General features: G+C 44.8%; 2 long non-coding RNA genes, 1 other non-coding gene and 5 pseudogenes across 3 annotated transcripts in view; 7 read left to right on the top strand and 1 right to left on the bottom strand.

Moving 5' to 3' along the window:
- The window catches only part of LOC141272849 (uncharacterized), an 11,693-nt gene extending 5,001 nt beyond the window's left edge, over positions 1 to 6,692 (bottom strand). Inside the window, exon 1 of the long non-coding RNA XR_012322035.1 lies at positions 6,585 to 6,692. This is a non-coding gene — a long non-coding RNA (uncharacterized lncRNA). The remainder of the gene's footprint in view (positions 1 to 6,584) is intronic.
- Positions 6,693 to 36,737: 30,045 nt separating this feature from the next.
- Positions 36,738 to 36,838, top strand: LOC141150887 (U2 spliceosomal RNA; annotated as a pseudogene).
- A 657-nt stretch (positions 36,839 to 37,495) lies between these two features.
- On the top strand, positions 37,496 to 37,602 carry LOC141150931 (U2 spliceosomal RNA; annotated as a pseudogene).
- Positions 37,603 to 38,271: 669 nt separating this feature from the next.
- On the top strand, positions 38,272 to 38,468 carry LOC141150907 (U2 spliceosomal RNA). Its single transcript, XR_012246951.1, has one exon. It is a non-coding gene; the product is annotated as a U2 spliceosomal RNA (small nuclear RNA).
- Positions 38,469 to 39,026: 558 nt separating this feature from the next.
- On the top strand, positions 39,027 to 39,125 carry LOC141150930 (U2 spliceosomal RNA; annotated as a pseudogene).
- Positions 39,126 to 43,306: 4,181 nt separating this feature from the next.
- LOC141150917 (U2 spliceosomal RNA) lies at positions 43,307 to 43,507 on the top strand (annotated as a pseudogene).
- A 522-nt stretch (positions 43,508 to 44,029) lies between these two features.
- Positions 44,030 to 44,244, top strand: LOC141150899 (U2 spliceosomal RNA; annotated as a pseudogene).
- A 274-nt stretch (positions 44,245 to 44,518) lies between these two features.
- On the top strand, positions 44,519 to 67,647 carry LOC141271091 (uncharacterized). The gene is made up of 3 exons (XR_012321825.1): positions 44,519 to 44,687; positions 64,906 to 64,995; positions 67,587 to 67,647. It is a non-coding gene; the product is annotated as an uncharacterized lncRNA (long non-coding RNA).
- Positions 67,648 to 72,089: the final 4,442 nt, after the last annotated feature.

Below are 72,089 nucleotides of genomic sequence, written 5' to 3'. Positions count from 1 at the left end.
AAAGCATATAATCCGTGAGTAAAATTTACTGACATGGATTATGTGCGTCTCAATGCAAGTGAATGGCGGCGATTACGCCGCGCTTCCGCAAAATTAATGGACATGCTGCGGATTTTTTAGCGCAGCATAAACGCTGCGGAAAAATCCGCAGCATGGGCACAGAACTTGCGGAATCCCCTTGGGGACCATGGGGGGCGGATTACCTAGCGTTTAACAAGCGTTTCCGCTGCGGAAATTCCGCAGCATATACGCTTGAAAAACGCTACATGGGCACTTATTTTAAGTTATGCAATTAAAGGGAATCTGTCAGCACGTTTTTGCTACCTCATCTGACAGCAGCATGATAGGCAACGAGAAGCTGAATCCAAAAATGTATCACTTAGAGTACTGGGTGCAGCCGTTCTGACACAATAAGTTTTTAGATTTAGCAATGCAGCAGAGCTGAGGAAGCTAACCCCGCTCACACCAGGCTCCCTATATGCAATGTCTACAGAAAGTAAGGTGACTATCAGAAGAGGGCAGAGTCAGTCTAGGACTCAGTCCAGCAATGATAAGCTCCTGGTGCTAAAACAATCATTGCAAGTAAACAACAAGATTTGATAAGAGACATTGCTGAAATCTGTGTTTTAACCCCTACCTCATGCTGTCTTCCGATTACATAGCAAAAACCTGCTGACAGATTCCCTTTAACATAGAATAATAATAATGTTAATAGGAATATTGAGCAGAATTGCAGCCTATTGGTTCAGCCCTCTACAACAGTCACAGTCTCTCATGTGACCCCTTCAGAAAATGAATTACCCAGGTATACATAACACTAAGATCTCACTATGTATAAAGGGAAACTATCTTGTAACAATGCTTCCAAGCAAGAATAGAGAACTTGTTTTCCTCAGAAAAGCCCTTTATCACCGATCCACAAGACAGGTGATCTAACTGGTTGATAGGTGGGAGTCCATCAGCTAGGACAGGTATTGATTGGCAGATTGAGTCACTTTTAAAGTTGAGCAGCAGTGCACGTACTCAATCTGAGCTCCATTCTTGCTCTATGGCACTGCCAAGTGTTCTGCTTTTTCCAGCAGCTCCATTGAGAATGAATGGAGCAGTGGTTGGGCATCCAACCAGCTGTTCCATTTTGTAATGGTAATAAAAATTCCCCATTTTGATCATTGGTGAAGGTCTCAGTGGTCAGATGCTCACTGATCACTTATCCCATAGTTTGGTGATAACTTGTTTTCACTGCACAACCCCTTTAAAGGGGTCCCGTCGATCAGTGCTTCATGGCGGGGCCAATCATTTATATACACCTTCCCACCTGCTTGTTGTCTCTCCATCTCCAAATCCCACCCTCTTATTTAATTGATAGCTCCGGCTTCAATGAGCTAGAGAGGGCGAAGAAGGATGGAAAACAAGAAGGTGTATGTAAATGTCATGCCATGAAACACCGAGAGCCTGTACTTGATTTCAACAGCAATTCTGTGCTGACAGAGTACCTGACTGTTTAAACCAAGTACACGCGCTTGGTGTTTCACGGTGGGGCCAAACATTTATACACTGCTCAAAAAAATAAAGGGAACACGCAAACAACACATCCTAGATCTGAATGAATGAAATATTCTCATTGAATACTTTGTTCTGTACAAAGTTGAATGTGCTGATAACAAAATCGCACAAAAATCATCAATGGAAATCAAATTTATTAACCAATGGAGGCCTGGATTTGGAGTCACCCCCAAAATTAAAGTGGAAAAACACACTACAGGCCGATCCAACTTTGATGTAATGTCCTTAAAACAAGTCAAAATGAGGCTCAGTATTGTGTGTGGCCTCCACGTGCCTGTATGACCTCCCTACAACACCTGGGCATGCTCCTGATGAGGTTGCGGATGGTCTCCTGTGGGATCTCCTCCCAGACCTGGACTAAAGCATCCGCCAACTCCTGGACAGTCTGTGGTGCAACGTGACGTTGGTGGATGGAGCGAGACATGATGTCCCAGATGTGCTCAATCGGATTCAGGTCTGGGGAACGGACGGGCCAGTCCATAGCTTCAATGCCTTCATCTTGCAGGAACTGCTGACACACTCCAGCCACATGAGGTCTGGCATTGTCCTGCATTAGGAGGAACCCAGGGCCAACCGCACCAGCATATGGTCTCACAAAGGGTCTGAGGATCTCATCTCGGTACCTAATGGCAGTCAGGCTACCTCTGGCGAGCACATGGAGGGCTGTGCGGCCCACCAAAGAAATGCCACCCCACACCTTTACTGACCCACTGCCAAACCAGTCATGCTGAAGGATGTTGCATGCAGCAGATCGCTCTACACGCCGTCTCCAGACTCTGTCACGTCTGTCACATGAGCTCAGTGTGAACCTGCTTTCATCTGTGAAGAGCAGAGGGCGCCAGTGGCGACTTTGCCAATCCTGGTGTTCTGTGGCAAATGCCAAGCATCCTGCACGGTGTTGGGCTGTGAGCACAACCCCCATCTGTGGACGTTGGGCCCTCATGGAGTCGGTTTCTAACCGTTTGTGCAGACACATGCACATTTGTGGCCTGCTGGAGGTCATTTTGCAGGGCTCTGGCAGTGCTCCTCCTTGCACAAAGGCGGAGGTAGCGGTCCTGCTGCTGGGTTGTTGCCCTCCTACGGCCCCCTCCACGTCTCCTGGTGTACTGGCCTGTCTCCTGGTAAAGCCTCCAGCCTCTGGACACTACGCTGACAGACACAGCAAACCTTCTTGCACAGCTCGCATTGATGTGCCATCCTGGATGAGGTGCACTACCTGAGCAACTTCTGTCGGTTGTAGAGTCCGTCTCATGCTACCAAGAGTGTGAAAGCACAACCAACATTGAAAAGTGACCAAAACATCAGCCAGAAAGCATTGGTACTGAGATGTGGTCTGTGGTCCCCACCTGCAGAACCACTCCTTTATTGAGTGTGTCTTGATAATTGCCAATAATTTCCATCTATTGTCTATTCCATTTGCACAACAGCATGTGAAATTGTCAATCAGTGTTGCTTCCTAAGTGGACAGTTTGATTTCACAGAAGTTAGATTTACTTGGAGTTATATTCTGTTGTTTAAGTGTTCCCTTTATTTTTTTGAGCAGTGTATATATTTTCCCACCAGAGTCCCTTTAAGGCCCTTAAACACATTAGATAGTTGTCGGCCAAACAATTGTAGGGCTGACAGCCATCTCTCCTGACTATCACATGACCTAGTCTTCCGGTACTTACCTGCACGCAACCTCCGATCCTCACAAGATCTCCTTCTCTATTCCACTCTTCCCACAATCGCATACAAGATTTCTTCCGTGCATCCCCCATACTCTGGAACTCTCTACCCCAACACATCAGACTCTCGCCTACAGTGGAAACCTTCAAAAGGAACCTGAAGACCCACCTCTCCACCAATACAGCTGCACGGCCAGCTCTACACTCACCTACTGTATCCTCACCCATCCCTTGTAGATTGTGAGCCCTCACGGGCAGGGTCCTCTCTCTCCTCCTGTACCAGTCACTGACTCATTTTTGTTCAAATTATTGTACTTGTTGTTTGTTATGTATACCCCTTTTCCCATGTAAAGTGCCATGGAATTAATGGCACTATAATAATAAATAATAATACACAGGAGCACTTCACTAAACGTTCTTCCGCTCTCTATTAGAATGCAGTTGCTGGGCTCCTATGGTGGCGGTTTATCTTCAGAGAGAACAAGAGGATCAACCACTGCAATTCCAACAAGCAGGATGCTTCCCTCTCCTCAACAAAAATTATTGGAGAGTAGAGAGGCCCTCATCCACATGTGAATATTGGCGGAACCCGCTGACTTAACCCTTATGTGCATGGGAGCCTTAGTGTAACATGTAGAATAGACAGTACTGTGTGTACAGACATCATGAACCTCCATGCAGCAACTCTGATCTAATCATCTCTGTAGTGAGAATGGAGTTGCTGTATGGAAATTCACAAAATTACAGCCGATTCATAGAGACTGGTATTTTTCATGCCAGTCTTAATGAAGTGTTAACAGGAGAAAGGTGTGCCACTTTGTCCCCTTTTTTGCAAATATAGAAAAAATTACACATAAACTTGATGGTTCAGTTTTGATATAATTAGACTTTTCCTGTCCACGAGTGTCGGGCAGCACAACCATTTTGAAGTGAGGGAGAGGAGTGACCGAGCACAGTCAATAGTCATTATAATTTACATTACAAAAGAGGCATAAATTATCACCACCACGGACTTGGCTCTATCTTGGATCTCCTCATACTTAACAGACAGGACATTCAGCGTCTCCCACTCACACACCACCTCCTCATCATCTTGCCCCCTATCTGTCGGTGTCCCCCAAGGTTCAGTTCTAGGACCTCTGCTCTTCTCCATCTACACCTTCAGCCTGGGACAGCTCATAGAGTCTCACGGCTTTCAGTATCACCTCTATGCTGACGACACACAGATCTACCTCTCTGGACCCGATATCTCCTCCCTACTAACCAGAATCCCACAATGTCTGTCCGCCATCTCATCCTTCTTCTCCAACAGGTTTCTAAAACTCAACATGGATAAAACAGAGTTCATCATCTTTCCACCCTCTCATTCACATCCCCCATCCGACCTATCCATCAACGTCAATGGCTGTTCACTCTCCCCAGTCCCACAAGCTCGCTGCCTTGGGGTAACCCTGGACTCTGATCTCTCCTTCAAGCCACATATTCAAGCCCTTTCCACCTCCTGCCGACTCCAACTCAAAAACATCTCCCGGATCCGTGCATTCCTCAGCAAAGACTCTGCAAAAACACTAGTGCATGCCCTCATCATATCCCGCCTCGACTACTGCAACCTCCTGCTCCATGGCATCCCTTCCAACACTCTTGCACCTCTCCAATCTATCCTAAACTCTGCTGCTCGACTAATCCACCTGTCGCCCCGCTATTCCCCGGCCTCTCCTCTCTGTCAATCCCTTCACTGGCTCCCTATTGCCCAGAGAATTCAGTTCAAAACTCTAACCATGGCATACAAAGCCATCCACAACCTGTCTCCCCCATACATCTGTGACCTAGTCTCCCGGTACTTACCTGCACGCAACCTCCGATCCTCACAAGATCTCCTGCTCTGCTCCCCTCTTATCTCCTCCTCCCACAATCGTATACAAGATTTCTCCCGTGCTTCCCCCCTACTCTGGAACTCTCTACCCCAACATATCAGACTCTCGCCGACCGTGGAAACCTTCAAAAGGAACCTGAAGACCCACCTCTTCCGACAAGCCTACAACCTGCAGTAACCACCGCTGCACGACCAGCTCTCCCCTCACCTACTGTATACTCACCCATCCCTTGTAGATTGTGAGCCCTCGCGGGCAGGGTCCTCGCTCCTCCTGTACCAGTCGCTGACTCGTTTTGTTAAGATTATGTAAATGCTTTTGTTATGTATATCCCCATCACATGTAAAGCGCCATGGAATAAATGGCGCTATAATAATAAATAATAATAATTATGACAAACCTATTCCAGTAACCGACACATCTGTTATAATTGAAGTGACTTGTGTTGTAAGGTACGATGACTCTCACCTGCGCTAAGCTACACCTCTCCCCAAAATGTTGGTGGTGGCAGACTACATATTGGAAAAGTTGAATACAGGCAGCACGGTGGCTCAGTGGTTAGCACTTGGGTCCTGGGTACAAATCCCACAAAGGACAACATCTGCAAGGGGTTTGTATGTTCTCCGGTTTCCTCCCACACTCCAATGACATACTGATAGGGAATCTAGACTGAGCCCCAGCGATGATAATGTCTGGAAAGTGCTGTGGAATCAATGGCGCTATATAAGCAACACAAAAAAGTTGAATTCTGGCAGAACTGAACAACCAGCACCATGTGTAAATTTTTTTAGATTTCAAAAATACATTTTATTAATCAGAAAAAAAAATTCTTGGCCCTATATACATAACTCAAAATATGAAAGTGCAAAAAAAAAAAAAAAAAAAAAAATGTCAAGTGCAATTTTTAACGTTCACTCCATTAAAAACTGATGATTGAACTATGAAATTGTTACATTTCTAAAACTGGTGTAGTCTTATTAAAAAAAAAATATTCCCGTGATATTTAGTCCTGTGCATCATTAGACCCCGGAACCTCACTGCAGACCCTCCATGCTACCGCCTTCTATGAGGCGACTAGAATGGAGCTTCTATCAGGAGCTCCTGGAATCACCTCCATTCTGGGCACCTCAGCACTGTCTAGATGGGAGTCACTGCGGCCAGACCCCCACCTCACCGCGGCCAGACCCCCACCTCACTGCGGCCAGACCCCCACCTCACCGCGGCCAGACCCCCATTCCTGTCACCTCCCTAGTGAGCCGTCTAGAGTGGAGGAACAGAAAGGAGGCCTCACAGGAGCCACTCCAGTCTAGACGCAACCGGGACACCACTGATGTACACTGCTGGACCGTGCCTACGGGGGGCCCTGCAGAGACAGAGCAATAGCCTGTGCAGTCAGTGGTAAGTGTAGGACAGACCCCCCAAACTGCCCTCCAACGCCCACCTAGCTCTGATGGCCTCAGACTGCCTACAACAGGTTCCCCACCTCTCTTCCTCGGCTGCTGCTACGCTTCGTGAATCGCTAAAGACAAACAGAGCCGTAAAGCAAGCTTTTATAGCATGTAAATCGTGTCTGCGGTTATCGCGATACCACACAAAGCCTTTCGGGAACTGTAGTTCTTAGTAGGCTAGGACGCATGCTCACTTCTGTAAAAGAGCTCGAAGATTCAATATCATCCTGGTAAGTGATGACATGAGGTAAAGCCGCTTGAATGAATTTGACTAAAATGTAATAATTTTTCTTCCTCACATTCAGATAACAGGTAGTGTTACAGAATGGCCACTAAGTGGCGCTGTTTAGCGATATATAAATATCGTAATGCGGCAGAGTGGCCACTAAGTAACGCTGTTTAGCTATAGCCAAGCATTGTAATGTGGCAGAGTGGCCACTAAGTAACGCTGTTTAGCTATAGCCGAGCATTGTAATGTGGCAGAGTGGCCACTAAGTGGCGCTATTTAGCTATAGATGAGTAAACCAATAGAAATGTAGTAATAAGTGAATGTTGCTGAACATTGGTGCATTGTGAAATGCCACCTGTATGACGGCCGTGAAGTATTGCTGATGGCATGAAGATCCATTAGGGGCTAGAAATGCTGAACTGCTGATATGCAGAGATAATGAGATTTCAGACTGTGCATATTACTGGGCCATTAAGCAGGCAGTTAATTAGAAATTAAATGGAAGATTAACCTCCTATAGAGCGATAAAGGCATAATCAAGGCCAGCATCTGTATCACTGATCCCTTGGCTTCCACTGATGTGATATCTCTCCCCAGCCCAGTATTAATTGACAATCTTTATTAGAGAAAAAAAAATATTAAACATTTCCACACATAAACACAAGGACATGTAAAAAAAAAAAAATATATATATATATATATGAGAGGGGGGTTGGTATGTCCCAAATCAGTTCACAATTCATTATTTATGTTGCAAAAAAACGGAATAGAAATTGATGCATTAGACACATGTAAACAATGTTACCAAATTCGTCATATAATAACTACTAATGTATACCAATTCATCCACAGTATGGGAAATACAATATATTTGATAAAATGCAAAGTCCAAGTGTCCAAGAACCCCATTTCTGGGTAGATACCATAATTCTGGTATTTTTAATTTTTTTCTCGTTACACCATTTACTGATCGTATTCTTTTTATATATTGATAGATTGGGCTATTCTGAACTCGGCAATGCCAAATATGTGTATATTTGATTTTTTTTATTGTTTTCCTTTGAATGGGGTGAAAGGGGATGATTTAAACTTTTATTTATTTTTTTTTTTTTTTTTATATTTTTAAACACATTTTTTTTTCTACCTTACACTTTCTTCAATAGTCTCTATGGGAGACTAGAAGCTGTGATTGTCTGATCGCAGAAATGCTCACTTCCTATGAGCGCCGACTGCAATGCCAACCTGCAGACCCCGGGTTGTCATGCCAACCCATCGCGACCCGCATTCATGTGACACGGGCGCCGATGGGCGGGATTAGTGACGTGCTTCCGGTAAGCACGTTAAATGCTGCTGTCAGAGATTGACAGCGGCATTTAACTAGTTAACAGCCACAGGTGGATCGCAATTCCACCCACAGCTGTTAGGGTCGATCAGCTGTCATGTCCCCGTAAAGGTGCAGGATCAGAGCCGGAGCCCGCACCAAAGGGAGAGACAGGGCCGGCTCCAGGTTTTTCTGGGCCCCGGGCGAAAGAGTCTCAGTGGACCCTTTTAACACATACACGATTCATGATGCAGAGATACGGCGGAGAAATATATATATATATAGTACACAGGGCCCAGCCTGCCACCTCATCCTTCACATATGCAGACACGCGCACGCACACACGGTACGCAAACACGCGCACGCACACACGGTACGCAGACACACGCACGCAGACACGCGCACGCACACGGTACGCAGACACGCGCACGCACACTGTACGCAGACACGCGCACAGTACGCAGACACGCGCACGGTACGCAGACACGCGCACGGTACGCAGACACGCGCACACGGTACGCAAACACACGCACACGGTACGCAGACACACGCACACGGTACGCAGACACGCGCACGCACACACGGTACACAGATATGTACACATACAGACAAACACATTTTTACACAAATTCTTAAAGACATATATAAAACAGACAAATATATATACACAGTCATACACACTGACATTCACATACATGCACTCACACAGACCCATTACAAGTATTTTTAATATGGGGATTGGGGAAGCCCCACTCACCTGTCCCCGGTCCAGTGTCCTGTCCAGCAGCTCCTCAGGTATGGGGCAGTTCAGGGCCCCTGGCGTGTCACAGACTTCATGGCCCTGGACCATCAGAGGGGCCCACTTGCGGTCGGGTCCGGGCCGCTCCCCCCCCCCATCTGTGCAGGACCTCCGCTCCGACGGTGTTTGATGGCACTCCCCCAGACATGGCTGCGCACTGTGCGACTGTGTCTGCTAGTAATGACGCGGCAGGGGCGACACACAAGCAAAATTAAAGGTGCAGTGCCGTCGACCCTGCCGTGTCATTACTAGCAGACACAGCCTGACAGCGCGCGGCCATTTCTGGGACTGGGGGAGTGCCGGCAATCAAGCAGCGCCTGCGTCACTAAACAGGTGCCGAAGATGCGGCCATGGCCCCGACAGTGAGTGGGCGGCTGGGCCCCTCTGATTTTCCAGGGCCCCGGCACTTGCCCGGGTACGCCGGGTGCTGACGCCGGCCCTGGGGAGAGACCAGACATGTGTCGTAATATCCGCTCACTTCCGATCTCCTTTTTATTAACAAGGAGTAAGGGCACACGTTGAGTATTTGGTCAGTATTTTACCTCAGTATTTGTAAGATAAAACCAGGAGGGGGTGTTAAATACAGAAGTGGTGACGTGTTTCTATTATACTTTTCCTCTGATTGTTCCTCTCCTGGTTTCGGCTTACAAATACTGAGGTAAAATACTCACAAAATACTGAAAGTGTGAACCTGGCCTGACTTGGAATTTGTGCAGTTTGGGTTTGGCTGCTGGACCGCGGCCTTGGTCGTTCTGGAGAAAAGTGTGATGCCATCCTCCTGGTAACTGGCCCTTAGGGTTTTCTTTTTCCAATAATAAATAATTCTCTCTATTAAACAAAGACAAGACGTCTCTTTGCAGAATGAATAAAACAGGAAGGTGCTGAAGAAACAAATTTTACAATAAATCTATTTGAAAGCTGCTTTTTGCCAGCCGCACACTTGGTGGTAGCATCATAAAGCCCTAAAATTACCGCACCACAATGTGCAAATTGTCTGTTCAGAGAGGAAGAGGACCAGAACTCTAGTGCCCCCTGCAGGAAGTAGCAATCCTAAAAGTCAATAGTGACCCTTTAACGAGCCTTATTACATGACTTAGGATATAAGCCAGAACTAGAAACTCAATTTGCAGACACTGTGTTTCGGGGTACTGCCCCTCGTCAGTGCAAAGTGTGAGATCTGGTTTGGCTGGGTGAGAGGCGTTAACATTTCTCCTTGCGGAGAGCGACATGTTAAGCATGTCACTGTGAAATTCTGTTAACCTGGAACCCACTGACCCTGCAGTGCTGATTATATGGCTTGTAACTAGATATCCACATGATGGATTAATGACTCCATAAACCAGCACTGGCATTTCATTGGGTAAGTTCATGCTGGTCGGGTGTGCTGCCGATTTTCAGTTTAGATTTTCGGGAAGAATAATAATCTTACGCATGTTACAGTATCAGTAAAGTGGCTGAGATTTTCCCGAATCCGAAATTGAACTGCAAAGCGGATTTTACATTGACAGTGTGTCAATTTGTACTTCAGATTTTTATTCTTTGAAAGGCTGAAGGGTGAATTCCAAGACAAATCTACATCAAAATCCATGATAAATCCGCATGGAACGCGTGTGGATTTTTCCACGGATTCAACCAGATTTTTGTGCTCCATTTACATCTCATGTGAACATATCAGAAATTCAAGAAATGGTTCTCCGAATGTTCTATGGAAATAAAGTGACCAACAGCACAAACACCAGTGAGAGGGAACATAGTAGTTTGTAAAAAATGAAAAAAGCCTTTGTGTCAGGGATATAACTAGAAGAGCCAGAGCCACATAGCGAACTTTTGAATGGGGAACCCCGCTCATCATTGTCAGGTTTTACAATAGCGATGCCCAGTCTAAAACACCCTGCTCATCACTACCAGACCCTTCTACTCCTATATTGAAGCCAGCTCTAACATACCTTCCCCCCTCATCAATTCCAGACACTCTTGTAGTGATGGTCACTAAAAAAGTTAGACAACTTATCAGGATTTAGAAAACTACGGACCTGTCTCTAATCTTCCCTTCATCCCTAAATTCTTGGAATGCTTAGTCCACTCTCCTCTAATACGCTATCTCTCACATAACTTTCTTCTTGATTCTTTACAATCCGATTTCTGCCCTTTGCACTCTATGAAAACTACCCTTACTAAGGTCTACAACAAACTAACAGCTAAGTCTAATGGTCACTACTCCCTGCTGGTTCTCCTGGATCTCTCTGCTCCATTTTACACTGTGGATCACCAGATCCTCCTCACCATGCTCCACTCTATCTGCCTCAATTATACTGCTCTCTCTTGATTCTCATCCTACCTCTCTGACCGCTCCTTCACTGTATCTTTTGTTGGCTCCTCTTCCTCGCCTCTTCCCCTTACTGTCGCGATTCCTCAGGGTTCAGTCCTAGGCCCCCTCCTCTTCTCCTTGTACACTGCCCCTATTGGACAAACCATCAGTAGATTCGGTTTTCATTACCATCTCTATGCTGATGACACCCAATTATACATATCATCTCCTGAGATCACCCCCAAATTATTACAAAATACTAGTCACTGTCTATCCGCTGTCTCTAACATCATGTCCCCCCTTTACTGAAACTCTCCAAAACTGAACTTTTTGTGTTTCTCCCCCTTCAGTAACCTACCTAAAGTCGATGTTGCCATTTCTGTGGGTGTTTCCACCATAACTCTCCAGCAGCACGCTTGCTTTCTCATGGTTATTTTTAACTCAGATTTTTCCTTCACTTCCTATATCCAGTCACTTGCTCGCTCATGTAACCTTCACCCCAAAACCATCTCTAAAATCTAATCATTCCTTACCTTTGACATGACAAAAACTCTTAGGCTGCATGCCCACGATGCGGATTTAATGCGTTTCCACGGCTGCATTTCCGCCGCAAAAACGCATTAAAAACGCGTGTTAAGTTGTCTGCCATGTTCCCCAATGATAATCCGAATGTGCTGTGCACATGCTGCAGAAATTTCCACTGCGGATTATCATTGCGGAAAAATCTGCAGCACTACCATTAATTTTGCGAGATCTCCGCCATTGACTTGCATTGAACCGCATAACATCCGCATGCATACTTGTTATGCGATTCAATGCGCGGATGGTACCCGGGTCTGGAAAAGATGAGACTCTCCTCCAGACCCGGGTACGATAGTACCTGTAGTTAAAAAAGAATTAAAATTAAAAAAAATATATACTTACCTTCTGATAGCCTCCTGTATGCTCCCGGCGGCGCTGCTGGCTCTTCGGCTGCTCGCGGTGGTGTAAAAGGACCTTCCATGACGTCATTTAGTCATGTGACAGGTAACGCGATCACTGATGTCGACGGTCGCGTGACCTGTCACATGACTAAATGACGTCATGGAAGATCCTTTTTAAGGCACCACGAGCCTCCAAAGACATCGGACACACCGGAGGAGGAGATCGGGGGCCATCAGGTGAGTGTAATGTTTTTTTTTATTTTTAAACATTTTTATTCTTTTTTTTTACTATTGATGCTGCATTTGCAGCATCGTAACTTGGTCACACAACATAAATCCATGCTGGTTGCATGGATTTATATAGTGTGACCAAGTTGCCAAGCACTTTTCCAAGTGATGCTAAAATCGCTTGGAAAAGTGCTTGACAACACGCATGCAAAATCGCATGTTCAAAAAGCTTGACAACACGCATGCAAAATCGCATGTTCAAAAAGCTGCACAAACGCTTCTACCTGGCAGAAAAACGCATGTAAAATCCGCATGCGTTTTTTCTGCCAGGGAGATGCAGAAACGCTCCGCAGCATTTCTGCATCGTGGGCACCTCCATCTTGTGCCAGTCATTGCACTGGTTGCCCATCCGCTACAGGGTCCAATATAAACTTATCACTCTCACCTATAAAGCGTTCCACAGTTCTGCACCACCCTACATCTCCTCCCTCACCTCTGTCTACCACTCTACCCGTGCTCTCTGTTAAACTAATGACCTAAGACTAACATCCTCCATATAAACACAAAAACCTGATTAAAATAATAAGTAATTTTATGACAGTATATTCCGATTTAAAAGGTTGTCTCATCAGTCCAGAAATCAATCACTACAGATCCTAAAATAATTAGCTATTAGCACAAGTAAGTGGAGACCGCCATACAACTCAATAATATATAATATGATACATATACAGGCAAGATTCACTAGAGAGCGAGCTGCTGTTTATTAGTGGCTCTCCACCCTGGTACATAAGGCCTAAATGGGGGACCTTTCTGTATTATGTTCATATGACCTAACAGGGTCAAGAGTTATCTTAGAGAGAAACCTTAAAAATAGGTTGGGTCCTAACTTTCTCTACTTCCAGATTTGAGTCACCACTAGTGTTGAGCCACCCCCGTAGTGTTCGAGTTCGGTACGGTTCGTCGAACACCCGTGTGTTCGCCGAACTGTTCGTCGAACTGTTCGTCGAACACCTTCGAACACCGTTAAAACCAATGGCAGGCAAACAAAAACACATAGAAACACATAGAAAACACCTTCAAAGGTGTCCAAAAGCTGACAAACTGCTCAGAAGACACAACTAACACATGGAAAAGTGACAAGTACATATAGTCATGAGAAAAGAAAAGAGGTGGAGGAGTAAAAGGAGGGGGAGACACAGATATAGGCATGTCATGCCCTTCTAAAATCCAAAAAGTGAGAAGCCGACACGTTCAGTCCGCTCCTGCCCGTGCCACCTCCGTGTCGCCGGGTTTGTGCCAGAGCCGCGGTGAACCCTGACGGCCAGCCCCCCTCTCCCAATACTGGTGCCTGTCCGCTGGTGGGTCGAGCGAGCCCCCCTGTGGTGGAGGCAGCTCTAAGCTTTTTAATTTAAATTGTCTCTCTAATTTGAATGAATACACTTTAAATCCATTTACAAGGATCTATTGGAGGGCAAGTCTCATGCCAGCAGCCGCGTAATTCCAGCTCCAGTAGCGTCCACTAAAGCTGCTGCAGTTAAAAAGCTTTTATAAGGATCGAGCTCGGCTGTCCACCGCAAGGCATCCTACTGCCAGTCCCAGCCCCTATGCCTTGGGGTGCCTCCTGATGCTCTTCACTGAGTATCCCGTGGTCCCGAAGCATTTCCTTTGAAAAAATTAAGTGTCCAAACTACAGGTGGTGTAGCTTGCTTAACAGCCGGGATAATCCGCTGACTAGCAGACACTGCTACTAGGCACAAAGTATTTCCTGGGCTAGATGCAGTTAAAAATTTGTAATTAGATACTCTCGTTGGATGCTGAGAAAGCATTCCATAGAGTCTCCTGGCACGCCATATATGATTCTCTTAAAAAGCTTGGGGTAGGGGTCTAGGGGACCCTTTTATAGCCAAAATCACGGCCCTGTATCGCAATACGTCACCTAGGCTGAAGATAAGTGGAACTGTAGCACCCTGAGGGCTCGGTTGCTACAGAGGTATTGCACCTCACCCAGAGGTGTGATATCTCACTCTCAGGTAAGGATGGAGTGTGGATCAGGACCCGACACCTGCATGCATTACACCACATTGCCATGGGGCAGGGCGACCAATATGCCCCTGAGATGGGCACGACAGTCCCTGTCCCTGGCTGGAGTGGGGGGAGGGAACACTGAGGAAGGGGAACCCTGTAGTGCAGGAGCAGGGAGGAAGCAGTTCCTGGGTGCATTGAGAAGGGAGTATAAAAGGTGGGCACCATCTTAGTTCAGTGCAGAGAAGTCTGAGCAGAAGTGGCAGGGAGCAGGGGCTCTGCATGAGCTCTGCTCCGGAGGCGGGCCTAGTAACAGAGGCCCAGGCCTGGAAGAGAGAGAAGGAAGGAAGAGGAGCGGAGAAGGCTCCAGGAACGAGGAACGAAGGGATCCCAGGGGTGCGGACGGGCGAGTCGCCACCGCACGCCCGAATCCACCTGCATGGAGGGGTCAGGCCAAAGGGGGAGACCGGTCCCCGAAACTAGTGGAGGCAGGAAACGACCCTCAGCTAGAAACCGGAGGCTGTGACATTTTATGTGGCGCAGCCCCTCGCTACACCCGCTAGGAGGGCAGCACATAGGGTCAGGGAAACTGGCGCCAAGTTTACCAAGAGGAGGCCCGAGGCAGCCGGACAGAAGGGTTGGTAAGAAAGGCCAGACAAAGGACACACAAAGGGGGTCCTGTGAAGCGCTCCAAAGTTATCTGGGAGTTGTCTGAGCCCCTCACCTGGTGAGCACAGTACGACGTGGGCAGCCGTTACCTGCAGACGTGGTCTGGATAATAAGAACTGTGAGTAAAGGCCCTGGACTGCATCACTGACTCCGTGTCGTTACTGCTGCTGCCCTGCACCATCACCCCCATCCTCCGCATACACTGCCCTGAGGCTATACTCCTCCCGTGGGGAGTTATGCTACGCTCTGCTGCACCCACAACACCAACCTCAGCGGTCTGCCCTGCAGCGGCGGTTCACTCTGACCGCAATCCACGGGTGGCGTAGTCGGACATTTAAAAATCAAAACCACATAAATAGTTCCGCCACTGGTTTGACCACCCTGAGCCACGGAACCGGGTCGCCGCCACGAAGACTACAACCACCAGCATCCACCAAAAAGGGTCCGGCTCCAGGTGTCCCAAGGCCCAGGGGGTGCATCAGAACATTTTCATCACCTTTCACAATCACCAATGGGACAAGGCAGGGATGTCCTCTGTCCCCTCTCTTATACATCCTAGTGACGGAGCACCTGCTCTCATCAATTCGCCATAACCCCAATATTAGGTGGATTGAGGTGGGAGGCACCGAGTACAAGTTCTCTCTATTTGCTGATGATGTACTAGTATATATCACTCAATCACATATATCCATCCATGCTGTTATGGCTGAAATAGATCACTTTGTTACATGGTCAAATTTTAAAATCAATGCAGCGAAGTCTGAGGCCCTCGATGTCTCCCTCCCCAAATCCATATAGGATTCCATCCAGTCCAACTTTCCCTTTGCCTGGCCCTCACAGGGTATCAAATACTTAGGAATTCCTATTCATAGAGACCTCTCCCATCTATGTTATCTTAATTTTGGGCCCTTTATTGAACAACTCCATACAGACCACGGTTGGCAAGTTAGAACTGTAAGATTCACTACGTGAACCACTGGTGTTTTGTGGAAAAGCACATGTACACTGTGTTCCAAATTATTATGCAAAAAGTGTTTAGGAGTGATAAGGGAAGAATTTGTTTGTTTGTCAGTTAAACTCATTGATGGTGATGTGTGTCAGGGCTCTTTATCTCACTGTAAGCAATTGCAGACACATGTGCTAATTAGTTTGGCAGGTGTGTCCAATGAAAGACAAGACTACTTAAGAAGGCTGTCTCACATTATTAAGCAGCCTACATTTTCTGCCAAAATGGGAAAGAAAAAGGATGTGTCGGCTGCTGAGAAGCAACAAATTGTGGAGTGTTTAGGTCAAGGCATGACTACAATCAACATTGTGCGATGATCAGGATGAAGTGTCTTGGCAATCAAGAAGTATGTAGCTGATTCACAGTACACATGTGTGCGTGCTGATAAGGGCAAATTGAGGACTCTTTCCTACAGGCAATTACGTCAGGTTAAAAGAGCAGCGGCAAAAAAGCCTTGTCATAGCAGCAGACAAGTTTTTGAAGCTGCTGGTGCCTCCAACGTCCCCCGAACAACAAGATGCAGGGTCCTTCAGAGGTTTGCCGCTGTGCATATGCCATCCTGTCGACCTCCTCTATCCACTTCACACAAGCAGAAACGGCTCCAGTGGGCCAAACATTACATGAAGACTGATTTCAAAACTGTTTTGTTCACGGATGAGTGCCGTGCAGCGCTCGATGGTCCAGATGGATGGAGTGGAGGATGGCTGGTTGATGGACACCCCACGCAAACACGGCTACAGCGCCAACAAGGAGGAGGTGGAGTAATGTTTTGCGCTGGAATCATGGGGAGAGAGATTGTCGACCCCTTTAGGATCCCTGAAGGCGCTAAAGATGAACTCCATAATGTATGTGGATTTTCTCAAACAGCACTTCCTGCCATGGTTCAAGAAGAAGAACCATGTATTTCACAGCAAGATCATTTTTTTGCATGATAATGCACCATCTCATGCTGCACATAAAACATCTGCATCTCTGGCTGATATGGGCATAAAAGGGGACAAACTTATGGTGTGACCCCCATGCTCCCCTGACCTCTACCCCATTCAGAACCTCTGGAGCATCATCAAAAGGAGTGTCTATGATGGCGGGAGGCAGTTCACATCTAAGCAACAGCTCTGGGAGGGTATTCTGTCCTCATGCAAAACAATTGAAGCAGAAACCATCCAAAACCTGACAAATTCAATGGAAGAGAGAGTTCAGAAGCTCCTTTCAAACAAGGGGTCCTATGTGAAAATATAACATCACCTAGAATAAAGTTTTGAGTTGAAAACTGTTTGATTTCAGTTTCTAATAACCTGCTAATGCTTATAATTTCAAAAATGACCATTTTTTTGGTCTTTATTAAAATGAAAAGGTTGATCGAAAAGTTTGGGGGATCTAAGAGTGTGGCAACCCAGTAGTCATGATTACTTCGAATTCTGACAATATGAGGGTCATGTTGCAGGTAGTGCAGCAAGAAGGCACTTATGTGTCTTGCGCATCTCGGAGCCCCAAAATTATTTTCCGGGCTAGATGCAGCTAAAAATTATTATTAATTTTAAATCTGGTGGAGCTTAGTATAGATGGGCTAATAGGATCAGTGCTGCACACTGCTACAAAGCCCAAATTATTTTCCAGTCAAGATACAGATAAACATGATTAGTAATTTGAAAGCTTAAAACGGTTAGTAGGGTGATTTTAACCAATCATCAAGCTTTTACTCTCCCCAGGATGACACAGGGGTAGAAAAGTCGTTTCGGATCCATGATTTGTTCATCTTTATGAACGTGAGTCTGTCTACATTATAAGTGGAGAGCCGCGTGCGCTTATCTGTCAGCACACCACCAGCAGCGCTGAACACACGTTCAGACAGAACGCTGGCTGCGGGGCATGACAAGATCTCCAAGGCGTAAGTGGCTAGCTCCGGCCATTTATCCAGATTGGAAGCCCAAAAAGAGCAAGGGTCCAGTGACACAGTCATGGCTTCAATGTTTACTTGGAGATACTCCTGTACCATCGTCTCTAGGCGTTGACTATGTGTCAGACTTCTTGTCTCCTGTGGCCTTGCAAAGGATGGGCTAAAAAAGTGGTGAAATGATTCCGCAAAATTGATGTTACCAGCAGATACTGTGGTTCTGTTACGGATGGAGTGCTGAACACTTGACGGTCCCACGGTTGGCAAGTTGGAACTGTGAGATTCACTACGTGCACCACTGGTGTTTTGTGGAAAAGCACATGTAAGATTCTGCAACAGTCTCTGCTGATACTCCTGCATGCGTGCATCCCTTTCTATGGCAGGAATAATTTCTGCAAATTTACTTTTGTACCGGGGATCTAACAGTGTGGCAACCCAGTAGTCAGGATTATTTCTAATTCTCACAATTCGAGGGTCATGTTGCAGGTAGTGCAGCAAGAAGGTACTCATGTGTGTTGCGCATCCAGGAGCACCAAGTCCCTGTTGTGTTGGTGGCGAGGTAACAATCATGCTTCCTTCCTCTGTCCTCTCCCCCCCAACCTCGCACAACAGAAATGTGATCAAGGTCTCCCTCATCTGATGAGTCTTCCATCAGTTCGTCCTCCACTTCTTCCTGGGATCCTGCACCTTCCTCACTAGTTTGGCTGCTACCATGCGCCCTGGTAAAACCATCTCCCCCACCCTCACATGCCTGCCGCCTTGGTGCTGCCGACCGTCTGGACCTTGCAGATGTTAGCCCTTCCGCATACAACTCCTCCTCCTCTACTTCCTCCACCTCCTCTTGTGCCACCACCTGACTCCGAATTCTGTTTAACATGTGCTCCAGCATGTAAATCACCGGAATAGTCATGCTGATAATGGCATCGTCAGCACTAAACATCTTCGTCGCCATTTCAAAACTGTGCAGAAGGGTGCATAGGTCCCTGATCTGAGACCACTCCTCCAGCGTGATTTGCCCCACCTCCGGATCTCGTTGGCCCAGGCTATACGTCAGAACGTATTGCACCAGGGCTTGTCGGTGCTGCCACAGTCGCTGCAACATGTGCAGAGTTGCATTCCACCGGGTAGGCACATCGCATTTTAGCCGGTGAAGTGGCAGGCCCAACGACTTCTGTAGAGATGTAAGTCGCTGAGCTGCGGGATGCGAACGGCGGAAGTGAGCACACAGCGACCGTGCCCTCTGCAGAAGGCCATCTAGTCTGGGATAGTGGGCTAAAAATTGCTGGACAACCAGGTTCAACACGTGAGCCATACAAGGCACGTGTGTGACATTGCCCCGGCGAAGGGCCGCACCCAGGTTTGCAGCATTGTCGCACACGGCCTTCCCTGGTTTCAGGTCCAGTGGAGACAACCATTCATGAAATTGGTTCTCCAGAGCTGACCACAACTCCTCAGCTGTGTGACTCACATTTCCCAGACATTTCAAAGTAAAAACCGCCTGATGACGTTGAGCCCTACTGCCAGCATAGTAAGGAGGTGTGCAGGATCCCTTCTGCGCAGTTAGAAAGCTTGTGGCATGACCAGACAGGCTTTGGGTGCAGGTGGACGACCGAGAGGAGGTTGAGGAGGCAGAAGCAGTGGAGGAACTTTGACATAAAGAGGATTGACGCACAACTCGTGGGGACGGCAAGACTTGGACAGCAGCCCCATGTCCTGCTGTCACCATAGTTACCCAGTGCCCAGTCAGCGACATGTAACGCCCCTGTCCATGCCTACTCGTCCAAGTGTCTGTGGTGAAATGCACCCTGTCACACACAGAGTTTCTCAAAGAAGCGGTGATGTTGTGTGCGACATGCTGGTGGAGCGCAGGCACACCTTTCTTTGAGAAGTAGTGCCGACTGGGCATCTGGTACTGGGGCACTCCGACGGACATAAGGTCTCGAAAATCCTCTGTGTCCACCAGGCGGAAAGGCAGCATTTCTGTAGCCAAGAGCTTGCAGATGGTGAAATTCAACCTCTTAGCTTTCTCATGGCTAGGAGGAAATGGTCTTTTACTTGTCCACATCTGAGGGACCGAGGGTTGGCTATTGTGCTTAGACGGGGTTGATAAGGGTGTCCCCGGCAAACTGCCGGTCTGTGAGGAAGATGCAGGCGGACATGTTAGGTTGCCTTGATCCAAAGGGTGGTGCTATCGATGTCGGACAGCGCTCAACACCAGCTGGTGTTACCACCTCCAAAGAAAATGATGACCTGCCAATCACGCTGGCTGTTGCGGGTAAAGAGGTGGCAGGTCTGCTCCCCAAAACAGGTGTGACTGCTGTCCCCCCAGTCACAGAGGATGAAGAGGCCGCGGATGCACAAGATATGGCAGACGGTGGTTGGCCCGGCCGGCTAGGCCGCATTGTAGCACACTGAGCTTCCCACTGCAACTTATGCTTCATGTCCATGTGCCGGTTCATGCATGAAGTACTCAAACTATGTATTTTTTGGCCTCTACTTAGCTTTTGCTGACAAATGTTACAGATAACACGAGTTGGGTTATCTTTATCGATCTGAAAAAATGCCCAGGCTATGCAAGGCTTAGCACCCATGCGACCTGAAGAGCCACCACGACTTGTGGTGAGAGGCAGAGTTGTGTTTGAGGATGCAGTTGTTGACGTGCTTCCAGTACTACGTCTCTGTCCAGGAAGGCGCAACCTGACCTCGTCGTCACTAGCATCTTCCTCCACCTCCTCTGCTGACCTCATCTCTTGGCAGACTGTGGGTTGACAGTAAGTGGGATCTCCAACCTCATCATCATCACCCTGTGCGTTATCACACCCGTCGCCCTCAGAGCCAACCTGTTCCTGCCCTAACAAAAAACTAAAGTTGTCGCTCCAATCAGGTATTTGAGTCTCATCATCGTCTTCCTCATTGTCTCCACCAACAGGAGTTACAGTTTGGGAATGAGGGTCTACATTATGGTCAGAACCTTCTGCGTCTGGTCCTGGATCCGATTCATAAAGATTCTGGGCATCAGTGCAGATCATTTCCTCGTCTGGATTCACAGAAGCGCTGGAGTCGACCTCTGATTCCCAGGCTATAGTATGAGTAAACAGCTCTGCAGACTCAACCATCTGTTCTACCTCATACTCAGACGGGCAGCTGGAGATTTGGGAGCTGTGAGGAAGCAAGTGCGATTGGGGTGACACCTTTGAGGACTGGAGTATTTGTGATGTTGAAGTTGATGTGGAGGAGAGCCCACTTAAAGGAGCACTTGATATCCGTTGAAGCACCTGCTGTTTTTGTGCCTCATCTGGAATTTGTAGCGATTGGCGTGGCCGTAAGAAAGGGATCTTATCACATTGTCCGCTAAAAGAAGTAGACATTTTAGTTTGGCTGGAAGATGGTCTTTCTTCTGCAGATGTTACTGTTGCTTTAACACCTACCCCACGGACACAACCTTTTTTCCCCTTCCCAACACGCCTATTCCCATTTCCACCAGCAGCAGGCCTTTTTCCACTCATTTTGGTGGTTAACTAATTCACAACTCTGGAGTTGTTTGCACAAAAAAACAATGGATGGGAACCGAGCAGAGCTGAGTGGCCAAACTGTGGTATTAGGCCAAAACTATTGGCTGGGTTAGATGCAGAAAAAAATTATATTCAATTTGCAACCTGATGGAGGTCAGTATAGATGGACTAATAGAGAAAGTCCCACACACAGCTAGAAGCCCAAATATTTTTTCAGAGGTAGATGCAGAAAAAAAATATATTCAGTTTGCAACCTGATGGAGGTCAGTATAGATGGACTAATAGAGAAAGTCCCACACACTGCTAGAAGGCCAAATATTTTTTCAGAGCTGGATGCAGATAAAAATTATTTTTAATTTGCAACCTGATGGAGGTCAGTATAGATGGACTAATAGAGAAAGTCCCACACACTGCTAGAAGGCCAAATATTTTTTCAGAGCTAGATGCAGACAAAAAATTATTTTTAATTTGCAACCTGATGGAGGTCTGTATAGATGGACTAATAGAGAAAGTCCCACACACTGCTAGAAGGCCAAATATTTTTTCAGAGCTGGATGCAGATAAAAATTATTTTTAATTTGCAACCTGATGGAGGTCAGTATAGATGGACTAATAGAGAAAGTCCCACACACTGCTAGAAGGCCAAATATTTTTTCAGAGCTGGATGCAGATAAAAATTATTTTTAATTTGCAACCTGATGGAGGTCAGTATAGATGGACTAATAGAGAAAGTCCCACACACTGCTAGAAGGCCAAATATTTTTTCAGAGCTAGATGCAGACAAAAAATTATTTTCAGTTTGCAACCTGATGGAGGTCAGTATAGATGGACTAATAGAACAAGTCCCACACACAGCTAGAAGCCCAAATATTTTTTCAGAGGTAGATGCAGAAAAAAATTATATTCAGTTTGCAACCTGATGAAGGTCTGTATAGATGGATTAATAGAACAAGTCCCACACACAGCTAGAAGCCCAATATTTTTTCAGAGGTAGATGCAGAAAAAAAATATATTCAGTTTGCAACCTGATGGAGGTCAGTATAGATGGACTAATAGAACAAGTCCCACACACTGCTAGAAGCCCAAATATTTTTTCAGAGGTAGATGCAGAAAAAAATTATATTCAGTTTGCAACCTGATGGAGGTCTGTATAGATGGATTAATAGAACAAGTCCCACACACAGCTAGAAGCCCAATATTTTTTCAGAGGTAGATGCAGAAAAAAAATATATTCAGTTTGCAACCTGATGGAGGTCAGTATAGATGGACTAATAGAGAAAGTCCCACACACTGCTAGAAGGCCAAATATTTTTTCAGAGCTAGATGCAGAAAAAAATTATATTCAGTTTGCAACCTGATGGAGGTCAGTATAGATGGACTAATAGAACAAGTCCCACACACTGCTAGAAGCCCAAATATTTTTTCAGAGCTAGATGCAGAAAAAAATTATATTCAATTTGCAACCTGATGGAGGTCAGTATAGATGGACTAATAGAATGATGCTATGCCCAAAAGATTTTACTTCACTGGGTGCAGTAAAAAAATTGGTATTCTATACACAGGTGGTATATCTTGCAACACAGATAGGCTACTCCACTGACTAACACACTCTGCAATAGGCCAAAAAGGATTAGCTTTGCTAGATTCAGCCAAATGCTGTGAAAAAAACTTGCGCAGCACTGGCACAGACCTGCCTGGCAAAAACTGATAGGAACTGATGTAACCTAGTCCTGAAAAGGACTGCAATTACAATTAGTCTTTACTCCCACAATCTATCTATTTAAGAGCACAGACCTGCTTGATAAAAGTCGTAGGAAATGCTGTAACCTAGTCCTTAAAAGGACTGCAATCACAACTATTCCCTACTCCCAAGCTATCTGTAGATTTGTGCGAAAATTGGCTTGAAATTAACAAGGTATAGCGCACACAGCAACAGCGGTGCCGTCTAACACGCAGCTGCAGCAGTGAGAAAATGGTGGCGACGGGGAAAATGGCTTGGTCTTATAGGGCAAGGACATGTGACATACACTGCCAATGACACATGCCCTTGCTTGTGTGAAAAAAGCACTTTGCTCCGTGTGTGCGCTGCTGATAGGCTGACAGATTGCACCTCCCCACTGTAAATGCGGGAAAGAGAAAAAAAAATGGAGATCTTCATTATTCCTGCAGAGATCCATCCCCTGCCCCTCCCCCCACCCCGCTGTACACTCAAACTGCGTATTAACATTAATTTTCATCATTACTGAGAAAAAATCCAGTTATGATTTTGGTGCACGAACAGTTATCGAACATAACCTCGAACAGCCGAATTTTTCTCAAATCGTTCGTGTTCGCCGAACGGCTCGAACACCGCCCAAAACAGCTCGAATTTGAGATTGGCGAACAGTTCGAGTAGAAAAACGCTCATCTCTAGTCACCACTCGAACTGTCTTGTCTGTTTTATTTGGGATGCTCCTCTGCTACAGATAAAATCACTTCTTTTTGTAAACTTGCATAAGTTTCAGTTGCATAAGTTCCAGTTGTTCCAAGTTTATCTGGATGTACCTATTTCGAATGGAGTTTCAATGGGGTTTTTTGCTACTTCAATGGTTTCCCCAACACTATCACGGTGACATCTTTCAACGTGAAGGATGTCAATTCCCCTGCAAAACTTAGCCAAATTATCAATCTCCTAAAGAGAAAGATCACACCTAAAGCCTTTATCCAAGAAACCTACTTTAATTCTGGACATCTCGCTAACCTATCCCATTTTAAATTACCCTTGTGGTTTCATGAATGCGGGACCCCTTTTATAAGGGAGACATTATTGCATCTCATAAAAAAACTTGGGCCTAAATTATCAAAGTTTTTACACCAGTCTTACAGAATCAGGGCCCTTCCCTCACCTTCAAAGATTTTTTCTCAGACTCTGAGGAAAGATTTCTTTTTGTTTATGGGAGGTGTCATTACAACCTCTTGCTCTACGAACCCCCCGCTGTGATGTAGCCACCTCCCGTGGATTGATCAGTGGGAATAGTAAATAACAGTCTTAAATGGTGATAAGTCCTTCCAGACTTCAAAGCAACACATGGCCAAGCCTTTTGGCGCAATCTTTGTGACTGGTGTCAGGGGGCAGGTTCGTGATCGCAGGAGCTCTTTCTCGGCCTTTTCTTTTTGTAACTGCTGCTATTGGGATGGAAGGAAGGTGGTTGCTTATCTTTCGGCGTGGGAGAAATTCTGGGTCGTGGAAGAGGAGTTCTTCGGGACTGTAGTTCTAGACGCTGCTGGGAAGAAAGGATCGAGTCTGGTGTGGTTTGCTTGGACGTCATCGGGCTTTTTTTAAATTTTCTCTGGTGTAGAAATGGAGAAGAATTTGGATCAGGACGATGCCTATATGAAGGACACCATCTGGTTTGTGGTGAGTGCGGAATTTAGGCAAGTTAAAAACTTGGAATTTTTGTACGGAAAAGTCTTTACTCCTATCCTGCATATCAGCAAGAATGAATACTTTTGTGTTCAGTTATTTTCCAACAGAGGAGTACAAGATGTGACTTTGAAAGGTGCTGGTGTATGTAAGAGGGTTTTTGCTATTTTTAAATATGCTGCATCCTGTGAGCTAACAATACATATGTACAACTCGTTCAAATCTGATGAGCAAGTGTCTTCATACTTGAGAAGGTTTTGTTCTTCGTTAATTATGAAAAAGTGTTGTACGACTAGTTTTGAGGCCTGGAACGGCAAAAGACTGTATCAAGTCGATTTTAAAAAGGACCCATCTGCGGAGGGGGATGTGTTAGGACCCCCACCAGTTGTGTTCATAAATAGAGACAGAGGTTTCTTGTTTTTTTCTAATATTCCACCATATTGTAAACGATGGTCATATGGATCATCATATGGATGAAAACTGTCCCTTGTGAGGTATGTTCTGACCCGGTTCATCAGGCGAGAGAGTGCCTGATGCACGCCAGACAAACATCTGAGGCTGATGCTGAAGATGAACAAGGGGATGGTGAGCAGATGGAGGATGGAGGATCCGTGAGTTCTTCTAATGTGGGGCAGGAAGTAGAGGTTTCGGCGCCTTTGAGTAATAGAGAAAAAAGAGAAGAGAGGAAGAGAGCTGAAGAAAAGAAGATGAGAAGAAAAGAAGAAAGAAGGTAAGAAGAAGGAAGACAAGAAGAAAGAAGATAAAAAGAAGGAAGAAGAGAAGATAGAAGAGAGGAAGGAATGATGGAAGTCAGAAAAATGAATGATAAGGAAGAGGAAAAGGAGGGGCAACAAAGTGTTGTGGATACATCAGTTGCTCTGGCGGTATTATCAGAGATGACGTCAGGGATTCCTTGTGCCCAGGAAAATATGGACTTAAGTTCAAAGTCTTTAAAAAGGAGTACATCGGAAGATGTGTTACAGGGGACCATGGAGGACTTGAGAGGGAAAAAATCTCGTGGTGATACGTCTTCATTGTTTGGGGATGTGTCTCCCTCAAGTTCTTCTGATCAAGAATCCTTAATTGTGGATGCGACGTCACCTTTGGTAGATGAGGGCGGAGGGATTAACCCTGAGCCTAATACTAAAAGATGATTACTGCTGTATCCCTGAATGTTCAGGGGTTGAACAATTTATACAAACGTACTGCATTATATGATTTTTTGAATAATGAGAAATACGATTTTATTTTTTGACAAGAATGCAATTTAGAAAGAAAAATGAGCTATGAATATTTACGTGGAATATGGAAGGGTAGCATGATTTTTTCTGGTGGGAATGAATTGAAAAGTGATGGGGTGGTTTTTTTATGCTCTAGTGAGTTGGAGATGGTTAAGTATGAGGAAATTGACCCTGGTCGTATTCTATGTGTGGAAGTAATGAGGGAGGGTAAAAGGGTGCGTTGTTTTAATATTTATGCTCATACTGGGAAAAGTCAAAGATTACATTTATTCAAAATTTTACAGTTGTTTTTACCAGGTGGAGATGTTAATTGGTGGAGATTTTAACTGCCAATTGAATAATGTACGGGATGGGTCGGTAACCTGCCTTAAGAATATAATTTCTGCTTTTAGTTTAAAGGATGCATGGGCTGTGGATGGTAGGAAAAAAGAATTTGAAGTTACGTGGTCAAACAGAGGTTTTACTTCTAGGATTGATCACTTTTTTATATCTGATTCTTTTAAATGTTCCTCTTTTAAGACAAGTATAAATTCTTTTTCGGATCATAAGTTATTGGGATGCACTTTAGTAATAGACCCTTGCGGTAAGAAAAAATCTTCGCATTGGAAACTGAATGTCTCTTTATTACAGGGGGAGAATTTCAAAGAAGATTTTAAGGTTTTTTATAATGAATTAAAACTTAACAAAAAGGGTTTTAAGTGTATTTTAGACTGGTGGGATTTTATGAAGGGTAAGATCGGATCTTTTTTGGTCAAATTGGGAAAGAGGAAAGCTTATGAGAAAAGGCAGTTTTATGATAAACTAAATACTAATTTGCAGTGTTATTATTATTTTCAAAACAATGGAGTTAATATGGACAGCAGTATTAGGGTATGTGCACACGATGCAGAAATGCTCCGGATTTTTCCTTAGCGTTTCTGCATCTCCCTGGCAGGAAAAAACGCATGCGGATTGTGCATGCGGATTGTACATGCGTTTTCCTGCCAGGGACATGCGGAAATGAAGCGGTCTTCACTTTCATTTCCGCATGCGGGTTGACAAGCGCTTCCCAAGCGATTTTAGCATCACTTGGAAAGTGCTTGTCAACTTCACACTATATAAATCCATGCAACCAGCATGGATTTATATAGTGTGTGAATGTCAAAAAATAAATCTATACTTACCCTCTGATGGCCCCCGGTGTCCTGCTTCCCTCCGTCCCGGCTGCCGGCAGTGTAAGACTGAAGGACCTGCCGACGTCAGCGTCATGTGACCCGGCACATGACTCTGACGTCAGCGTAGGTCCTGCATTCAACCGCGAAGTGCCTGGGAAGCCAGGAGGACGCAGCGCGGGACGCCAGAAGGTAAGTATATATATATATTTTTTATTTTATTCTTTTTTTTTTAATGGTACCTGGGTCTGGATGAGAGTCCTCTCATCCAGACCCGGGTACCATCCGCACATTAGAACGCATGGAATGCGCATCTACATATACAGTGATGTGGATTCCATGCGTTCTAATGCAAGTCAATGGCGGTGAAAAAGCAGCGTTTCCGCAAAATTAATGGACATGCTGCGGATTTTTGATCGCAGCGTTTACGCTGCGGAAAAATCCGCATCATGGGCACAGCACATGCGGATTTCCATTGGGGAACATTGCTGCCCTTCTACCATGCGTTTTTAATGTGTTTCCGCAGCTGCAGAAACGCCGCGGAAACGCATTAAAAACGCATCGTGTGCACACAGCCTAAGTGAGGTAAAGGAGAAAATTCAGAATGCTTTAAAAGAGAAGGGAAAATAAATCTTCTTCAATTCTAGGGTAAAGGTCCTGGATGAGGATGAGAAGTGTACAAAGTTTTTCTTTAAAAAAATGTGTGGAAAGAAGGACTTTATTGAGGTCTTAGAGGGTGAGGTGAGCCCAGAGGGGAAAGCACTGAAGGCCAAAATGTTTTATGATGAGCTGTTTTCTCGGAAAAAGATTGATGAATCATTAAAAAAAAACATTTTTTAGAGGTGCTGGATAGAGCTTTTAGTGAGGAAGAAAAATTACTTTTAGTTTACTAAAGAGGAGATATTTAATATTATTTGCACTTTACAAAATCAAAAGACACCAGGTGTGGATGGCTTCCCTGTGGAGTTTTACAGGGTTGTGTGGGATATTATAGGGGAAGATTTTTACGAGTTGTTTTTAGAAGTGGAGTCTTCTTTTAATATTCCCAAGTCATGGGTGGAAGGAATTATTCTTTTATTATATAAAAAAGGGGGGAAAGAACTGATTAAAAATTGGAGACCTATTACGTTATTAAATACAGACTATAAGGTATATACAAAGCTATTGGCCAATAGATTGAAGGGAGTGGTAGGCTCGGTTATCGAGGTGGATCAGTCTTGTGCAGTCCCGAATCGTAAAATTACCGACACGCTAATTTTATTGAGAGATATAATATGGGATGGGGCTGATAGGAAGCAGGACTTAGCTCTCGTTTCCCTTGATTTTGAGAAGGCTTATGATAGGGTTGCTCATGAGTTTTTATTTGCCGTTTTAAAAAGAATGGGATGTCCTGGTGTTTTTATTGAGCGTATTAAGTGTCTGTATAAGTTATGTTTCAGTAGGATATCTATTAATGTTTTTTATCGGAAAATATTAGTATTAATTGTGGGGTAAAGCTGGGGTGCCCCCTGTCGCCTATGCTTTTCATCTGTGCGATAGAACCCCTTTTAACTGCTTTTAGGAAAGATAATGTTATTAATGTTTTTTTTATTCCTGGCAGTAGAAATGATCAAGTGAAGGTATTAGCTTATATGGATGATGTGTTGGTTTAAGTGCGGGATATTAGGAGTCTTAATAGAGTTTTAAGGACAGTTGAGTGGTTTGGTGGAGCATCTGGTTTTAAAATAAATTTAGAAAAATCGGCTGTTTTAACTATGGGTAACTTTCTTTTAAATTCGGATTGCAAGCTGATGAGATTAATGGAAATTAAAGTTTTAGGGGTATTTTTTACGGAGACGTGTGGGAATGTGAGGAATTGAGAGTCCCTGCTTGAAAAGGTAAGGAAAAAGATTGATTTTTGGAACTTGAGAATTTTATCAATGGAAGGAAAATCTTGATAATAAAGCAGGTCTTACTTCTGATAATTGTATACGTTTCAACTGTTTTTATACCTCCTATTAATGTAATGAAAAAGATAATTAAGTTATGTTTTAATTTCCAATGGAAGTCGAAAATGGAAAGAGTAAAAAGGGAAGAGTTGTACAAAATTAAAGAGAAAGGAGGGAAAGGCTTCCCAGATATCAGAGCTTTCATTTATGCCAAGTACTTTGCTAATTGCATATGCACTTTATTAGGACCGGTTTCTAGGCTTAAAACCTTTTTAACATACAATTTGGGTTTCTTTATTAGGAAATACAAATGGTTAGAAATGCATTTGGATCGGCCATATACGTTTATACCATCTGGGAATTATATTATTTTAGAAAGAATTCTGAGGGATTTTAAATTAATGAATATGGATCTTAAAATACATGGAAATCATAAGAAAATTTTTAAAGTTTTAGAAAGCAGGGTGATAGCTAGTCCGGTAGAGCGGTTTTCCGACAGTGTTGTTGATAAAATTTGGATAAATGCAAATTTTAAGTGTTTGACTAATGAACACAAGGACTTAATATGGTGTAGTATTAAAAACTATCTGCCAGCTCGAGATTTTCAATATAGAAGAGGTTTGCTACGGTATGAAAAATGCTCAAGATGTAAATGTGCCGCTGGCGAAACACCCATGCACATTTTTTGGAACTGTAGTTATGCACAATTAGTATGGAGAAAGAGATTAGTAATTTAGTTAAAGCTTTAAGTGGTGTTAATTTTCGAGATTTTAATAGGATTTTTTTATGGGTTGGGTGTCAAGGATGAAGTGTTTAAAATAGTATGGATAATTTTATCTGGTGTGAAAATAGCGCTTTGGGAAACTCGGAATATTTTGATTTTTAAACATAAGGAGGTATCGGTACAAGAATGTATTAAGTTATGCTTAAGTTATATGTTTTTATATTTCTGGAGAGATAGAGTGTTGTTTGGTGCTAAAAAAGCTCATGAAATTTGGAAGCAAAAAGATTGGAATGTACTTACCTTATAATGTTCTTGTTGTAGACTCATATGTAACCCCCTGTGTAAAAATGAAAATTTTAAAGTCAAAAAAGGAAAAAATAAACTGGAATATGGAAAATAATATAAGTTGTAAATCAAAAACAAAAAAAAGATCCAGTTTGCTATCTACAATGAGGAAACTTTTAACTTTGAAACCATTTTAAGATGATGACACGTGCAATGTCTGTTCCATTCTTCCATTGTCCCATTGTTAGGGGGTAATGGAACAATGGAATAATGCAAGAATGGAAAAATGGAACAGACATTGCACGTGTCATAATGGGCTCCTGGCTTTTATCTGGCAGTGCTGCAGCAGCTAGCTTCAGTCTGTAGGGAGCCTACAGACTGGGAAGCAGGGGGGACCGCTGCTTATTTGTTCATTAATTAGTTATCTTCTTGACCAAAGCCCCCCCCCCCCCGGTCGTGAGGCGCGTGGGACATTGGGGGAGAATGTGTGAAAATAGGTGGTCTTATGCAGATTAAAAACGTGTGGGGTGCATCTGCAACAAGCAGTATAGTTGTGGGTTTTAAGGTGTCTATTGATGAACAACATGTCTTCCTAAGGGGAGTCTTTGTCCCTACCCCTACAATGGGTGCCTTCTTGGGGCCAGGGTGCAGCCATAGGCCAAAACCAATTCAGGTAATTGCTTCTCGGCCTTTTGGCCTAGATCAAGTGGGCTTGCCTGCTTGGTCTTGCTGTGTGAGGTGCTTTCGGTACCCTTTCCCTTGGCCTGGGGGGATCGTTCCTCTTTGGAGGGACTAAACCCCCCTGCTGATTTTGGGAGAGAGGATTAGTCCTGGAGCAACGAGAGGAGATCCTTTGAAGGCTTGCGCCTTACTTGCGATTAGTCGGCTCGCCTTTTTCTTGAAGAATGCCGGCAACAATTTCATATTCATCGGGTGATGCCCGGATGAAGAATACGGTCCGCATCGAAGTCCAGAAGACCTGGAGGAAGGAGAAGGACTTGATCTTTGTTTGCCACAAGATCCTGCTAGGAGTCTTGGAATTTTGAAGAGGGGATATCTTTTGCTTCCAGGATAACGAGTTCAAGGGGACCTACACCATCACGTTTGAGACCCAGGGTTGCTGCCATCAACTTGTGCAAAAAGTAAACGAAAATGCACATTTGGATGAATTTGGTGGACTAACCTTTTGTCTCCTTTTTGCCTATGACGAGATCCCTGTGGTGGTATATTTTCCGAACCCCTACGTAGAAGTGGACGACATTGTCACCTACCTTGGCCGCTACCAAGGTATGGTGAGGAACGCTGTCGGCTTTTGGTGTGGTAAAAGGAAATTTCTCGTCCAACTGAAGAGAGACCCAAGTGGGCCAGGAGGAATGTTACACCCTCTGTTGACCTTCGTGATTGGTAAGAGCAGAGGATACTTGTTCTACCCTGGTATGCCAGTATCTTGCAGGAATTGCGGAAAGATGGGTCACACTCAGGCATCCTGCAAAGATAGGATGGTGGGCAGATGTAACAGCTGCAGCTGTTATGGACACCAAATGATGGACTGCCCCTTAGGTAGAAGATGTAACCTGTGTGGTGGTGAGGGGCATATGTTTCGCAATTGCCCTAACCGGGCAAAAGCCCGGACTTATGTGGAAGCTGCCGTCTCCCTGGCCCGTGGTGAACCAATTCGGCCGGTGGTGACCAACGTCGGGCAGGCTCTGGAATCTCGGAAAAGACGTATCGACGTCTTAAAGGGTGAGAAGGTTGAGATGGAGCAGGGAGCCGGCCCTCTTCGTAAAGTGGTCCCTGCATCAAAGTCCCTTAAATGGGAGCAGACCACCTGTGGGCCGGAGCAGGCTGTCTCCCCACCAGGGGGGGGTGCCCCTGTGTCAAAGGCCCCCCATACTGTTTCTGTTGGGTTGGAGCAGGGCGCCGCCAATATGTTGGCATTGGAGGGCCCTGTGGCGAAGACCCAAGTTACCCCTAGGGAGGCGAGCCAGCAGGACGCAGTATTTTCTACTCTAGGTGACCTGGTGGATGCCTCTTTGCTAACGGGATTGGATGGACAAGAGGAGGAGAGAGACCATGTTGCGGTGGCTGAGGAGGATTGTACCAGTGACCTACTTGAGCTGGCTGGGAAGAGAGCTCGAGCAGAGATAGTCCCTGGAGCTAGTCCAGATTCCCCAAATTTTGAAGTAGACGCCGACAAGGAGATGTGGTTGAATCAAGTGATGTACAAGGGAATTCCATCTTCAGACTCGCAGAATATTGGAACCTTTAACTCCACAAATCCTGACCTCTTGGAGCAGTTTGTGGAATAGAGCCTCTTGCAAGAGGGGATGATTGTGGAGGACACAGCCCCATCATAGTCCTAATGCCATTAATAAAATGTATATCTCTTAATGTGAGATCTCTAAAGGGCTCTGTTCACAGAGCTGCTCTTTTTGATTATTTGGAAACTTTGGATTTTGACGTATGTTTACAACAAGAGTGCGGCCTGCAGCATGCAATAAAATATGAAGACCTCAAGAAAGACTTGAAACTAGGGCCTTCTGTGTGGTCTGGCGCAAATAGTAATAAGGCTGCAGGTGTGTGTTTGCTCTGCAAAGGTCGTAACATCAGCATCAACTCAGTAATAGAGGTGATGCCAGGCAGGGCAATCCTAGTGCACTTATGTATTAATCACTTTGTTTTTAGATTAATTAATGTGTATGCTCCTCCTGACAAACAGGAGAGAATTCATCTATTTGAATTATTACCGGTGTTTTTTGTAGGGTCATCTCCTCTTCTGGTCGGAGGAGATTTTAATTGCCTCAGTGTGGACGAGCGACGGGGAGGGGGTAACCCGATCCGTAAGTTAGATAAATCAAGTTACCTGTTGTAAAATATTGTGACTGATTTTAAATTACGTGATGCCTGGAGGTCGCTCTCATCGTCTGACCCTGGTTTTACTTGGTCTGGTCGGGGAGTGTCCTCCAGGATCGACTTTATATTTTTATCTGATGATTTTACACCTGTGCAGTTTTTTTTGGTATCTAACTTATTTTCTGACCACAAAATGTTAATGCTGCACCTTGAGTATAATGGAGAGTAGAAGGTGGGCAAGGGGTTGTGGCGGCTGGGCACGCACCTTCTGGAAGACCCCCAGGTACAGATGGAGTTTTGTAAGGCCTATCGAGGGTGGAGAGAATGTAGGCCTCTTGGTTCTAAGATGTTGGCTTGGTGGGAAGATGTCAAAAAGAAAATTAAGACTTTCTTCATTAAAGTAGGGTTAAGTAAAGCTAGACAAAAAAAACTAACCTATTATAATATAAATACAAGGCTACAAACGCTATATAAATTTAAAGACTTAGGGCTAGAGGTGGAGGAGGATATTGATAACATCAAAGCAGAAATACAAAGGTGGCTGGTGCAGAAAGGGAGGGAGATTATTTTTAACTCCAAGGTGCAACACTTGGAAGAAGGAGAGAAGTGTACGCATTTTTTTTTTTTTCAAAAAGTAATGGATAAAAAGGAGATTATTGCCAGTTTGGATGGAGAAACCACAATACAAGGTATGAAGAATGTGGCTTTTAATTTTTACCAGTTTCTTTTTTGTGAAAAAAGTGTTGACGATTCTTTTTTACAGGAGGCTCTTAACGTTCTAGATTTTAGTCTGAATTCTACAGATCAGAAGCTTTTATCGCAGGATATTTTTTTAGAGGAGCTTTTTAGTGTTTTTAAAAGTTTCTCAAAGGGGAAGGCTCCAGGGGCCGATGGCCTACCAGTAGAATTTTATCTAACTTTTTGGGACGTTTTAAAAGAAGATCTCTTAGCATTTTTTAAAGAAAGTTTTAAATGTGATCAACTTCCTAGGTCATGGAGGAGGGGTATTGTGTCTCTTATTTTTAAAAAGAAAGGGGATAGGGATGATCTTGCCAACTGGAGACCTATCACCCTCCGTAACATGGACTGCAAAGTGTTAGCTAAAATAATTGCATGTAGATTAAAAACAGTGATTGGGAAGCTAATCCAGCCAGAACAAGTGTGCGGGGTTCCAGGGAGGTATATTTCTGAAATTTTGAACATTATAAGAGAAGCGATATGGTACTCTGGTAGCAGGAACCAAAGGTTGGCCCTGCTAGCGTTAGTTTTTGAAAAAGCCTTTGATAGAGTTTCACATAAATATTTATTCAGCGTTTTTAAAAAAATGGCAGTTCCTGATTATCTTTTAAATTGTATTAAGCTCTTATATAACGATGCCTTTTCTCAAATTTCTCTTAATGGATTTTTGACAGGTGAAATACAGTTGAAATCTGGAGTGAAGCGGGATGCCTGCTGTCCCCAATCCTGTTCATCTGTGCCATGGAACCACTACTGTGCCAGATTAGAAGGGATAAGGTGATACGCGGGGTCCCTGTTCCAGGGGGTGGAGGGAGCCAAATCAAGGTATTTGGTTACATGGATGATGTCACAGTGATTTGTACAGACTCTGCTTCACTTCGAAGGGCAGTGAGGTGCACTAACTTTTTTAGCCAAGCCTCAGGATTTAAGCTAAACCTTAATAAATAGGAATGTATGGTAATAGGTTGCTGGGAGGTTGCCGAGTTGCCAGCTGTAAAAGTGAAGCTAGATAGAGTTAAGATCTTAGGGATTAGATTTAATAAAGACAACAGTGGAGAAGAAAGTTGGAAAGAGGTGCAGGAAAAAATGATAAAAAACTTTCCTTTTGGTGTCTTAGGGACCTTTCAATCGAAGAAAAGATTTTGATTATGAAAGCCGTCTTATTACCAATGATGTTGTACGTAGCTATGGTATACCCCCTTCTGATCTAATGGTAAGGAAACTGACCAGATGTATTTTCTTGTTTATTTGGGGTTCAAAGATGGAAAAATTGAGGAGAATAGAAATGCATAAAAGGAGACAGAATGGGGGTAGAGATGTACCTGGCTTATGTTTATATCTGTATATTAATTTTTTTTGTTTCTGATTTAAAGCTTTTAGTTCTAACAGTGTTTTTGGTCTATTCTTAAAATATACATGTGGTATGATATTTAAAAGATGGTTTAGGCCAGCATTGTCTTTGCCGGTTTTACTTTGTCCGCCAAAACATCTTGCGATTCTGGAGAAAGTCATCAGGAATTACAATTTGTAAAATTTGGAGGTGGATACATTCCAGAATCACAAACGCCTGACCATCCATTTGAGAAGGGAGGAAGGTTTAACACAAGTGGTGAATTTTTCCTACAACAGATCAAAACAAGTTTGGCGTAATGTTTTTGGAAAATTTCTTGCTAACATCCACAGGGATCTTGCTTGGATGTCCGCGCACCAGTGCCTCCCAACCAGAGATTTCCAACATAGGAGGGGCCTGGTGCACAGGGCAAAATGCCCAAGAGACTCATGTGCAAATGATGAGACTGTTCTGCACCTTTTTTGGAACTGTGTTTTTCCCCAGGAGATATGGAAAAAGGTGGGGATATTGCTAAAATGGGTGTGTGGGCTAAAAGACTTTCAGTGTGATTATGTTTTATATGGACTTTTTAACTGCCCAACCTCACAACAATTCAAAATCTGCTGGTGTGCAATAAATTGTGTGAAAAGTGCAATATGGAAGGCTAGAAATATTTTATTGTTCAAACGGGATTCTATTTGTGTACATTAATGTATTAAAATGGCTTTTAGTGAATTGTATATTTATTATTTAAAGGATGTTAAAGACGATGGGAGGAGAGAGGCGAGCCATAGATGGTCTTTTTATATGTGGAACATAATTTTGTATTAGTTATGCATATATTTTAGATGTTCCCTGTATGTATTAATTGTAAATTTGTGTGTTTTATTATTATGTGTCAATAAAATTATGTTGAAACCCGATTTTTCTTATCAGTTTAATATTTGATACGTCCACCTATTTTCACACATTCTCCTCTCCTCTCCTCCCTAATGTCCCACGCACCTCAAGACCGGGAAGGGTGGGGGGTAGAGAGGGTGACTAATTATTGAACAAATGAGCAGCAGTTCCCCCTGCTTCCCAGTCTGTAGGCACCCTACAGACTGAAGCTGGCTGCTGCAGCACAGCTAGATAAAAGCCAGGAGCCCATTATGACACGTGCAATGTCTGTTCCATTCTTGCATTATTCCATTGTCCCATTGTTAGGGGGCAATGGAACAATGGAATAATGGAAGAATGGAACAGACATTGCACGTGTCATAATGGGCTCCTGGCTTTTATCTGGCAGTACTGCAGCTGCCAGCATCAGTCTGTAGTGAGCTTACAGATTGGGAAGCAGGGGGGACCGCTACTCGTTTGTTTATTAATTAGTTATCCTCTCTACCCCTCCCCAGTCTTGAGGCACGTGGAACATTGAGGGTGGGGAGAATGTGTGAAAATAGGTGGACTTATGCAGATTAAAAACATGTGGGGTGCATCTCCAACAAGCAGTATAGTTGTGGGTTTTAAGGTGTCTATTGATGAACAACATGTCTTCCTAAGGGGAGTCTTTGTCCCTCTCCCTGCAATGGGTGCCTTCTTGGGGCCAAGGTGCAACCATAGGCCAAAACCAATTCAAGTAAACGCTTCTCGGCCTTTTGGTTTAGATCAAGTGTAGTATCTATTCTTATCAGTTTAATATCTGATACGTACCCTATACGTCCACCTCTTTTCACACATTCTCCTCTCCCCCGTAATGTCTCACGCACCTCAAGACCGGGAAGGGTGGGGGTAGAGAGGGTAACTAATTATTGAACAAACGAGCAGCGGTCCCCTGTGCTTCCCAGTCTGTAGGCTCCCTACAGACTGAAGCTAACTGCTGCAGCACAGCTAGATAAAAGCCAGGAGCCCATTATGACATGTGCAATGTCTGTTCCATTCTTCCATTATTCCATTGTCCCATTGTTAGGGGGCAATGGAACGATGGGACAATGGAATAATGCAAGAATGGAAGAATGGAACAGACATTGCAAGTGTCATAATGGGCTCCTGACTTTTATCTGGCAGTGCTGCAGCAGCTAGCTTCAGTCTTTAGGGAGCCTACAGACTGGGAAACAGGAGGGACTGCTGCTCGTTTGTTAATTAATTAATTATCCTCTCGACCCCCTCCGGCCTTGAGGCGCGTTGGACATTGGGTGGGGGGGAGAGTGTGTAAAAATATGTGGAATTATGCAGATTAAAAACGTGTGGGGTGCATCTGCAACAAGCAGTATACTTGTGGGTTTTAAGGTGTCTGTTGATGAACAACATGTCTTCCTAAGGGGAGTCTTTGTCCCTATCCCTATAATGGGTGCCTTCTTGGGGCCAGCGTGCAGCCATGGGCCAAATCCAATTCAGGTAATCGCTTTTCGGTCTTTTGGCTAAGATCAAGTGTAGTAACTTTTCATATCAGTTTAATATCTGATACGTCCCCTATACGTTGACCTATTTTCACACATTCTCCTCTTCTCTCCCCCCTAATGTCCCCTGCACCTCAAGACCATTAAGGATGGGGAGTAGAGAGGGTAAGTAATTACTGAACAAACGAGCAGCGGTCTTCCCTGCTTCCCAGTCTGTACGCTCCCTACAGACTGAAGCTGGCTGCTGCAGCACAGCTAGATAAAAGCCAGGAGCCCATTATGACACGTGCAATGTCTGTTCCATTCTTCCATTCTTGCATCATTCCATTGTCCCATTGTTAGGGGGCTATGGAACAATGGGACAATGGAATAATGCAAGAATGCAAAAATAGAAGAATGGAACAGACATTGCACGTGTCATAATGGGCTCCTGGCTTTTATCTGGCAGTGCTGCAGCAGCCAGCTGCCGTCTGTAGGGAGCCTACAGACTGGGAAGCAGTGGGGACCGCCGCTCGTTTGTTCATTAATTAGTTATCCTCTCTACCCTCCCCCCCCGGTCTTAAGGCACGTGGGACATTGGGGGAAGGGGGAGAATGTGTGAAAATAGGTGGACTTATGCAGATTAAAAACGTATTGGGTGCATCTGCAACAAGCAGTATAGTTGTGGGTTTTAAGGTGTCTATTGATGAACATGTCTTTCTAAGGGAAGTATTTGTCCCTATCCCTACAATGGGTGCCTTTTTGAGGCCAGGGTGCAGCCATAGGCCAAAACTAATAATTGCTTCTCGGCCTTTTGGTTAAGATCAAGTGTACTATCTTTTCTTATCAGTTTAATATCTGATACGTCCTCTATACGTCCACTTATTTTCACATTTTCTCCTCACCTCTCTAATGACCCACACGCGTCAAGACCGGGAAGGGTGGGGGTAGGGAGGGTAACTAATTATTGAACAAATGAGCAGCGGTTCCCCTTACTTCCCAGTCTGTAGGCTCCCTACAGACTGAAGCTGGCTGCTGCAGCACAGCTAGATAAAAGCCAGGAGCTCATTATGACACGTGCAATGTCTGTTCCATTCTTCCATTCATGCATTATTCCATTGTGCCATTGTTAGGGGGCAATGGGACAATGGAATAATGCAAGAATAGAAAGATGGAACAGACATTGCACGTGTCATAATGGGCTCCTAGCTTTTATCTGGCAATGCTGCAGCATCCAGCTTCAGTCTGTAGTGAGCCTACAGGCTGGGAAGCAGGGGAGACCGCTGCTCGTTTGTTCATTAATTAGTTATCCTCTCTACCCCCCTCTCGGTCTTGAGGCACGTGGGACATTGGGGAGGGGAAGGGTGGAAATAAGTGGACTTATGCAGATTAAAAACGTGTAGGGTGCATCTGCAACAAGCAGTATAGTTGTGGGTTTTAAGGTGTCTATTGATGAACAACATGTTTTCCTAAGGGGAATCTTTGTCCCTATCCCTACAATGGGTGCCTTCTTGGGGACAGGGTGAAGCCATTGTCCAAAACAAATTCAGGTAATCGCTTCTCAGTCTTTTGGCTAAGATCAAGTGTAATATCTTTTCTTATCAGTTTAATATCTGATATTTCCTCTATACGTCCACTTATTTTCACACATTCTCCTCTTTCCCCTAATGTCCTACGCGCCTAAAGACCGGGAAGGGTGAGGTGTAGAGAGAGTATTCAATTATTGAACAAACGAGCAGTGGTCCCCCCCGCTTCCCAGTCTGTAGGCTCCCTACAGACTGAAGCTGGCTTCTGCAGCTCAGCTAGATGAAAGCCAGGAGCCCATTATGACAATTGCCATGTCTGTTCCATTCTACCATTCTTGCACTAGAGGGAACAAGACTGGTCTCACCATCTTGGTGACTAGGATGCTTCCTCCCATCGAGCAATCCTCAGCATCAGATGAAGTAGGTGAAGTACCAGGAACAGGACACAGGAAAATCTCTCTCCATTTGTTAATATCGGGTAGCAACCCAAAGGATTCACGGGACAACTGGAGATCCTCCACCGGGTTGGAGGGGTGCAGAGACTCGGGGGTTACCACTGCCTTGACGTACACTTTGCCAAGCTTACTGGATGAAGTGGGCGAAGTACCAGGTACAGAGTGTAGGAAAGTCTCTCTCCATTTGTTATCAGGTAGCACCCCGGAGGATTCAGGAGGCAACTGGAGGTCCTCCGCCTGGTTGGAGGGGTGCAGAGACTTGGAGGTAGCCACCGCCTTGATGGACTTATTGCCAGATTTATTAGAGATGGAGGATCCTTGCTTTGAGACCATCTTCAGTCTGGTTTCTGAGATGACACGTCTGCGAGGCGGGGCGGTACCTGAAGCCAGATCATTGGTACAATCGTCGAGACTGTGTGGGGACATTGCCTCCGCTTCCTTTCCTTCGGAGACTTCAGTGCACAGCAAGTCAGTGACTAGCAGATCTGGTGAAGAAGAAGAAGAAGACATTGCTGACTGTCCTGAAGGTATGGGGACTGGACACCCCTTGTACTTCAGCAGTCCCCCAGGAAACACCATGCAGGATCTCCAGACCTGAGCGGGCACTAGATCTCTCGGCTCTGGACGACCTGCTGGTAAACCAGACAGCACCTGGAATGTGTAATGCTCCAATCTGGAGCTTAATTTGTACAGACATATTTTGACTTTCTGAGTAGGGCTCGTCCTTCCGCTGACAATGCCCAAACCGGATTCTGGAGTTGTCAGACGGGAATCAGACACCGACTCTTCAAGGCTTTAAGCCCGAAACTTCTGGTTAATCCAAGGCCTTCACTTGCCACGGAGACAGTCATGGTCATCTGTGGAGAGGAAACACTAACGCCAAGGGCAGCCTCTCCTACAGGCCTAATGTCTTGGGACTCTCCAACCTTCGCTGGACAAAGACCATCAGGGTGACCCAAACAACCGCAGCGGGTCCGCAATTCGATTTTATGACTGAGTTCTGGCCTTTTCTTTGCCTGATGAACATGGTCAACCTTCATGGATTCTGTGCGGATAGCTGCCTCTACAGGCTGGGGAACAGGAGGTCTTTGGGAGGACAGAACCTGACGTGATGGTTTACCCCTACGCCTTGCACGTCTTGACTGCCTCTTGAGGTTGGGAAGAGAAGTATTCTGCGGAGCATTGTCATCCTGTGTGGATTCTGCGTGGGCAGCAGCCTCTTCAGGCTGGGGAACTGGTGGGCTACCTACACGCATCACCCATCGGGACTGCTAAAGGATATTGGAAAGGGAAGCTTTAGCAGAAGCTTCAGGGTTAGGGTCATCGAAGACCATTAGAAGGCCACCAGGAAGGCCTGCAGGTCAGAGACGATAGGATCCCATGCTTCCCATAGGGGGGTGATCCAATTCAAGGCATCACCCGCTAGGTAGGACATCAGAAATACTACTTTAACCCGATCGGTGGCAAAGTAGTGAGCATAGAATTTGAAATGCAGCATGCATTGCTCCACAAACGCATGGCTTTGTTTTGGATCCCCATAGTACCGTGGTGGATCCGAAGGAACGAGTGCTGATAGCTCCATTTGGGCTGGTGCATAAATGGCCGGGACCTCAGCTTGAGAAAAATTTTCCTTGGTGCACGTATTCGCCAGACAAGGATTCAAATGCCTCCGAGAGCAAAGGGCCGTGGGGCTCAACGGGGACCATGGCCTGAGCAAACTGTTACGCTCACGCCCGGACTGACTGGCGTGAGCGTGGTTACTGGTCCCACTGGGCCACGAACCGAGGAGTGCCTGGAGGGGCGTGACTAGGGACCTCGCCAGATCTGACCACGAACACATGGCGGCTTAATCGACTCCGTGGTCTGAGGAGGGACGTGAGAAGTGGCCCAGGTGCTACTCCAGGTCAGACCCCGGTCACAGCTGTTGACCCACACTGGGGAATGCAGGAACGGGCAGGTTAGGCTGGTTTTTAGACAGGTTGGTACTGGCAGGCATGGCTGGTATGCAAAAAGGTGGGTACTGGCAGGCACGGCTCGTATGCAGACAGGTGGGTACTGGCAGGCACGGCTGGTATACAGACAGGTGGGTACTGGCAGGCACAGCAGGTATGCAGACAGGCAGGTACTGGCAGGCATGCAGACAGGCCGATACTGGAAGGTAGGAAAGCAGGCTGCATAGGGACCAGTACAGACTGGGATACAGGAACAGAGCCGCAGGTGCAGTGGACAAGCAGAGCAGAGCCGCAGGTGCGGAGGACAAGCAGAGCAGAACAGCAGGCACGGAGGACAAGCAGAGCAGAACCACAGGCGTGGAGGACATGTGGAGCTGAGCAGAGCAGAACTGCATGCAGGCACGGAGGACAAGTGGAGCAGAGCAGAACCGCAGGCACGGAGGACAAACGAAGCAGAGCAGAGCAGAACCGCAGGCGCGGAGGACAAGCGGAGCAGAACAGAGCAGAACAGCAGGCGTGGAGGACAAGCGGAGCAGAACAGAGCACAACCACAGGCGCAGAGAACAAGCAGACCAGAGCAGAACCGCAGGTGCGGAGGATGAGCAGAGCAGAGCAAAGCAGAACCGCTGGCGCGAGGACATGCAGAGCAGAACCGCAGGCGCGGAGGACAAGCAGAGCAGAGCGGAACCGCAGGCGCGGAGGACAAGCAGAGCAGAGCGGAACCGCAGGCGCGGAGGACAAGCAGGGCAGAGCGGAACCGCAGGTGCTGAGGACGAGCAGAGCAGAACCGCAGGTGCAGGCAGACAGGACAGGTCTCTGTTCACATGGAACAGACTGGGAAACACAGGAAGATAACTAGAACACAGGAGGTAGATATGGAGGCAGGGGAATGGGACAAGCAGAACCAGATACACACAAGGTACTTGCAATGAAGTAGCGAGTGGACACAAAACTCACAAACAGAAGTACAGAGACAACGAGTTGGAGTTAGGTGCAGGTTCAGACACTGCAGGAAAAGGAAAGGATCGGACATAGAGACAAACAGGTAACGGGCTAGGACACAGTTCAGACAGGAACTGAACCTGGAAAAAAGATACAGGAACGAGCCTGGGTACTCAGCCCCCAGGGTGGCGGAAACAGACTAGACGTCTCAGATACAGGTAACGGGCCTGGGTACTCAGCCCCCAGGCTGGCGGAAACAGACAAGATACAGGACAGGACCTGGCAACTCAGTTGCACAGAACACACTGAAAGAAAGTGTTGCTCAGGCACCTCCTACTGGGTGGAGGGGGTTTAAGTATCCAGTGACTCACAGCAATAGGCTGGGGATGCATTAGGACTGCACACACTGTAACTTTAAAAATCAGGAAGTAACAGGGCCGCCGCTCTAAGCAATCAGACAAGAGACATGCACACAGCAAGTAATGGAGCAAAGTGTGCAGCCTGGACTGATAGGTAAATTGGCGTTCTTGCATGGTGGGAGATGGTAAGCCATGCCAGCACGCCGCCAGGGATGTTACACATTGCACGTGTCATAATGGGCTCCTGGCTTTTATATGGCAGTGCTGCAGCAGCCAGCTTCAGTCTGTAGGGAGCGTACAGACAGGGAAGCAGGGGGGACTGCTGCTCGTTTTTTCATTAATTAGTTATCCTCTCTACCCTCCCCACGGGTCTTGAGGCACGTGGGACATTGGGGAAAAGAGGAGAATGTGTGAAAATAGGTGGACTTATGCAGATTAAAAACGTATTGGGTGCATCTGCAACAAGCAGTATAGTTGTGGGTTTTAAGGTGTCTATTAATGAACAACATGTCTTTCTAAGGGTAGTCTTTGTCCCTATCCCTACAATGGGAGCCTTCTTGGGGCCAGAGTGCAGCCATAGGCCAAAACTAATTCAAGTAATTTCTTCTCGGCCTTTTGGCTAAGATCAAGTGTACTATCTTTTCTTATCAGTTTAATATCCGATACGTCCTCTATACGTCCACTTATTTTCACACATTCTCTTCTCCCCCCCTAATGTCCCACATGCCTCAAGACCGAGAAGGGTGGGGGGTAGAGAGGGTAACTAATTATTGAACAAACGAGCAGCTGTCCCCCCTGCTTCCCAGTCTGTAAGCTCCCTACAGACTGAAACTGGCTGCTGCAGCACAGCTAGATAAAAGCCAGGAGCTCATTATGACTAGTGCAATGTCTGTTCCATTCTTCCATTCATGCATTATTCCATTGTGCCATTGTTAGGGGGCAATGGAACAATGGAATAATGCCAGAATGGGAGAATGGAACAGACATTGCACGTGTCATAATGGGCTCCTGTCTTTTATCTTGCAGTGCTGCAGCAGCCAGCTTCAGTCTGTAGGGAGCCTAATTAATTAGTTATCCTCTCGATCCCCACTGGTCTTGAGGCGCGTGGGACATTGGGCGGGGGGAGAGAATGTGTGAAAATAGGTGGACTTATGCAGATTAAAAACGTGTGTGGTGCATCTGCAATAAGCGGTATAGTTGTGGGTTTTAAGTTGTCTATTGATGAACAACATGTCTTCTTAAGGGGAGTCTTTGACCCTATCCCTACAATGGGTGCCTTCTTGGGGCCAGGGTGCAGCCATAAGCCAAAACCAATTCAGGTAATCACTTCTCGGCCTTTTGGCTAAGATCAAGTATAGTATCTTTTCTGATCAGTTTAATATCTGATACATCCCCTATACGTCCACTTATTTTCACACATTCTCCTCTCCCCTCACCGGGAAGGGTGAGGTGTAGAGAGGGTAACCAATTATTGAACAAATGAGCAGTGGTCCCCCCTGCTTCCCAGTCTGTAGGCTCCCTACAGACTGAAGCTGGCTGCTGCAGCACAGCTAGATAAAAGCCATAGGCCAAAACCAATTCAGGTAATCGCTTCTCGGCCTTTTGGCTCAGATCCAGTTGGGGGAACCCTGCTGGGTCTGGGTCGGGGGGCTTTTTGTATGGAAAGCGACTTCTGGCGTTTTTGGAGCTGTGATCGAGTGCCGTGGGCACTGCACTAGGAATGGCTGCCATCAAGAATACTGTTCGGCTGACTGTTTCTGCAGAAATGCAACATTCCTTTCCCCCCTGCTTCCCAGTCTTTTCTCCTCTCCACATTGTGCAGGATGTGGTTATGGATCTGACATGTATTGAGTTGGAGAAGATTTTCTGTATTCAAGAATTCCCATCTTCTGGGAATTACGACATTTCTTTTTACCGTGAAGAGGATTGCCTTAATTTTTTACAATATCTAAAGGAGCACAAAGACCACCAGCATATGAGGTACATTTCTGTTACTCCTTTATTTTCGGCTGTTGAGAGGCCTCTTGTTGTACATATGTTTAATCCCTTCATTGACACTACTTTAATCAAGGCTTTCTTGTCAAGATATTGTTCTTCTGTGAAGGGAGACATAGCCCAAATAAATGTTTTTGGTGTTCACAATGAGAATTTAAAGTTTTGGGTCCTCTTTAAACCTGACTCTGAAGGTGTTGGATGTACCATGCATCCTCCAGCGAATTTTTCAATTGGGGGTGATAGGGGGTTTCTCCACTACCCTGGGCAACCTACCTTCTGCCGTAGTTGTTTCATTTATGAGCATATAAAGGAAGACTGCCAGTAAGGGGTTACCTGCAGGAACTGTAAAAGAACAGGACATGATGCAGGGGCCTGCCCTTACCCCCCTGTGTGTGATCTGTGTGGGGGTTTGGATCATACATGCAGGTCCTGCCCGAGTCTGGGTGCACAGCATATCCTTGAGAGGAGGCGGTTTGATAGAAAAACAGGTGCCTTTGACATACGTGCAAAGCTCCACTCTGTGGAGGACAGTGAGAGTGCTGGTGTAATACATCCTGTAATGCCTGTGGAAGAGGTGGAGTCCCATCCTGCTCCAGCTGACATGCCTGTTGGGGAGAGTAGTACTGGACTGGTGGTGTCTGAGGTTGTGCAGGTACCAAGAATGGAGGCTAATGATGCCCTTGAAGTATGCAAAGTATCCGAGACACCTGAATCTTCCCAGGGGACTTCTGTGACCATTGCTGGCTTCCTGGAGAGTCATAGTCCAGATATGGATGCAGAGGAGCTTGACTCTGATTTGATTGAAATGTCCTCATCTGATTGTAAAAGTCTGGGCAAGGAGAAGATATCTGCTGCTGAGCTTGCTGCAGGCTTTCATAAAGTGTTTTAAAAAAAAGACAGCAAAGGAGTTAAAAGGCTGATGAAGGGGCCTTTGGAGAAGCCTTCCTTTGTGTCACGTAATGTGTTTGATGCTCTGAGTCTGGAGCCAACCATTAGTGAGGGCCCTGCTTCAGGGGTCACTGAAGACCCTATTTCTCCTGGTCAAAGTTTTCTTTCCAGTGAACAGGTGGCAGTACTGGAAGAAGTCATTCAGTTTGGCAGTAGTGGAACTTGAGTACTTTTTTGTCTCCATGTCCTTTTTCCTGTTTAGTGTTTTTTCATGACTTTGAAGATGAATATTAGCTCACAGAATGTTAGGGTCTTCCAGTCGGCATACAAGAGTGCATGTGTGCTGGATTTTCTAGCTTCTAAAGGTTGTGATGTGGTGTGTGCAAGAATGTGGTTTAAATAGGGCGCCTAAGAAGAATGAATGGGATTTTGGTGAAGTGGTGTGGTCATACTCTCCCATAAATAAGAATGACGGAGTGGGGATTTTGATTAAAAATAGGGATATTTCTATATTGCAAAGTGTGGTTGTGGAGGTGGGTAGGTGTGTGTGCTTGATTTTGTGTTTCAGGGGGTGGAAATTTAAATTAATCAACATTTATGCGCATGCTGACAAGAAGCAGAGACTTGCCCTTTTTGAGAAATTGCGGGTTTTTTTGTATGGCAGAATTCCAACTTTTGTGGTTGGTGATATTAATTGTGTCCTGGACAAAAGGGGTAGAGCTGGTTCAGTGGAATCCAAAATTGACGTGACTGGAAATCTCTGGAATCGTCTGATGTCTGATTTTTCTATGAAAGATGCTGTGGATTCTAAGCCAGGTCCCCGTTTGGACTACTTCTTTTTTTCTTCATCTGCTGTAAAGTGCATTAATTATATGCAAGAAAGGGTGTGTTTTTCTGACCACGAGTGTTTGGTGGGGAGCTTTGAGATTGCTAATTTGTTTTATAGGCGTGGAGTATGGAAGATGAATGTTAGTTTTCTGCAGGATGAAAATTGAGTTTGCTAGGAAGTACGCATGTTGGGTTAGGAATAAGAAAGGCTTTGCACATTTGTTGGTATGGTGGGATTGGGTGAAAGCAAGGATTGGTGTGTTCTTTAGGAAAGCTGGGTATATTAGAGCTAGGAAAAGGAGATGTTTGTATAAGTGGCAAAATAGGAGGATTTCCTATTTGCATAAACGCAAATCTTTGGATTTGGATGTTAACTATGAGTTGGAAAGGGCCAAGAGAGAGATAAAAGAATGGTTTGGGGAGCAGGGTAGGAAAATTATTTTGAGATCTAAAATTGAGGTGAGAGAAAAGAATGAGAAGTGTACAAGTTTCTTTTTTAAGAGGATGTGTGGGGGTGGACGCAATATGAATGTTATGTTGGACAAGAATAGTTGTGAGGTGTATGGGAAGGATATGATTGGGGTAGTGGCTGATTATTATATGTCTTTATATAAAAGGAAGGAGTGTGAGTTGGGTGGTTTTTTGAGTGTGATTGATAACTTTGTGCCAGTGTCTGAGTTTCCTTTTTTGTTAGGTGAAATTTCGTTGGATGAGGTGAAATATGTGGTTTCCAAGTCTGCTAAAAACAAGGCTCCAGGGGGTGATGGTATCCCTTGGGAGTTTTATGCTAAGTATTGGGAGATTGTTGGGAAAGATGTGGTGGCTATTATGAAGTGTTTGTTTTCTGGATGTGGGATGACTGAGTATGAAACAAGGTGTAGGGGTTTTGTTGTTCAAGAAGGGAGATAGGCGTGTTGTAGGTAATTGGCGTCCGATAACTCTTTTGAATGTTGACTACAAAATCTTTGCCAAACTTTTACCGTATGAGAGAGGTAATTTCAAATGTTGTTATGGAGGATCAAGGGTGTGAAGTTCCAAAGAGGAGGATCCATGAGAATGTGATGTTGATGAGAGATATGATTGGGGATTGTATGGTGAGGAAGAAAGGGGTGATTGTGTGTGTGCTTGACTTCGGGAAGGCCTTTGATAGGGTGGCACATACGTACTTGTTTTGTGTGTTAAGGAAGATGGGGTTTCCAGAGCATCTGGTTAAATTGTTGCATGGATCGTATGAAGGGGCTAGGAGCAAGATTCAGATTAAAGGTTTCTTTGCTGATAGTTTTGAGATTTTTTCTGGGGTTAGGCAGGGGTGTCCATTGTCGCCCATACTGTTCATTTGTGCGATAGAGCATTTGCTGAAATCTATTAGGAAGGACAAGGTCTTTAGGGGACTTTTGATTCCGAGTACTGGGGGTAAGTATGTCAAAGCTTTAGGCTATATGGATGACATTTGTATTTTGTGTGAATCTGCCTGTGAAGTGTTGAGAGTGAAGCTTTTGGTTAATGTGTTTTATGCGACTTCTGCTTTTAGAATTAATTGGGCCAAAAGTAAGATGAAAGGGTTCTGTTTGCAAGGTACGTTAAACGATGATGATATAGAATGTGTGGTTTTTAAAGGTGTTAGGATTTTGAGTATAGATTTTGATGACGATTAGAAGGGCAAGGAGAGTTGGGAAGCGTTGGGGGCAAAATTGTAAAAAAAAATGGAGTTTTGGAGGTTACGGGATTTGTCCTTTACAGGAAAGGTTCTGATAGTTAAAAATATTATTTTGCCTATGATACTGTATGTTGCTTTGATTTTTCCTCCATCAGCTGTGACTTTGAAGAAATTAAATCGGATTATTTTTTTGTTGCTGTGGGGGTGTAAGATGGAAAGGGCAAAACGAGAGAAATTAATGAAAAAGACATATTATGGGGGTTTGGATTTTCCAAACTTAGAGGTTTTCATTGGATTAAACTATGTTGGGCTGTTTTGTGAGCTTTTTTTCAAGGATACCAAAGCTGCTTGTTTGTTGAGGTATCAAGCAGGCTCTATGTTAGGGCGTTTGAAATCATCTGTACAGGATTTGAGGGAGCCTTTCTCATTTATTTGTCCTGAGTGGTATGCTTTTGTGAAAGTGTTTGTGAAAAAGTTTAGACTTGAGAGTTTTAGTATGGGTCATTTTATGAATGAGAAGAAAATGTTAAAAAGGATGTGTGTGGACAGTTTTGCTTGTGATATTATTGGTTTGAAATCAGTCGAGTGTGAAGGTGCTTGGAGGAAACTATGTAAGTTTGATGTTTCAAATAAGCAGAAAGATTTGCTGTGGCTGTCTTGGCATGGTATATTACCGGTAAGAGCGCTTCAGAAGAAAAGGGGGTTAGTACCATCTGAGAGGTGTCCTAGAGTTGGATGTGGTGGTACAGAGGAGATAGACCATGTTTTCTGGTTTTGTAAGCATGCGAGGGATGTATGGGGTACTCTGGGCCAGCTTTGCTGGGAGTTGACAGCTGTAAAGGCTCTAACGGTAAAAATGGTCATGTTTGGTCTATGTAACCTGAATAAGGAGAAAGAGGGAGTATTTTGGTTGTTTTTGGCATGTGGGAAAGAGCTTTTGTGGAATACTAGGAATCTGTATGTTTATAGGAATGAGTTTCTTGAGGTGAGTGATTGTGTAAGGATGGTTTTGGATAAGTTGTATTTTTGCTATAAATCGGATGTTGAAAGGAGTTTGGATGCTGAAGGTAAATGGAAATTTTTGAAATGGAAGCACTGGGTGTAGTGTTTTTGTGGATGGATTTCTGGTTAAGGATTGTTTGGCTTTGGGTGTGACTACACTTTTTTATAAAACTTTAAAAAAAATAAAAAATTGGCCATAATGATGAGTCTCTGTTGCGTCTAGATATGTTGTGGAGCCCTTTGGGGTAAAGCTTCGGTTCTAGAACCTGAATGGTTTAAAAAAAAGTAAAAAAAATCTTTTCTTATAAGTTTAATATCTGATACGTCCCCTATACGCCCACCTATTTTCACACATTCTCCTCTCCTCTCCCCCCTAATGGCCCCCGCGCCTCAAGACCGAGAAGGGTGGGGGGTAGAGAGGGTAAGTTATTACTGAGCAAACGAGCAGCGGTTCCCCCTGCTTCCCAGTCTGTAGGCTCCGTACAGACAAGCTGGCTGCTGCAGCACAGCTAGATAAAAGCCAGGAACCCATTTTGACACTTGCAATGTCTGTTCCATTCTTCCATTCTTGCATTATTCCATTGTCACATTGTTAGGGGGCAATGGAACAATGGACAATGGAATAATGCAAGAATAGAAGAATGGAACAGAGAACGCACGTGTCATAATGGGCTCCTGGCTTTTATCTGGCAGTGCTGCAGCAGTCAGCTTCAGTCTGTAGGGAGCCTACAGACTGGGAAGCAGGTGGGACAGCTGCTCGTTTGTTCATTAATTAATTAATTAGTTATCCTCTCTACCCCCCCCTTCTCCTGTCTTGAGGTGCGTGGGACATTGGGGGGGGGAGAATGTGTGAAAATAGGTGGACTGATGGCAGACTTGGTTGTTGCCAGATACCAGATATGAATATAGGGTTTATTGTGACAGATTCCATAGTTATGGGAGACATATTTTTGTGAAACATAAAACCTTAAAATACAATTTTATTTGATATGCATTAAAAGAAGAAAACAAAATAAACAACACCCAACAAAAAAATATCCCTAAGGGGTAGATAAATTGCGTTATAAAATCAGGTGATACTAGGAGTCCTGCAATACCCTAGAGTGTTACCCTGAAAAGATGTGATTGCTTAGCCGCAGAGGTTAGCACCCTAAAAGGTCAACGAGAAATGGCAGCCCTGCTCAACAGTGGCTATGCCTATATCACCCCATATTTCCCTATTCTATTAGAGACCATGGTACTGTATGTTTAACACTGATAGAGGTAATGAGGGTGAATAATAGCTCAAATGGGCTGCAGAGGATCAGAAAAAGTGTTCCTCTTTGATAACAAACAGTAATTATAGTCCATTGTTATTCATTATAACATAAACTGTAGAGCATACATGTCAAACTCCAGACTGAAGGCCAAATCTGGTCCTCAGGGTGGTTTTATTTGGCCTGCGACACCAGAACCGCCATCTCTGTGTGGGGCCATTATCCTGTATGGGGGACTATGTGGGGCCATTATCCTGTATGGGGGACTATGTGGGGCCTATTATACTGTATGGAGGACTATGTGGGACCATTATTCTGTATGGAGGACTATGTGGGGCCATTATCCTGTATGGGGGACTATGTGAGGCCATTATCCTGTATGGGGGACTATGTGGGACCATTATTCTGTATGGAGGACTATGTGGGGCCCATTATACTGTATGGGGGACTATGTGGTGCCCATTATACTGTATGGGGGACTATGTGGGGCCCCTTATACTGTATGGGGCACTATGTATGGCCCATTATTTTGTATGGAGGACTATGTGGGGCCCATTATTCTATATGGAGGACTATGTGGGGCCCATTATTCTGTATGGAGGACTATGTGGGGCCCATTATACTGTATACTGGTTGGCCCGCAACTTTCTCCAAGTTTTTCATTTTTCTTCTATGTGTTTAAATTTGACATCCCTGCTGTAGAGGATCAGATAGAACGTTCCTCTTTTCAAAAAGAAGATAATGATAATAATGAGCTACTTATGATTCGCCACTCACTCCTCAAAATATTAATAGTAATAGGCAACTTATCCTTTACCACTCATGCCTTGACACGTTTCCCCATATTTGGTTCATCAGGAGGTCTGGATACATGGTGGAGAAACAGATGAGTAATCCAGCATGGTGTGTTTGGTGGAAGTTGTAGTCCGCTTTAAATATCCCACTATATATCATGTAAGAAACTTGTTCACGCCCTAAAAGGTATAACCTCAATAATCATATGAGCCTGTTGTGTCCACATATCTCTCAAAGCGCATGTGTATTAGGCACTTGGAGCCTGTGTCTGCACAATCAGACACTAGAGGTATGAAGGGGGCATCCTGCTGATAATCAGGTCGCTGCATCATGTGTCCTCACCAGTGTCATGCTGAGTCACCAGGCCCGTGCATGCGCTTCACGTCTGCATGTCCTCAAGTGTTCCAAGCTGGGATGCACGTGAGATGTGCAGGAGCGTAGACGTTCCAAGCTGGGACGCAAGTTAGGCTTGCGCAACTGAGCCCATAACGTGCTGCGTTCCAGCCTGTAACACAAGTGTTCCTACCTACCAGCTCAGTAGATGTAATTCAAAGTATAGCCTCACTGTTGTTTATTACAGAACCATAATGTGTTGGGGATTGGTCCAAATCCTCGATGCGAACCTAAAATCTATGTATATGCTATCAGTCTCGGGGAGATTTCAGCAAAGTTGTTGTCTTTCAGTAATATAGAAATGTATAGTGTCAGGAAGAGAGATGTGTTTATATCATGGAATATTCCTTCAATTGGAGCCACCATTGCTGCTCATTCCAAGGTGCATTAATGTATGCCATATAAATAAATAAAAATATATAGATGGGGATAAGTGGGAATAATTTTGAAAATATATAGCAAAAATGACCATTGACGGTCTTAAAACGATGTATACAATATAATGATGATCGAGATCCCGCAACATAGAGGAACCAACATGGGAAGAAAAAGTGATCCTTAAATACCCACCTATAATGACTGTTTCCTAGGACACACACCTGTTTGTGAACCTTACAAAAAGCATTTATAAGATAATACCTCATTGAGACCTTTTGGAGCCAATCAGTCCATCCTATAGTTCCATTCGCATTCCCTTTCTAAGACTAGTTTATTCAGATCACCCTTCCTAATTTTGGGCATAACTATTTCTATAATACAGAAGGAAATCTCAATAGTTTTACTCTGATGAACAGAACTCATATGGCGTGCAATGGGAATATCCCGACCGTGTCATATGTCCCCCAACGTTCTTCCACTCGGCTTCTGAACTCTTTGGTAGTTTTTCCAATGTAGTCCAGGGGGGCAGGTACAGGTAGCTTTATATATTACTGTTGATGTTTTGCAATTAGTAAAGTCCCTGATGCAAAAAGGTTTTTCCAGAAGAGGCGCTAGCAAAGATCTTGTATGGGTTTGTCCAATTGCAAATACAGCAGTCCCCACATCTGAAAAAAACTCAGATCTTCCTATCCAGCCATGTACCTGTCCGGGGTGGTTTCTGGTACAAGCTATGTACCTGACGATCTTTGATCAATCTTCTAAAAGTGACACTAGGAGTAGATGGAATCATCCCTTGCAGTTCAGGATCCACCATCAGGATTCCCCAATGTTTTTTGAGGGTATAAAAACACAATCTGCCTGATTGTCATATATACCGATTATCCTGGTGATATCATAATCCTGCTTCCAACAATGCTATGAAGTAGTGATTGTCTAACAATTCATAATGCACGGATGAAGACTGAATTAAGGACATGGGATGGGTAACTCCTCTCCGTAAAGCTTACAGTATATGTAAGTCCCATGCCTGGGTCTTGAATACCTCCAGGGTCAAGCAATTCCTTCTAAGTTGAAGGAATTGCCACTTTACCCTTTTCGAGGTAAACGGATGGTGGCTATCCCATTTTAAAAGACCATTGGTAGGTGTGGGTTTACGGTAAGTACTTTTCCTAAGATACGTTGCTTCCTCAGGGAGTGAGGGGTGGCAGTGGTGGCATTCACAGCATAAATCCGGGTCGGTAATTTGACTCATTTTATGCCTTAGAATTTCACACCATAACATGTCTTTGTCTATTTACTATTTCTATTTCACTTGAGGTTACCTTGATCCACTCTGATCCTCTTTGATATCTATTGATGATTAACCTTGTAGTGCACCGCACTTTACATTATGTTTGGTTAATTATTTTTATTTTGCACTGCACTTTACTTCTATTAAGGCCACAGCCCCACTATCAGTATTTGGACAGTATTCGGTCAGCATTTTTTCCTCAGGAGTGGCAGCCAAAACCAGGAGTGGGTGATAAATACAGAATTGGTGCACTTATTTCTATTCTATTCAAAAAGCCATCCCTCGACCCAATCGCCCTGTCCAGCTACCACCCCGTCCAGCTACCGCCCCATAACGCTGCTCCCATTTGCCTCCAAACTCCTTGAGCAACACGTTCATGCTGAACTTTCATAGTTTTTAACATAGTAACATAGTTTTTAAGGTTGAAGGAAGACTAAGTCCATCTAGTTCAACCCATAGCCTAACATGTTGATCCAGAGGAAGGCAAAAAAAAAACCATGTGGCAAACACTAAGCTCCACATTGGGGAAAAAAATTCCTTCCCGACTCCATACGACAATCAGACTAGTTCCCTGGATCAATTCCCTATCAAGGAATCTAGTATATATAACCTGTAATATTATACTTTTCAAGATAGGCATCCATGCCCTTCTTAAATTTTAATAGTGAATCACTCATTACAACATCATGCGGCAGAGAGTTCCATAGTCTCACTGCTCTTACAGTAAAGAATCCGCGTCTGTGATTATGATTAAACCTTCTTTCCTCCAGACGTAGAAGATGCCCCCTTGTCCCCGTCTCTGGCCTCAGAGTAAAAAGATCAGTAGACAGGTCTTTGTACTGTCCCCTCATATGCTTGTACATAGTAATAAGATCACCCCTAAGCCTTCGTTTTTCCACAGTAAATAACCCCAAGTGTAATAGTAATAACCTGTCTTGGTATTGCAGACCCCCCAGTCCTCTAATAACCTTGGTCGCTCTTCTCTGCACCCTCTCTAGTTCAGCTATGTCTTTCTTATACACCGGAGACCAGAACTGTACACAGTATTCTAAGTGTGGTCGCACTAGTGACTTGTACAGAGGTAAAATTATGTTCTCCTCATGAGCATCTATGCCTCTTTTAATGCATCCCATTATTTTATTTGCCTTTGCAGCAGCTGCCTGACACTGGCCACTAAACGTGAGCTTGTCGTCCACCAATACACCCAGGTCTTTTTCAGTGAGTTTTTCCCAGTGTTTTACAATTAAGCATATAATTATACATTTTATTTCCTCTGCCCAAGTGCATTACCTTACATTTATCCCCATTAAAGCTCATTTGCCATTTATCAGCCCAAGCTTCTAGTTTACATAGATCCTCCTGTAATATAAAATTGTCCTCCTCTGTATTGATTACCCTGCAGAGTTTAGTGTCATCTGCAAATATTGAAATATTAATCTGTATGCCCCCTACAAGGTCATTAATAAATATGTTAAAAAGAAGGGGGCCCAATACTGACCCCTGTGGTAGCCCACTGTTAACTGATACCCAGTCTGAGTGTTTTCCATTAATAACCACCCTTTGTTTCCTATGACTGAGCCAATTCTTAACCCACATACATATATTTTCCCCTATCCCCATTGTTTCCTCTCACTTCTTATCTAACTCTCTCTTCGACAACCGACAATCTGGCTTCCGCCCCCACCATTCCACCGAAACTGCCCTCACCAAAGTTACTAATGACTTACTTACAGCCAAAGCTAACAGACAATTCTCTGTACTCCTTCATCTTTACCTGTCCTCTGCCTTCGACACAGTTGACTTCTGCCTTCTACTACAGATCCTCTCTTACTTTGGTGTCAAAAACCTTGCCCTTTCTTGGATCTCCTCATACCTTTCTAACCCCACATTTAGCATCTCCCACTCCCACACTACCTCCTCACCCCACCCCCTCTCTGTTGGAGTCCCTCAAGGCTCTGTCCTAGGGCCCCTACTCTTCTCAATCTATACCCTTGGCCTGGGACAGCTCATAAAATCCCATGGCTTACAGCACCATCTGTACGCTGATGACTCCCAGATCTACCTCTCTGGCCCAGATGTCACCTCTCTGCTGTCCAGAATCCCAGCATGTCTATCAGCCATATCCTCCTTCTTCTCCTCTCGCTTCCTCAAGCTCAATGTGGACAAAACTGAACTCATTATCTTTCCCCCATCTCGCATATTTTCCCCACCTGATCCTTCTATCACAATAAATGACATCACACTTTCCCAAGTACCGGCAATCTGCTGCCTTGGAGTAACCCTTTGTTCTGCCCTGTCCTTCAAACCCCACATCCAAGCTCATGCCACCTCCTGTCGCCTCCAGCTCAAAAATATTTCCACAATCTGTACCTTCCTTAATCTACTAAACTGCTAGTGCATGCCCTCTTCATCTCCCGCTTCAACTACTGCAACATCCTCCTCTGCGGCCTACCTGCTAACACTCTCGCACCACTCCAGCCCATCCTTAACTCTGCTCCGCGACTAGTTCATCTCTCACCTCGCTACTCCTCTGCTACCCCCCTCTGCAAATCCCTTCACTGGCTCCCAATTGCCCAGCATATCCAGTTCAAACTGCTAATACTGACCTACAAAGCCATCTATAACCTTTCTCCTTTGCACATCTCTGAACTCATCTCTCCCAATATATTCCCTTACGTAATCTCCGGTCCTCCCATGACCTCCTTCTCTCCTCCACACTTATTCGTTCCTCACCCAATCGCCTCCAAGATTTCTCCTGAATATCCCCCATCCTATGGAATTCTGTGCCTCAACACGTCCGATTAGCCTCCACATTTGGATCCTTCAGAACCTGAAAATCCATCTCTTCAAACAAGCTTACAACCTGCCATGACCTTGCTTGCTGCCACCTCAACAACACCGGAGCTACTGCAAACCACCCCCACCCCCAACCTACTGTCTCCTTCCCCATCCTGTAGAATGTAAGCCCGCAAGGGCAGGGTCCTCTTCCCTCTGTACAAGTCTATCATTGTTAGTTTGTTTACTGTAAGTGATATCTGTGTTTGGTATGTAACCCCTTCCTATTTACAGCATCATGGAATCAATGGTGCTATATAAATAAATAATAATATTATACCTTTTCTTGGATTGTTCCTCACCTGGTTTTAGCTCCCAGTCCTGAGAAAAAATACTGACCAAATACTGATAGTGGGGCCGTGGCCTTATACTTGTTATTGTTATAGGTGTGTTAGTTAAGGTCTATTGTGCACTTGCACTTTATAAATATATTTCTCTTGGCTATTACAAACTAGTAGTGCTGCGTTTGCTGCTCTGCTTTTTAATTCTCTTTTTAATTACATGTGTTTTTTGTTATGTCTTGCTGTTTTGTGTTTTTAACCAGTCTTGTTCCATTTTGGTGTCTGAAATAAAATCATGTTATTGATTCAAAATATTTTATTGTCTATATACTTTTTTCAAGTAGTTTTTTTTGCATCTGATGAGAAAGTGATACCCATAGTCTGTTAGGGTGATGAAAAAGTGTTATCAACAGCCTGTGAGGATGGTGATAAAGCTTATCCATAACTGGTCAGGGTGATGGGAGAGTGTTATCCACAGCCTGTCAGGGTGGTGGGAAAGTGTGTCCTACAGTCTGTCAGGATTGTGGAAAAGTGGTACCCACAGCCTGTCAGAGTGATGGAAAAGCGGTACCCACAGCCTGTCAGGGTGATGAGAAAACAGTACCCACAGCCTGTCTGGATGGTGGGAAAGTAATATCCCCAGTCTGTCAAGGTGAAGGAAAAGGGTTACTCACAGCCCATCAGGCTGATGGGAATGTGTTCTCCCCGGGGAGACAGCCTATATAGTCACTGTCCCACGCAGTCAGAGCGCCCAGAATGCAGGTAATGTGCTGCTTTCTGGAGCCTCATCTTCCAGCAGGATAACAAAACCAGTTACTGACCCTGAGCAGGTCCCAAAGGGTTCCTGTGAGGTTGGGGCCTTAATGTCGCTTCTCGCTTCCTCTAGCGAGTTTCAGACTGCCCTACAGGTAGATGCCAGTCTTGAGGCACTGTGTGAACGCAGAGAGAAGCCCATCTCTGAGTCCAAGGAGGAGAGGGTAATTTGGGATCCAGGGAGGTTGTGCTGTGAGGGGAGCTTTGGAGACAATTTGTAATCAGTCTCCCATGCCACCTCTAAAAGGGGGAGGTGTCGCAGAGAAGAATTGTAAAATCCATAAAGTCATCTCCGGAGAGGGGACATATCACCCTCAACATTGAACATATGGGATTAATTATAATTGGTGAAGAGAGAAAGAGCTAACACTTCAACCTCCATTGAAGTAGGACCTCATGCCGTGAACAGGTAATTGCACCAAGAGATCTGATGAGAACCAACCAACAAGTCTACTCAGAGTACAAGTACAAGTGCTTCCTCTGTTGAAAGGAATTATCTTAGACTCTCTAGAGCCAGTTGTCAGTGATGAATATTGGGGTTTGCATCGATCCGATATTTATGGGAGATATACTTTTGCCGTTGTAGCAAAGGGACGAACATAACGCTTTCACTCCCATCACCATAAGGCCGGCCGAACACCTTCAACTTAATATCGGTCAGATGGATAATGAAATTGTGATAGGAAACATGACAACAATATTTCCCACCTGGGATCTCCAGGGGTGAAGATATCCTGAAAGTTGGGGATCTCATAAACTTCTAAAAGACCTCGCACATCCCACAACCTGTCCCCATATGAGCTCACCAAGGGGAGGTATGTGGGCATTACCCTGATCTAATAAAAAGCAGAATGTGTTTTTGTCATTTGTCAGTTCTGGAAGACACAGTACTCTGTGGTTCTGTCCATTGCTCTTAGGCGTTGTTCTAAGGAGTGCTTCCCTCCACTAAGCGCTGAGCCATTTCTGTCACACAGGTTTAGTACTTTTCTTTTGTTATCCATTTTATTTTATGTAATTGTATATGCTGTCTTGTTTTGTTCCCATTTTGTAACATTTTTGTATGTTTTTTTATAACACTGCCTAACTTTCCGGATTGAATATATAAAATTGAATAGCTCCGTTTCTCTTGCCCTGTAAACCGTACCCCTGAAGCCATATGCTATTTGTAACGGGTGTCCAAGTGGCCTGTATAAACAATTGGTGGTGACAGCTAGTAGTTCCTTTTGTTATTGTGGAGTTGGCAGTTATCGTATTGGGGTATATATATCAGAGGTTATATAGCATATGCTCACTGTGAGTTTCCCAATAACCGACCTAGTAGTGGTAAGAGCCGCGGCCTCACCCATCTGTACGATGTTCTCCCTGACAGATGCCTATAGAGAAAACTGCATCACCAATACGGCACACTACAACTACCTCTGTAATAGATTTGAGGAACGTGGGTACTCCCGACAGGCAATCAGAAGGGGTTGGAGAAGAGCCAGTAAATCTAGGAGAGAGGACCTATTACAAACCAAGAGACAACCATTACAGAACCAACAGATGAGATTTATTTCCACCTTCAATGATCAATGTCAACTTGTCAGGAATGCCCTGGGGAATTATTGGCCTATTTTACAACAAGACCCCATTTTGTCAAAATATTCGACGTCCCTGTCCATTACTTACCGTCGGGCAAAGAACCTCAGGGACCTATTGGTTCATAGCTACCACATGGATCCTGGCCCTGAGCGGGCATTCGGCTCAAGAGGCCCCAGATGGGGGTTCTTCCCTAGTAGGGACTATGTGGCCTGGGCAAACTTGGAACGCTTTCTCTCCTTCACATCCCGTAATGGACGGAAGGAATTCATGATCACCCAGCACATTTCCTGTAGTATGGAAGGGGTAATCTATCATGCTACGTGCCCCTGTGGCCTCATCTACGTTGGACTCACTTCTCGGCAACTCCAAAAACGTGTTATAGAGCATGTACGTGACATCAAAAATGCCTTGGAGTCACTTGAAAATCCAATGTTAAAACCTATCCCAAGGCATTTCAAGGCTGTACACGGCTGTGATCCTAGCCTTCTGCATATGCGGGGTATTGATTGTGTACTTATCGACAAGCGCGGTGGTGATTGGAAAAAAACCTTGCTCAGCTGGAGGTCAAATGGATTATGAGGATTCACAGTATACGTCATAAGGGCCTTAAAGCGCACCTCTCAGCAGGATTGTGCGCAGGAAACCACATACACTGTCAGGTGGGCGCAGTTACACTGATTAAAATGATACCTTTGTTGATGAAATCCATCCAGTGGCTCTTTTATAATCTTTATTTTCATTTCTGAGATAATGAGATGCTCATGCTTCGGGGCGAGCCTTTGGGGAGGGGCCTTAACTAGTGCTCTGCTTATGTATTCATATGTCTGCCTTCTGACAGGTCACTGTGCCTTAAGTGACCTGCCTACTATTTTAAATACTGCCTCTGTAATTTGTGTGCCAAACCTGAAATTTAAATGCACCAACATGGCCCCCGCCGCCCACAAATGTGCAGTAGCATCTCTCGGTAGTCGAGAGATGCTACTGTGCAAGTGCGGCCGGCGGTGCCATATTGCTGCATGCAAATTTCTTTTTCCTCCAGCAAAATGGTGCCAACACTTGTGCAGTAGCATCTATTGATTGCCGATGGATGCTACTGCGCACGCGCCGCTAGCGGTGACATTTTGCTGGAGGAAAAAGAAATTTGCCTGCAGCAATATGGCCCCTGTCGCCCACGCTTGCGCAGTAGCATTTCTCGCCTGAAGCTGCGACATGTCCGGATTTGATCCAACTTGTGTCAGATCAAAATTGGCAAAGCAAGTCTGAGTCCATGGAAAACATTGGACATTACTCGGATGACATCCGAGTGCTGTCCAATTTTCCCAGACTGACTTAATGGAAAAGGATGAGAAACTTTTTTATTTCTCTCCATCTCTGAGAGAAACTAATCTTACTCTGATCAGAGCTTGATCAGCATAATTGGATAGTTTTTCTCTGATGGAGAGAAAACAGTCGTGAGTACATATCCTTATACACAAAGCTCTCCACAGCCCTACATTTCTTCCCTCATCTCTGTCTACCACGCTACCCATCTTCTTCATTCCGATACCAACTTAAGACTAAGATCCTCTATAATGTGAACTTTTCACTCCCGCTTCCAGGACTTCTCTCATGCTGCACCAGTATTCTGGAATGCACTACCCCTAGCCTAAACAGGTGCTATAAGTTGTATGGAAGTATGTAATCTAATAAACCAAAAGAGAACCTCCCATATTAACGTGAATAAGACAAAATAAAAAATATGCATAAAAAATATTTATAATTGAACACATATACCAATGACATACATATTAAAATCAATAAAATACAAAAAGGGGAACACACTGCCAAAGAACAAGTCAAGGTAGAAACAATGTTATTGTAAGTATAATATAAGCCCTAACATACTCCACATCGAAAAATATAATACCACATCAGTATTATTAAGAATAAGTAACAGTCACGGAATCACTATATCATAAGTATCCAGATGTGGGTATTATAAAGTGCTCTGTGCAACAAGCAATGTGTATGGTATATACTATCCTAATCTTTAACTCCCTCTAGTGCAGGGTTCCCCACCTCCAGTCCTCAAGGCCCACCAACAGATCATGTTTTCAGGATTTCCTTAGTATTGCAGGGGTGATGGGATTATTGCCTGTGCAGGTGATGGAATTATCACCTGAGCAATACTAAGGAAATCCTGAAAACATGGCCTGTTGGTGGGCCTTGAGGACTGGAGTTGGGGAACACTTCTCTAGTGGACACATGCAGTATACCAAAAGATCACAGCAAACAGTACATACCGCCTGGGGATCCAGGGGGGCCCGGGGCTCCGGGGGGGCCCACGACCAGATTGCCCTCATTATAATATGTGCGGCTCCTGCAGTCAGTGGCGGGGGGGTCCCCCGGACCACTCCCCCAGCAGCAGCGCAGGGCCGCTGCTTCTTCTTCGGCCGGGCCAGCACCTGTTAACTTGTTAACTTCCCTGTGTGCTGGCCCGGCCGCATCACTGCTAGGAGACACGGCCCTGTGCGCGGCCGTGTCTGCTAGTGTGTCATCACGCAGAGTGCGCCCTGCACTGCTACTTACCACCGGAGAGGAGCTGGACGATGGAAGCCGAGCCGGGGGATGGTGAGTGTGTGTGAGAGTGTGTGTGTGTGAGGGTGTGAGTGTGTGTGTGTGTGTGTGTGAGTGAGTGTGTGTGTGCGTGCAGATATCATTGTGTGATGTCTGTTTATATGTATTTTTGTGTTTCAAATGTGTTTATGCGTGTATGCATATGTCTATGTTTGTGTGTGTGCGTGACTGCGTGCGGCCTCCCGCTGTCCCTGGGGGGGGCGCCGTGCGGCCTTCTGCTGTGTATAGATGGCATCGTGTGGCCTCCGGCAGTGTATAGATGGCGCCGTGCGGCCTCCCGCAGTGTATAGATGGCTACGTGCGGCCTCCCGCTGTGTATAGATGGCTACGTGCGGCCTCCTGCTGTGTATAGATGGCTACGTGCAGCCTTCCGCTGTGTATAGATGGCTACGTGCGGCCTCCTGCTGTGTATAGATGGCTACCTGCGGCCTCCCGCTGTGTATAGATGGTGCCGTGCGGCCTCCCGCTGTGTATAGATGGCTACGTGCAGCCTTCTGCTGTGTATAGATGGCACCGTGCGGCTTCCCGCTGTGTATAGATGGCTACGTGCGGCCTCCCGCTGTGTATAGATGGCTTCTTGTGGTCTCTCGCTGTGTATAGATGGCACCGTGCGGCCTCCTGCTGTGTATAGATGGTGCCGTGTGGCCTCCTGCTGTGTATAGATGGCTACGTGTTGCCACTCGCTGTTTATAGATGGCTACGTGCTGTCTCCTGCTGTGTATAGATGGCTACGTGCGGCCTCCCGCTGTGTATAGATGGCTATGTGCGGCCTCCTGCTGTGTATAGATGGCTACGTGTGCTCGATATTAAGTCATACGGATGTGAAGCGTTCTTCACATGCATTTCCGCATGCGGGTTGACAAGCGCTTTCCAAGCGATTTTAGCATCACTTGGAAAGTGCTTGACAACTTGGTCACACTATATAAATCCATGCTGGTGTGACCGTAAAAGAATGGTAAAAAATAAAAATAAATATGTACTTACCTTCTGATGGCCTGCCGACGTCAGCAGTCGCGTGACCCGTCACATGACTAAATGACGTCACCACAGGTCCTTTAGTCTACCGCGAGCTGCCGGCAAGCCAGGACGCATCGGATAAAGACACCGGGGGCCATCAGAAGGTAAGTATAATATTTATTTTTTATTTTATTCTTTTTTTACAGGTTCTATGGTACCCGGGTCCGGAGGAGAGTCTCCTGTCCTCCACACCCGGGTACCATCCGCACATTGAAACGCATGGAATCCGCATGTACAGATGCTGTGATGCGAATTCCATGTTTTCCAATGCAAGTCAATGGCGGCGAAAACGCAGCGCTTCCGCAAAATAATTGGTAGTGCTGCGGATTTTTCCGCAATGATAATCCACAGCGGAAATTTCCGCAGCATGTGCACAGCACATGCGGATTATCATTGGGGAAGATGGCAGGCCTTCTACCAAGCGTTTTTTAAGAGTTTCTGCAGTTTCTGCCACTGTGCACTCCCATAGTCATCCATAAAGTATAATGCACCCCCATAGTCATCCATAAAATATAATATACCTCATAGTTATACATAAAGTATAATGCACCCCATAATCATCCATAAAATATAATATACCTCATAGTTATACATAAAGTATAATGCACCCCATAATCATCCATAAAGTATAATGCACCCCATAGTCATCCATAAAATATAATATACCTCATAGTTATCCATTAAGTATTATGCACCCCATAGTCATCCATAAAGTATAATGCACCCCTATTGTCATCCATAAAGTATAATGCACTCCCATAGTCCTCCATAAAGTATAATGCACAGCCCATAATCATCCATAAAGTATAATGCTCCCCCATAGTCAACCATAAAGTATAATGTGCTCCATAGTTATAGATAAAATGTAATGCACCCCCACAGTCTTCCATAAAGTATAATGCACCCCCATAGTCATACATAATGCATCCAATAGTCATACATAAAGTATAATGCGCCCCATAATCATCCATAAAATGTAATGCACCCCTATAGTCATCCATAAATTATAATGCACCCACAGTGATCCATAAAGTATAATGCACCTCCATAGTCACCCATAAAATATAATACACCCCCATAGTCATCTATAAAGTATAATGCACCCCATAGTCATCCACAAAGTATAATGCACCCCATAGTCATCCATGTAATTGTATGGCCACTGATTTAAAAAGTAATAAATAAATACTCACCTTCCCATCGCTCCCCCACCACGTGCGTCCTCTTGTAAAGCTGGCAGATGACTGTGACAGGAGAGCGTGACGTCACTGCCATATGCCCTATCACGTGCATGCTGACATCAGCTGTTGGCCTCTGATTGGCCAGCAGCGTGTATTGTTGCGCAGTACCCGATGGGTCTGTGTGCCGCAATACACTTCAACTGGATGTGCGTCTGATGACGCACATCCAGTTGAAGTTTCTGCAGGCGTGGTGACCGCTGCGAACTTGATCGTTACACCCCTGCCATTCACCTTGATGAATATGCAATGTGCAATCATTGCTGACAGTGTCAGGGGTGGTAGGGACAACCCCATGTTCTACCATTATGTAAAAACAAAACATATTGTGAACTATACTTTGTTTACATCCATGTCCGGATTATAATGAGGGCAATCTTGGCTACCGCCTGGGGCACGAGGCCTTGGTGGAGGGGCATGAATTTCCCCCATTATAAATCGCATGTTTGATACCGCAGCGGGACTGTGGCAACAGACGGTTTAAATTATACTGGGCTCGCCCTGCCACATGAGGCAGGGCAGGAACCAGCATACACAGCGCGGGTGGCCGTGCGCGTCTATTTAAAAGTTAAAATGAGCCACTCACATCACGCACCCGCGGGCAGTTTGAATGATGCTGGGCCCGCTCTGCCGCATGACGTCAGGCAGGGCTGCCATCAGGGCATTCCTGCCCTTACTGGCATATGGGGCCCGATGAGCAGAGGGGGCCTGGTCGGGCCCCTGTTCTTCTGCTAACCGGGCCCCAGCGACAGGATTCTGCTGGCTTGGTTAATTAAGAATGTGCGTCCTCTGACTCACGGTCACTTTGAAGCTTCCCACACGGCAATAGTTAACAGCTGCCGGCCAATCACAAGCCGCCGGCTGATGTCAGCATGCACGTCACTGGCGTATGATGTCACTGTCATGCACCAGCAATCCTGCTTCAGGTTATGGGAGAGCCGGGCGCCGCTGGCAGAATGGAAACATGGTGGCAGAATGAGAGACATGGGGGGCAGAATGGATAAATTAGTGGCAGAATGGAGACAAAAGGAGACACGGGGCAGGAGGGAGATATGGGGCAGGATGGAGACTTGGGGGCAGAATGGAGACAAATGAAGACATGGGGGTAGGATGGAGACATTGGGACAGGATGTAGGACATTACTGTAGGGGCTATTTAAAGGATATTATTACTGCTATGATGTATTTTATTTTTGGATTATACGGTTTTCAGTGAGAGAGGGGTCCTGTTACTGTAAAGGGCGGCACTATGTCGCTTTTTTTTCTTCATTTTTTGGGAAAAATTGGGGAATCTGCTCTGTAAACTGCTCTAGATAACTGTGTTATTTTATGCAGAGACGAGTACTGGCTAGAAGAAGTGATGGCGGTTTGTGCTAGCTGCAGAGGAAATGCAAAGATGAAGGACTTCACCTAGAGACATCCTTGGTGAGTCAGTGTGTTATCTGTACACTGACATTTTACACTGTATACTATGCACAGAGCTCCTGAGTATTATGACACTTATGGTAATATTAGTATTCTGTTTTTTTTTATTAATGATCAGTATTGTAGTATTTGGTCACTATGTAGTGGTAATATGTGGTCTGGTCATGGTGTGGCGGTATTTGTCCCTTGTATGTGGTATTATCGGTCATTTTAAAAAATGTATGTGACACATTCCCTTAAATAAAAATATACCTAAAAAGAATATTGGGTATTATAAAAAATGTTTAATAGGTTAGAGTAGAGTAGGGCCCTGCCATAAGAGTCTACCTTGTCGTGGTGGCGGCTTAAAAAATATTTTATCCAAAACAAAAGCAGCTGGCTATGTAAGTGATCTGGTGTTCGTTGGGAACTGTTAATGTGTGATTGGTGAAGACGTGGTACAGAAAGTAGAGTTTTTCCAAGAGTGGGCAGTGGGACTGTGGAAGATTCGAGGGATGGAGGCGGAGCTTGGGTGGAGCCTGGGCGGAGTCTCAAGGGGGTCCGAAAATTTTGCCAGTATGTGGCCCTGAAATTCCTGCTGGCAGCCCTGATGTCAGGCAGAGGACCCAGCCGGCTCCCAAAGCCGAAGAGGAGCCGGCTCCCAAGCACCCAGACTTTAGCCTGAGCTCGTCTGACTCCTCGCCTCCTACTGTGCCCTGCTCTCAACTGTCTGAGTCTGTATTATTCCCTCCTAATTTTCTAAAAAGTATGTGTTATGTATATTGTAAATCAATAAAATTACAATGGCCCTGCCGTTTCATACAGAGTACTGCTGACTGCCTACTAGTTCCACTTCCACAGACATACATGATGATTTAAGTTCATGTCTGTCTGTGGCAGTGGAACTAGTAGGCAGTCAGCAGTGCTCTGTATGAAAGGACAGGGCTATTGTAATTTTTTTACATTTCTTTATAATTATAAGATGTGGGGGAAGGGAGTAGACTGAAACTACATGTAGACAAATGCTTCTGCACACTGTGTGACCCCTCATCTTAGAAATTTTACTTGCATCATGTATTTATATATACGATGCAAGCAAAATTTCCAAGCTGGAGGGGCACATAATGTGCCGGGACATTTGACATGTTGCAAAATTTCCAAGGTGGAAGGGCACATAATGTGCAGGAGCATTTGCCCCATGTAGTTTCAGTCTACTCCCATCCCCCACTTTTTACACAATAAAAAGCTCCTTGCCCTTAGATACAATACTGAGCGCCACTGCAAATTCTGCTTGTACGTGCCCCCGATTAGGAATGGTAGCATTTTTGGACGCAACATATTTTCGCTGCTTCCAAAATGCTGCATTCTATTTACCGCATCTAATGACATGCTATTTGTCAAAATACAAGTGGCTACAGAAATTGACATGGTACGGCTCGTAAAGACGTTCCGCGGGTCAGGTTACGCAGCGTTAAATAGAAGCACAGTGGGCATGGGATTTCTAGAAATCCCAACCACTGTGCTTGTAATGTAGAATGCAGCATCCAAAACACTGCTATTCCTGATCGTGGGCATGTAGCCTTATAACACTGTCACTGTTTCATGGTCTGCAGTCACAAAGAGTGACTGCAGACTGTTAGGAACCAGACAAGCCCTTTAAAACGAACTTGTCTAGTGAAATAAACGCTATTAACCTGCAGATATGGGCTTAATCTGCAGATTAATAGCTGTGAAGCTGTGCTGCCACCGCACTTAGAGTCCCACTGCCTGGAGGGACTTTCATCCTCATCATTTCATCAGAACTTTCATCCTCCCGGCAGCCTCAGGCTTTCAGTCATAAAGGTGCTACTGAGCAGCAGCTGTAACTGCGCTCCTGCACTGACTGACAGCTGGATCAGTCGCTCGCAGCCAATCGTAGAACTGAGCTTCGCTGGCTGCTGTTATCTCCTTAAAGGGGGTTTCCACTACTCAAACAACCCCATCTTAATCTGTATGTTTCCACCTTGTAAAATACCAACACTTCTACTCACCACCCGGGTCACTATTCCGGCACCGACAGTGAGTATAAGTGTTGTTTTACAAGGGCGAAATATATGGATTGAGATGGAGCCGTCCGCGTAGTGGACAACCCCTTTAAAGGGAACCTGTCATGTCGGATAATGCTACTAACCTGCATATGTAGCGTTAATCTGTAAATTAATAGTGTTAGAGAGGTGTCAGACAGCTGTACTGAAAGTGCAGCTCATGGGAAATAAAATGGACTTTATTCATACCAGGAACCATTGGCTTTCAGTCATACAGCTGGCTGTGCAATGATGCACTCCAGCGGGAGCTGTCAGTCAAAGTGCCAGAGCGTGCTTACAGGCTGTAAGCTATGTGGGGGCTCATACTATATATTAGGGACTATGTTAGGGCTCATACTGTATATAGGGAGCTATATGGAGCTTATACTGTATATAGGGAGCTATGTGGGGGCTCATACAATATGTATCGGGCTGTGTGGGGGCTCATATTGTATGTAGGGGGCTATGTGGGGCATATTGCCTGGGCCTATGAGTTGTTATCCTCATTGCAGTATGGCTTATGGTCTCCTTTTCTTGTCCTGATTGAAGGAATTCCTTGATGAACCCCTGAATGACCAAAAGAGGGGAAACGCATGGGAAGAAGATGCCAGTAAGCTAAGTACACAACTGTAAGGCAATATAGGGTCTATATATATATATATATATATATATATATATATATATATATATATATATATATATATATATATATATATATATATATATATATACATATATATATACAGTGCTGTCCAAAAGTATTGGCACCCCTGCAATTCTGTGAGATAATACTCAGTTTCTTCCTGAAAATGATTGCAATCACAAATTCTTTGGTATTATTCTCTTCATTTAATTTGCTTGCAAGGAAAAAACACAAAAGAGAATGAAGCAAAAATCAAATCATTGATCATTTCACACAAAACTCCAAAAATGGGCCAGACAAAAGTATTGGCACCCTCAGCCTAATACTTGGTTGCACAACCTTTAGCCAAAATAACTGCGAACAACCGCTTCCGGTAACCATCAATGAGTTTCTTACAATGCTCTGCTGGAATTGTAGACCATTCTTCTTTGGCAAACTGCTCCAGGTCCCTGATATTTGAAGGGTGCCTTCTCCAAACTGCCATTTTGAGATCTCTCCACAGGTGTTCTATGGGATTTAGGTCTGGACTCATTGCTGGCCACCTTAGAAGTCTCCAGTGCTTTCTCTCAAACCATTTTATAGTGCTTTTGGAAGTATGTTTTGGGTCATTGTCCTGCTGGAAGACCCATGACCTCTGAGGGAGACCCAGCTTTCTCACACTGGGCCCTACATTATGCTGCAAAATTTGTTGGTAGTCTTCAGACTTCATAATGCCATGCACACGGTCAAGCAGTCCAGTGCCAGAGGCAGCAAAGCAACCCCAAAACATCAGGGAACCTCCGCCATGTTTGACTGTAGGAACCGTGTTCTTTTCTTTGAATGCCTCTTTTTTTTTCCTGTACACTCTATGTTGATGCTTTTTCCCAAAAAGCTCTACTTTTGTCTCATCTGACCAGAGAACATTCTTCCAAAACGTTTTAGGCTTGCTCAGGTAAGTTTTGGCAAACTCCAGCCTGGATTTTTTATGTCTCAGGGTAAGAAGTGGGGTCTTCCTGGGTATCCTACCATACAGTCCCTTTTCAGTCAGACGCCGACGGATAGTACGGGTTGACACTGTTGTACCCTCGGACTGCAGGTCAGCTTGAACTTGTTTGGATGTTAGTCGAGGTTCTTTATCCACCATCCGCACAATCTTGCGGTGAAATCTCTCGTCAATTTTTCTTTTCCGTCCACATCTAGGGAGGTTAGCCACAGTGCCATGGGCTTTAAACTTCTTGATGACACTGCGCACGGAAGACACAGGAACATTCAGGTCTTTGGAGATGGACTTGTAGCCTTGAGATTGCTCATGCTTCCTCACAATTTGGTTTCTCAAGTCCTCAGACAGTTCTTTGGTCTTCTTTCTTTTCTCTATGCTCAATGTGGTACACACAAGGACACAGGACAGAGGTTGAGTCAACTTTAATCCAAGTTAACTGGCTGCAAGTGTGATTTACTTATTGCCAACACCTGTTAGGTGCCACAGGTAAGTTACAGGTGCTTTTAATTACACGAATTAGAGAAGCATCACATGATTTTTCAAAGGGAGCTAATACTTTTGTCCACCCCCTTTTTTAGGTTTGGTGTGGAATTATATCCAATTTGGCTTTAGGACAATTCTTTTTGTGCTTTTTTCATTGAAGACAAATTAAATGAAGAGAATAATACCAAAGAATTTGTGATTGCAATCATTTTCAGGAAGAAACTGAGTATTATCTGACAGAATTGCAGGGGTGCCAATACTTTTGGCCAGCACTGTATATTTTAGTCCATATCCATAGAAATGTAACTGTGAGGCATATGTATGTTTTGTGGTTGTAATTGCGCTGCCACTTGATCGACCATTTATGATCTGGAGGGTTATTCTTTGTTTGACAAGGACAATCATATACTTTTTGGACTTTGTTTGGGTTTTTTTCGGGTCAGATTGTTGAAAAACATTGATGATATATATATACACTGCTCAAAAAAATAAAGGGAACGCTCATATAACACATCCTAGATCTGAATGAATGAAATATTCTCATTGAATACTTTGTTCTGTACAAAGCTGAATGTGCTGACAACAAAATCAGACAAAAATCATCAATGGAAATCAAATTTATTAACCAATGGAGGCCTGGATTTGGAGTCACCCCCAAAATGAAAGTGGAAAAACACACTACAGGCTGATCCAACTTTGATGTAATGTCCTTAAAACAAGTCAAAATGAGGCTCAGTATTGTGTGTGGCCTCCAAGTGCCTGCATGACCTCCCTACAACACCTGGGCATGCTCCTGATGAGGTTGCGGATGGTCTCCTGTGGGATCTCCTCCCAGACCTGGACTAAAGCATCTGCCAACTCCTGGACAGTCTGTGGTGCAACGTGACGTTGGTGGATGGAGCGAGACATGATGTCCCACATGTGCTCAATCGGATTCAGGTCTGGGGAACGGGCGGGCCAGTCCATAGCTTCAATGCCTTCATCTTGCAGGAACTGCTGACACACTTCAGCCACATGATGTCTGGCATTGTCCTGCATTAGGAGGAACCCAGAGCCAACCGCACCAGCATATGGTCTCACAAGGAGTCTGAGGATCTCATCTCAGTACCTAATGGCAATCAGGCTACCTCTGGCAAGCACATGGAGGGCTGTGCGGCCCTCCAAAGAAATGCCACCCCACACCATTACTGACCCACTGAAAAACCGGTCATGCTGAAGGATGTTGCAGGCAGCAGATCGCTCTCCACGGCGTCTCCAGACTCTGTCACGTCTGTCACATGTGCTCAGTGTGAACCTGATTTCATCTGTGAAGAGCACAGGGCGCCAGTGGCGACTTTGCCAATCCTGGTGTTCAGTGGCAAATGCCAAACGTCCTGCACGGTGTTGGGCTGTGAGCACAACCCCCATCTGTGGACGTCGGGCCCTCATACCACCCTCAAGCACTCTGTTTCTAACCGTTTGTGCAGATACATGCATATTTGTGGCCTGCTGGAGGTCATTTTGCAGGGCTCTGGCAGTGCTCCTCCTGTTCCTCCTTGCACAAAGGCGGAGGTAGCAGTCCTGCTGCTGGGTTGTTGCCCTCCTACAGCCCCCTCCACATCTCCTGGTGTACTGGCTTGTCTCTTGGTAGCGCCTCCAACCTCTGGACACTACGCTGACAGACACAGCAAACCTTCTTGCCACAGTTTGCATTGATGTACCATCCTGGATGAGCTGCACTACCTGAGTAACTTCTGTGGGTTGTAGAGTCTCATGCTACCACGAGTGTGAAAGCACAACCAACATTCAAAAGTGACAAAAACATCAGCCAGAAAGCATTGGTACTGAGATGGGGTCTGTGGTCCCCACCTGCAGAACCACTCCTTTATTGAGGGTGTCTTGATAATTGCCAATAATTTCCATCTATTGTCTATTCCATTTGCACAACAGCATGTGAAATTGATTGTCAATCAGTGTTGCTTCCTAAGTGGACAGTTTGATTTCACTGAAATTTGATTTACTTGGAGTTATATTCTGTTGTTTAAGTGTTCCCTTTATTTTTTTGAGCAGTGTATGTATGTATATATATATATATATATATATATATATATATATATATATATATATATATATATATAAATATATACATACCACTCAGCCCACTAGTATTCATATTGTATATAGTTGCATATATTTATTACATATTATGTGATCACCTATTGAGGATGACTGGTCAGTTAGCATAGTGGAAGAGTTACATAAAGGGAGTCGACGAGGAGCGGGGGCGCAATACCGTGTAAACTTAGGATGCCAACCTCCGCTGTCAGGAAGGGAATTGTGAAGGGCAAAACTCATCCCTATCTCCCCTCATTTCTGCTCTTTTTATATGACTGTTTTTCTGTACAAATGTGTGCATGTATGTCTTTATGTATACAGTTTTTAAACTAACTAAATAGGGAATTTTTTAAGATTTTTATTTGCTATGATTTACATGTACACTGTGTTCCAAATTATTATGCAAATAATATTTTCTCAGATTTTCCCAAATTACCTATATGAATTGCAGTCATTGTAATTTTCCAGTCAAATAACTATTAGAGTACAATTGAAAGGTTTTTGTACAAACTGCCTCTGATAACAGTATATTTTTAAAAAAATAAAACACTCAAAATGCATGTTCCAAATTATTATGCACAGCAGAGTTTTCAACCTTTTCATTTTAATAAAGAACAAAAAAATTGTCATTTTTGAAATTATAAGCATTAGCGGGTTATTACACACTGAAATCAAACAGTTTTCAACTCAAAACTTTATTCTAGGTGATGTTACATTAGCACATAGGACCCCTTGTTCGAAAGGAGCTTCTGAACTCTCTCGTCCATTGAATTTGTCAGGTTTTAGATGGTTTCTGCTTTAATTGTTTTGCATGAGGACAGAATACCCTCCCAGAGCTGTTGCTTAGATGTGA

Source organism: Phyllobates terribilis, unplaced genomic scaffold (assembly GCF_046119375.1).
Source record: "Phyllobates terribilis strain yellow unplaced genomic scaffold, ASM4611937v1 Scaffold_5__5_contigs__length_657084704, whole genome shotgun sequence".
Lineage (NCBI taxonomy): Eukaryota > Metazoa > Chordata > Amphibia > Anura > Dendrobatidae > Phyllobates > Phyllobates terribilis.
This window is presented reverse-complemented; position numbering and strand designations above follow the sequence as displayed.